Source organism: Cornus florida, unplaced genomic scaffold, assembly GCF_030987335.1.
Source record: "Cornus florida cultivar Cherokee Brave unplaced genomic scaffold, ASM3098733v1 CherokeeBrave_3.0.0_Hap2_Chr06, whole genome shotgun sequence".
Lineage (NCBI taxonomy): Eukaryota > Viridiplantae > Streptophyta > Magnoliopsida > Cornales > Cornaceae > Cornus > Cornus florida.
This window is the reverse complement of record NW_026775576.1, coordinates 42,836,168-42,908,256: the sequence shown is the minus strand read 5'-3', so window position 1 is coordinate 42,908,256 and position 72,089 is coordinate 42,836,168. Positions and strand designations below refer to the sequence as shown.

At 36.7% G+C, this 72,089-nt stretch overlaps 1 pseudogene; it reads right to left on the bottom strand.

The window, feature by feature from the left end:
• Positions 1–53,452: 53,452 nt before the first annotated feature.
• On the bottom strand, positions 53,453–53,551 carry LOC132315189 (small nucleolar RNA R71; annotated as a pseudogene).
• Positions 53,552–72,089: the final 18,538 nt, after the last annotated feature.

Genomic DNA, 72,089 nt, shown 5'->3' with positions numbered 1-72,089 from the left:
GAAATGGTTTCAACTTAGTTTTCCAAAAAGATCAAAACTTTTTTGTTTTGACATTGATTTGAAATATCGACAAAGTGACTTTCAAAAAAATTCTCCAACATCATGGCACTATTTTTCACACTTCCTTGTACATGCATATCATAATAGAATAGACGAGCGGAGCGCAAACTTTGGCATATTTTAAACTTAAGTTCATTCGCTTGTTCTTTTTGCATATGTTGCTTCCTCCTTTAGGGTGAAACAGTTCCCAATGTCGTATATACCATGAATCCTGTACCCATACCTTTCTTATGGAACCAAATATCCTATAAGCATCTATATGAAAAACTTCTTAGCTATAGTCCTCTTAGAGTATTTGTGTGCCTGTTTTGTCATTCTACAACCTTATAAGCACACCAAATTACAACCATGCTTTCTACTTTATTTTTTCCTTGGATATGGACTTAAACAAAAAGGGTATAGATGTTATGATCGTTTGCTAAACGATTCATAGTCTCCCGATCGGTTAATTTTTAGGAACACAAGGTGATTGATACATTGTCCAGCTTTAGTGGTGCTCTTGATTATGCATTCCCTGTTCTTCTATCGGTCATCCCTAGAGATCCTTTTTCTTAATTCTACCCATTCAAAATTATCAGACGCAATCGATACCTATTCAAATGAGTCCCCGCCAATTCGAGGTTCCTAACAATTCAATCACTTTTGATCTTCACCGGTCATCTAAGGTAAGAGCGTGTGCAAGAATAGAATGGAATGTAAGTGGTAATGGAATGGTCATTCTCATTCTATTGTTTGGTTAAGCCAATTTAAAATTTAGAATGGAATGAATTTCAAATTGAATTATCCAAAATACACTTCTTAGTAAATAAATAAATTAAATTAACAAAATAACATTATTCTATAATTTTTTTTAAAAGAAATGGTAGCGGTGGTGGATGGCGGTGACAATGGTGGTGGAGGTGGAAATCATAGAGGTGCTAGAAGGCAATGGTGGTAGAAGGTGGCTGTGGTGGTGGTGGTATTGGTGGAAAATGATGGCAGTGGCTATAGTAGTGGTGGAAGCAGTGGTGATAGTGGTGTTGGTGATGATGGTGGAAGGTAGTGATAGTGGATGGATATGGTGGTGGCAGAAGGAGGTGAGGGTGGTGGTGGCAATAGTGGTAGAAGGTAGTGGAGGTGATAGTGGTCGTGGAATGCAGTGGAGGTGGTCGTAAAAGGCAGTGGAGGCAAGGATGACATGTTGGTGGTAGAAGGCGGTGATAGTGGTGGCCTTAGTAGTGAGGGTGGTGGTGATAAGCACCGAATCTTGTATATTCAAGCGCCCTAAATTGCATTAGTTAAGTTCTTTATTTGTGTATTTTATATAGATTATCTCCAATTGTATGTTTTTGCACATTTTCAGGTCCATTGGCCAAAAAGAAGCAAGAAGGATGCTTTGTGGAGTTTTGAACATCAAAGGTGCCAATTCTGAAATTTTTAGCAGCAGTGAAGCCCAAACTTTGTTCACCATTTTGACCTTGAAAACTCGAGAACTGGACTTCTATTATAAAATGGCATATTTAGAGCTCTGAATCAGCTTTCCAAATCTTCAAGCGGTTCATCATTCGGAGCTCGGAACAGAGAGTTATGGCCTTGTTACCAGAGGTGCGCAGAACTGCCTGGCAGCAATGACCTTGATCTTCATTTTCGACCAACCATCCTTGAGAATTGGATCTCCACCAAAACATGAATTTTTTAGAGCCCTGAATTAGCTTTCCAAATCTTCAAACGGTTCATCATTTGGAGTTCAGAGCACAAAGTTATGGCCATTTTACCAAAGTAGGTCCGGGCGGAGCAAACCAAGCATAAGGCATTCTGGCCAATTTTCGAGTGCTCGAGGCCTTATTTCGAGTGCTCGAAATTAGGGTAGATTGCTTCACGAGATCAGCAGTGGAGTCAGGACTTTGCTCGCCATTTTGACCCAGAAAGCTCGAGAACTGGACTTCCATCATAACATGAAAGATTTAGAACTCTGAATTAGCTTTCTAAATCTTCAAACGGTTCATCATTCAGAGCTCGGAGCAGAGAGTTATGGCCTTGTTACCAGAGGTGCGCAGAACTGCCTGGCAGCACTGAAGTACTGCCTTTCTTCCCATTTTCGACCAACCAGACTTGAGATTTGGGTCTTCATCAAAACATGAAGTTTTTAAAGCTCTGAATCCGATCTCCAAATCTTTAAACGGTTCGTCATTCGGAGTTTGGAGAACAAAGTTATGGCTGTTTAACCAAAGTAGGTCTGGGCGAAGCAAAGCAAGAATGGAGCATTCTGCTCCAATTTCGAGTGCTCGAGCCCTTATTTCGAGTGCTTGAAATTAGGGCAGAATTGCATCCGGAAATGGCCCATTTTCAGCCACTTGCATCTTGGGTTCCTCAATTCTAATTTCCCTCTTTAATGATTGGTTGGAGATGTTGGTTGGTAGGGATTTTTTGAGCCTTATCTCTAGAAGATAAGAGAGGGAAGCCACACAATACATTAAGCTACATTTTTGCAAGATAGAGGAGAGAGAAGAGAGCAAGAAAGGAAGGTGTTCTTGAAGCTAACAAAGGGGAGCTCGAAAATTGGAGATGGAGTTCAAGCTTCTTCTTCATTCTAAGGCTCCAATGGGTAACTAACTCTTCTTCTAGGGAGGTGATGAAACCCCTCTCTTGTAAGCATGTGTTAGTATAGTTTATTTTTGGGGATTACAATGTATTTTTGATAGTCTTTCCATGGTCAAGAGCCTCATTTTTGTTGTAATGAATGTTGAATGTTTATAAATGATTATTGTGAGTTATTCATCTTGTCTTGGATGGTTACTTTTCGTAATCATATTGCTTGCACTTCCATGGTGACAATGGAAGTTAGATCATGGAATGGTTTTAATGGCATGGAGTTGGAAAACCTAGATAGTTCATGGCTTAGGGTTTCCCTTTGATGGTCTATACTTGATTCTTTGCTTTATGTGCATTCACCATTTAAATTAGGGCTTGATAATCCTTGACTTAGTAAGCATGTTCTAAACTACATTTTAGTTTAGGTAGTTGATCATGTGAACCTTTGATGGTTTATTCTTGCCTTCCTATTTAAATGAACTTCTTGAGGATATTATAGCAACCTAGTATTGTTATGTATCATGACTATCATATATGTTGTTTTTCCCTTAAATTAATCTTAACCTAGCATGTGTATAGGGATGGAGGTGGATTCATTTCCCTAGCCTTCTTTACTTGTACTTCACTCCCTTGAATTCTTGCAATTTATTGTTTTATGCACTTTTAATTTCCTAGCTTAAGTGACATCCAACAAACCTCTATAAACCCCTTATCATTCTAAGAACAATTCTAGACACTTAGGTTGCCATAGACTAGCGCAGTCCCAGTGGTTCGACTTACCCGACCAATAGCCCTATTTTACAATGATTCGTGCTATTGCGAAGGTTGATGTTTAATTGACCAACCGATCAATTTTTGGCGCCGTTGCCGGGGACTGCAAACGGTTTAGCAACCGAAGTTTCTAGGGTTAAATTTAGTTTGATTGTGAATACCGTGTTTTGTGAATATTTCTTGTGTCGTTTAACCATTTTTGTGTTGTAAGTGAGATTCTAGGAACTCGAAGCTCGCCGTGGGGAATGCTAGCAAATTGTGAGTCTAGAGGACCCCATGTAAGTCTCGTGACTTCTAGTTTCGAATTGTGAATATCGTGCATGTGTTAAGCTTAGAAGTAGATAAATTGCAAGCCCTTGTCGAGGCTATTTCAATTGTGTATTTTCAATTCCAAGCATCGGTCCTTGTCGTGGCCATTTTAATTTTTGTCTTGATAATTGAGGAGAAAGGGAATATCATTGTATGTGGAGTCGATGATAAAGAATTGTTGTGTTGATTATATTGTGTGTTGTTGATGTTTAACTCCTAGATGGAGAATAATTATCTCCCAACTCAATTTTACACACCACATGCATTTTGTACTTTTTGCTCTAGTAATACACATCATACAAGAGATTGTCTTCCAACGAGACAATTCTCGGATTTTTATCTAGAGCAACCAAATGCAAATTTCTCTGAACCGGGTAGTGATCCATACTTCAATGGTTATAACTCGCGTTGGGGAGACCAACAAAACTTCTTGTGGCATGACATAGGAAATTCAACCCCACAATCTCATATGCAACCTTTTCAACCCAATGATTATTCTTTCCCGCCCTCTTCTCCTTTTCCACCGTCTCCATTGGATGAGCTAATTGTTGCTAACAAACAAATGATGGAGTCTATGCACATGCAAATGATGGACTCCAACAATCAACTATTGGCCTCCCTTGCTAGCATGCAATCTACAGTAGAGTCTATCAATCAAGTGGTACCATATCACCAGTCCCAAGTTAGTGCAATGATAGATGACCAAATATCTCAAATTCAACAAAGGATTAATGCTAAAAATCATGAAGAGGAGGAAACATTTTCATTTGAATTTATGGTGAATCCAAAAGAAAATTCTATGAATGATGAGATTACTCCTAGTAACTTTCATCATGAGAATGATCAAGTGGTAATTACATGTGAAAATGATAAAATGGTGGTTGAAGATCAAATTGTTGCCACTCATAAAATGGAAGAATTTGTGGTTAAAAATGAGGAAAAAGATGATGAGATTGCATCCTTTAAAACTCCAGAACAACCCCTAAATAATCCTTTGCTTGATGCACCTCCTTCAATGGAGGATCCTCTAAAAGCTTGTTTGGCTCACTTCAATTGTGAGGATTTTAATGTTGACAATTCCATTTCGGAGGTGAATTCTTTGCTTAATATTCATCCACCTATTCATTCTCTTCCTTGGTCAACATCAAATGTATCTCTTTCTTGGGAGCTTGCAACTCATCCCATTCCCTCACTTGAGTTGTCTCAAGTTGTTGAGCCCGAACCGCCGGATAAGTGTGAGGAGGATGTTGAAATTTTGAAGGATAAGTTGTCGAGCATTCCCGTGCTCAATGTAACCCTTCAAAAGCCTTTGCTAGGTGCACTCTCACCTACTCCATCTTCCTATAATCCAAATAAGCCCCATAATCCAAAGTTCTTCATTGAGGATGAAGAGTGGGTTGAGGTCTTTCCGCTACCTCTTTTCCACTTTTGTCTTCAAGCTCTTCCTCCTTCGCTTTTAAAAGAATTATCCTATTTGGCCGGGGAAGCTTGAATCTCTTGAGAGACACGGTATAGGGTAAGGAGGACTAACCTGATCTCGGTGTGTCTAGCTATCGAGATTTTTGAGGATTAGTACCTGCTCTAACTTCGTCTAGCTATCGACATTAAATTTAGCAAAGCAAGGGAATAAATTCTTTCGATGTTCCAAGCTTCTCTACCTTCTTAAATTGCTCGTGCCTTGAAATTTTCTGGGAAATGGTTTCGATAAGCCAAAAATTTGATTTTTCTGAAATGGTCTTCAGTTGTGTTTCGCAATTTTAGACTGGCCTCTTAGACCTTCTCAGCTCTAATTTTCATTCCCGGAAATTTCCATCGCTTTCGAGCAATTTCATAGGATCTTTGGCATGCAACTCATGTGCACAACCTCTCATTTTCAACGCATTGTTGGATCATGGTTCCCCAAAATTTTCCATGCATTGCAATGAAGTGTAGAGTTTGACAATTTTCCCTCCTTGCATTAGAATGGATTGAAGTTCAAAAGTTTGAAAATTGTCCATGCATTAGAACGAAGTTGAAAAGTTTTCAAAATTTTTCATCCATGCTTTGGAATGGAATGAATTTGCAAGGTTTAAAAAATTTTCCTACATTCATCCATGCATTTGAAGAGACCAAATTCCACCCATGCATTGGAATGGACTGAATTTGAAATTTTTTAAAATTTTCCATGCTGTAAAAAATTTGCACAGTTTGAAGCATTTTCCAAATTTTCCATGCATTGCATGAAGTTGCTAAGTTCTTGATTTCCATCCATGCATTGGTTTGGAATAATGCATGCAAGGTCTGAAAATCCATCTATGTATTGCTTGGCATCAGGTGCAGCAGTTGCAAAAAAATGTCTTCACCATCAATTCGAATGCTACTGTCAAAATTTGGAGCAATCTAACTCTCATTTGGATTGCTCCAAACTTCCTCACCATCATTCCGAGGCTACTACTTGTATTTGGAGCGCTCTAGCTTCCATTTGGATTGCTCCAATTGTGAACCAAACTTGCATGAGCCTACTGCCTTCATTTAGAGCACTCTAGCTCCCATTTGGAGTGCTCTAAATGTGAACCATCAATCCCAAGCTCACTGCCTTCATTTAGAGCACTCTAGCTTCCCATTTGGATTGCTCCAAATTTTCAGCCCAACTTCCGTAGCCTTCTGAGCCATTTGAGAGCACTCTAAATTCTGGTTTGAGTGCTCGAACTCTATGCACCAACCAACCCTCACTCTCTGCCAAAATCTTGAGCACTCGCAATACCATTTCGATTGCTCGAAATTGCTTGCACCAAATACCCGAGACACTGCCTTCATTTCGAGTGCTCGCAGGCTCATTTTCGAGCACTCGAAGTTAGCCTCTCACTCTCTTTTAAACTCACCACTCCACCTCTCTCTCTCACCACTCAGCAAACCCAAGACCTCCATGCTTGCAGCAAGCTCCTACAACCATGCAACCTGCTCTCGGCATTTCTCCACTTCACCATGCAAGCAAGCAACCATGCTTGCAATCCATGCACACCAACCCATCTTTCCACCTTCTCGGCATCCACACTTCCATGCAACTTGCCTGCAGCCCTACAACCACAATGCATGAATCACCTCGCTGCTGCAATCCAACCTGCAAACCAATGCACCTCACAACCAACTCCTCTCTCTCGGCTTACCACCAAACCCAAGCAAACCACAAACCACTCCACCTCTCGGGCACTTTCCCACCATAGACAACCAACCCAACACACCCTTCTTACAACCTTCCCTTATCTTCTTCATCCCACCATCAACCCACTCTCAATACAACCCACAACCTTGCAACCCATAAGCCCATAAACCCATGCACATCCATGCAACCACAACCTCATGCATCTCTCACATCTCGGCATCCATCTTAAACCAACCAACACCATTACCACCCAACCATGCCAACCCCTCGGCATCTCTCTCCACACATCAACCAACAACACAAACCGAGCCTCACAACAACCAATCTTCCCTCTCCTCCACAAACCCACCATCACCTTCATTCACCCCATGCCCACCATGCTTTCACCACCCAAACCATGCACACCACTACACAACACTCCACCCTCAGCACAACCACCCCCTCAACACCAAGCACACACCACCCCAAAGCAACCAACTCCCATAACCCACAAACCTTCCCCACCCTCTCGGCATCTCTGCAGCCCATCTTCTCAACACCAAACCAACTTTCTTCCCTACATCAACCTCCATTCCCCAAACCAACCACTCTCGGCATATCTCTCTGCAACCCAAAACACCAACCCCACAACCTCATCTCCATAAACCATGCATGCATTTCAACACCACCCCATCAACCACAAACCAACCTCTCACAGCCAACCATGCAAACCAACTTCTCTCTCTTCCACCATCCTTCCTCTCAACCCCAACATCAACCAACCAAACCCACAACCCAACACCACCATGCTCGGGCATCCCTCCTACATGCACACATCTCTCGGCATCTTCCACCATTTGTCTTCCTACAGAAATTAATAGTACTAATAATAATAATAATACTAAATCAATAAATAAATTTTTTGGCATTATTTTGTTTTGCATTTTACGCTTGTGGCTAATGTCAGCATTTGTCTTTTGTTTGGATTTTTTATCTTGCACTAAAATTTAGGTTAGTGTTTTAATTTCTGTTTTGGTTTTTCTTACAAGACCTATGCTTTTACCTGTGTACATTAGTTGTGTTTTGATAGGTCTTCATATCCAAGTTTGGGGGACGCCGTTGCGTACTCACATGGCTGAACATCTACGTCGTCGTCACTCCACTTGGTATTATTGTTCCTTTCCCCCCTTTTTGCTCTTATTTTGATTTACTTGTCTTCTCACATTGAGGATAATGTGACATTCAAGTTTGGGAGTGCATTTATGCATTTTTGGTTTCATAATTTTTGCTAAGCAATGATAGTATAACTTGACACTTGTCGGAGATGAAGCATATGTTTAATACCTTGTGTATAGAAGCAATTGACATTTTTGAAAATAAAGAAAAATTTGAGTTGAAATGATCATGTAGATTCAAATTAGTCTGTATAAATGTCTCAATTAAATTCTCGCTGGATTTGACACTCTTTTAAGCTTCACAATGCACAGATGCACATTGGAAACTTAACTGTGAGGCATGCAACTTGATTGACCTTGACCTTGGCCTAGTTAATTTGATTTGATGAACCTGATAGATGAATATCTTTGGCATGATTTAAGTTGGACCTAATGTAAAATAAAAAAATAAAAAAATAAAAAATAAAAAATAAAAAATAAAAAAATAAAAAAAAAATACTGAGAAAGAAAGAAAAAAAAAAATGATGACCAGTTGACGTTCGTAGCCTTTCCAACTCGAGTTATTAAGCCCTAGGAGTGTCTCTACACTTAGCACCCTAAAGCCGTCTGGTTTGGGAATTGTTGGCCTAATGCTTGCTACAAGGGTTGGTTAGAAAGCTTAAAGGACTTAAACATTGCACGGTCATTCAAAAAAATTGTAATAAACATGGTTCGTTGGAGTTCGTAGCCTTTCCAACTTGAGCTATTAAGTCCTATGGAGTGTCTCTACACTTAACACCCTAAAGCCATCTGGTTTAGGAGTTGTTGGCCTAACGCTTGCTACATAGGTTGGTTAGAAAGCTTAAGGGACTTTAGCATTGCACAACCATTCTATGTTTCGCTTATGAGTTGCAATAAATTGTCAACAAGCAACAAAAGTTGTCGTGTAAATAAAAATCATGCCTTAGGGACCTCATTTAAAGGGGAATTCAATGATTTGAAAACTTGTGCTTGGGAATTGGAAAAGAAAGTAAAAGCCGCATGTTGAGAATCCAATTCACTTTCACTGAAGCTAGAGTTGATTTCCATTCAAGAGATATAATTGAGTTAATTATATAGACTTTGATGTTGATGCATGTATGTGGAAATGTATTTAGCCAATTTTTGTATCAATGCTTCATATATGCAAGGTAGTTTTCCCAATGACCCCATCTCCAGTTTTTGTCTGTTTCAAGTTGTATTTGAGCTATGTATCTATTTTATTTTACCATGGTAGATATTTTTGTAGTAGCAGTCCCATGTTTGTCATTCCATTGAGTTTTGCATTTTAGTTTTGCTAAGGGAATAGCAAAATGTAAGTTTGGGGGTGTGATAAGCGCCGAATCTTGTATATTCAATCGCCCTAAATTGCATTAGTTAAGTTCTTTATTTGTGTATTTTATATAGATTATCTCCAATTGTATGTTTTTGCACATTTTCAGGTCCATTGGCCAAAAAGAAGCAAGAAGGATGCTTTGTGGAGTTTTGAACATCAAAGGTGCCAATTCTGAAATTCTGGCAGCAGTGAAGCCCAAACTTTGTTCACCATTTTGACCTTGAAAACTCGAGAACTGGACTTCCATTATAAAATGGCGTATTTAGAGCTCTGAATCAGCTTTCCAAATCTTCAAGCAGTTTATCATTCGGAGCTCGGAGCAGAGAGTTATGGCCTTGTTACCAGAGGTATGCAGAACTGCCTGGCAGCAATGAAATTCTGCCTTGATCTTCATTTTCGACCAACCATCCTTGAGAATTGGATCTCCACCAAAACATGAATTTTTTAGAGCCCTGAATTAGCTTTCCAAATCTTCAAACGGTTCATCATTTGGAGTTTAGAGCGCAAAGTTATGGCCATTTTACCAAAGTAGGTCCGGGCGGAGCAAACCAAGCATAGGGCATTCTGGCCAATTTTCGAGTGCTCGAGGCCTTATTTCGAGTGCTCGAAATTAGGGCAGATTGCTTCACGAGATCAGCAGTGGAGTCAGGACTTTGCTCACATTTTGACCTAGAAAGCTCGAGAACTGGACTTCCATCATAACATGAAAGATTTAGAACTCTGAATTAGCTTTCTAAATCTTCAAACGGTTCATCATTCGGAGCTCGGAGCAGAGAGTTATGGCCTTATTACCAGAGGTGCGCAGAACTGCCTGGCAGCACTGAAGTACTGCCTTTCTCCCCATTTTTGACCAACCAGACTTGAGATTTGGGTCTTCATCAAAACATGAAGTTTTTAAAGCTCTGAATCAGCTCTCCAAATCTTTAAACGGTTCATCATTCGGAGTTTGGAGCGCAAAGTTATGGCTGTTTAACCGAAGTAGGTCTGGGCGGAGCAAGGCAAGAATGGAGCATTCTGCTCCAATTTCGAGTGCTCGAGCCCTTATTTCAAGTGCTTGAAATTAGGGCAGAATTGCATCCGGAAATGGCCCATTTTCAGCCACTTGCATCTTGGGTTCCTCAATTCTAATTTCCCTCTTTAATGGTTGGTTGGAGATGTTGGTTGGTGGGGATTTTTTGAGCCTTATCTCTAGAAGATAAGAGACGGAAGCCACACAATACATTAAGCTACATTTTTGCAAGATAGAGGAGAGAGAAGAGAGCAAGAAAGGAAGGTGTTCTTGAAGCTAACAAAGGGGAGCTCGAAAATTGGAGATGGAGTTCAAGCTTCTTCTTCATTCTAAGGCTCCAATGGGTAACTAACTCTTCTTCTAGGGAGGTGATGAAACCCCTCCCTTGTAAGCATGTGTTAGTATAGTTTATTTTTGGGGATTACAATGTATTTTTGATAGTCTTTCCATGGTCAAGAGCCTCATTTTTGTTGTAATGAATGTTGAATGTTTATAAATGATTATTGTGAGTTATTCATCTTGTCTTGGATGGTTACTTTTCGTAATCATATTGCTTGCACTTCCATAGTGATAATGGAAGTTAGATCATGGAATGGTTTCAATGGCATGGAGTTGGAGAACCTAAATAGTTCATGGCTTAGGGTTTTCCTTTGATGGTCTATACTTGATTCTTTGCTTTATGTGCATTCACCATTTAAATTAGGGCTTGATAATCCTTGACTTAGTAAGCATGTTCTAAGCTACATTTTAGTTTAGGTAGTTGATCATGTGAACCTTTGATGGTTTATTCTTGCCTTCCTATTTAAATGAACTTCTTGAGGATATTATAGCAGCCTAGTATTGTTATGTATCATGACTATCATATATGTTGTTTTTCCCTTAAATTATTCTTAACTTAGCATGTGTATAGGGATGGAGGTGGATTCATTTCCCTAGCCTTCTTTACTTGTACTTCACTCCCTTGAATTCTTGCAATTTATTGTTTTATGCACTTTTAATTTCCTAGCTTAAGTGACATCCAACAAACCTCTATAAACCCCTTATCATTCTAAGAACAATTCTAGACACTTAGGTTGCCATAGACTAGCGCAGTCCCAGTGGTTCGACTTACCCGACCAATAGCCCTATTTTACAATGATTCGTGCTATTGCGAAGGTTGATGTTTAATTGACCAACCGATCAGGTGGTAGTGGTATAAAGTAACAGTGGTGTAGGTGGTGTTGGTGGAAGGTGACGGTGGCGGTGATGGTGATGGCAGTGGCAATGGTGGCAGTAATGATGATGGTGGTAGAAGGTGATGGAGGTGGAGGTAGAGGTGGTCAAAGGTGGTAGTGGTGGAAGGTGGTGGTAGTGGAGGTGGCGATCATGGAAGGTAATGGAGGCAGTGACGGTGTGGTAGTTAAAGGTGACAACAATGGTGGTGGTGGCAGTAACAGTAATGGAAGGTAATGGAGGTGGCAGTAGTGAAAAGCAGAGGTGTTTAGGTGGAAGGTAGTGGTGGTAGTGGTTGTGGTGCTGGTGGAAGGCAATGGTTGTGGTCATTTTTTTACTTGGAATATAAGGTTTTTTGGGAACTTTATTTTTTTTACAAATTTACTTGGAAATGAAATGGCCATTCCATAGGTTTTGTTGTGAAATGGCCATTTTTACTTTAAATTGCATATTAAACAAAGGAATGGTTGGAATTAACATTCAATTCCTACACACCAAACGCAACATTAGTTATTTTCATTGTTATAATGCTCTAACCACTCTACATGAATCTTACACTTTCTGTAAGGCATCTTGTAATACTCCTAATTTCTGGAGATTTATTTAAGTATATTAATTGCATTTTTATTTAATTATGTGGCTAGTTGATTATTTGTTTTATATTTAATTGAGTGTTTAATTTATTATTTGTTTTGTTTAATTTTTTTAATTGAGTTAATTAAATTATTTATATTGGCCAATTGTGTATGTGTATTTTGTTGGAGTTTATTTGATATATTTATGTAATTGAATTGTTTTTAAATGTTTAATTGTGTTAGTTAAATGATTTTTTTATTTTATTTTATTGTTTATAGATTTAGGTTGTAGCCCATGGACCAACTACATAAGTCTTGGACTATTTGACTGGGATCCTAAATTGGTTGGATAGTGACCCATGAGGATTAGTAGTTATATATATAATGAGGTGTGTGTGTGTGTATATATATATATATATATATATATATATATATATATATATATATTATGTTTCATTAAAAATAAATATTTATTATATTACTTATCTAGTTTGAGATTGTCAGACGTATGTTAGGTCTAGGATATATGTAGTATATATCTATATATATATATATATCCATATAAAGTAGATCTAGAAAGATAAAAAGAGAAAAGAAAAGAGAGAAAGAAGAAGAAGGATCATCGGAGTGGACGACGGTAACCCGAAGGTTACCGGCGTTACAGAAGAAGAATAAGGAAGAAAGAGTTTAGCTTTCGATCTGAAAGTTTAAGGCAAATTCTTTATTCTACACTTCTCCCTTAGAGTTGTGATCTATATGTCTCTAATATAACTTTATGGATGATTAAGGGGTTAATAAAATCTGAATCCATGTTTAAATTGATCTAGAGCATAAGTTTTTATGGGTTAATGTTCATATTTGTTCTTGATATATGATGAATTGGTAATTCATGGCTTAGATCTGATTTAAATGGATTTTTACATGTTATAATGATGTAAATTTGTGATTGGGTGTTTATGGGACTTAGTAACATGCTTTAGGACCCTTAATAATGGAGAACATGGCTTAAAATTGGAGCTATCGAGCTATTTTTTGAAACAATGCTCGAGCACTATCCTCTGCGAAATAGTGCCCGAGCATTATTGGGATAGTGCTCGAGCACACTAAGGAGGGTGCTCGAGCACTATGTGAGGTTTTTAGGCAAACGTTTCATGTTTAGCCCCGAATTGGTTATTTAAGGTCTCAAACAATAAATCAGGGCTTAGGTACAGTGATTTATGAATTTGAGGCATGATAATATCGATGCATGTAAATGGGATTAAATAAATTATTACATTGTAAGTTTAATTTTATAAGATGTTTAGTATGGGAGACTAAATATTTAGTACGATAGGAGATTTTAAGATTTTTTTAATTGTTGGAAAATATATTATGAGCATGCTATGTAATGACCCAGTCATTTTCCCTCCTTTCCTTTTTCTCAAATTTTACGAATAATATTTTTTTTTCATTTAATTTTCTTTTCTGTGTTCTATTTCTTGTCACTTAGTGTCGTTTCGAGTGCTTAGAAATGGTTTCGGAGACTCTTTTGTTTAGATTAACAACTTCCTTTAAGGACCGATTCATTTCCACATTTTTTATTTTTGTACACTATTCACTTTTCGTCTTTTTTCCTGTTTGTCACTTTTTGGCACAACTTCACTTTTCATGCTCGGAGTTGATTTTTGACTTCACGTATCTTCATTCTAAGTGGTTTCCATGAAATACGTATCTTTACTTTTGTAGGAAAGTACTCTTGTTGCTCTCGGTGTCCATAGGGGCATGGATACATAGTTCTTCAGAAATATTTTCTTTTCTTGGGGTGTTTTTCAAAAATATCTTTTGAAGATATTTATCTCAGGGGTTTTTAAGAAAATATCTTTTGGAAGATATTTTCATTCTGGGGCAATTTTGCAATTAACCTTTTTTGTAGGAGCCATTGTGCAATTAACAAAAGTTATTACAAAATACCTCGTTTTGAGCCTGAATCCTCATACAGGATTCATTTTCACTTTTCGTCGACTCGTGAACTCTTAGAATTTCCTCCCGGTCGTTTTCACCAGTTTTAGGGATTTCTGACCTTGGTTGTCGCCGAACTTGTTCGGGGCATATCTCTCTGCTCGAGACTCAGTTTTTGATGCCGTTTCTTCCGTTGTTCATATTTTCTCATCATGGTTCTTTTTTGTTCACAGAGTTTTGCCGTTTGAGCGTGTTTGCTCAAATTTGATTTTTTTGGACCCGATAGGGCCCTTTCGGGGCACTTTTAGGGTTTTACTATAAATAAAATGTCTTAAAGTGAAAAATCACTTTTTCATCATCTTCTTGCTCTCTTTGGCCAGAAGCCATGGGAACCCAAGGGGCTGCCAGCACTCTTTCTTCTTCTCCACTTGATTTCCTTTGTATTTTGTCTTCCGCCTTAACGTTTATCGTAAGCCTCGTCGTGCTTTACCTTTCCCCCTTATTAGAATCCATTTTTGACCACTTTTGAGTTCAGGTTTGGATTTTTATGGTACCTCAAAGGTTAAAGTTGTTCCTCTACGTTGTCCCCGACATAACCCTGCGGTATTGTTAGATTCGGAGCATTTTTCTTTCGGTGGGGAATTGAGATTTTCATCTCAAATTGAGGTAGGGGATGTCTTAGGTTTATATCTTGGTTATATTGAGTGTATTTCATACTTATGCAACTTATTCACATGCCTTTGTATTAAATCTAAAAACTTTATTATTTATTTTTCTTGTATAAGATTTAATTTTCCCAGTTGGTTATAACTTAGTTTAAACTTGTGGCATACTATTATATTACACCTTGATATGGTCATTGACATATATTAAATTAAGAGCATTTGGACAAGTATTGAAGTTTTTATTTAATATTTTTCTTGAATGAAAATTTAATTCATGTGGCCTTAACTAGCTTGAAATCAATATGTGATGTCATATTATATTAGGCCCTAGCATACTGTTCAACATATGTGAATTCAAGAGTATTTGAAGATGTTTTAAAAATCTAGAGATAATTAATTAATTTGATTAATTAATTTATTCCAAGTGTACTATTCACTCCATTGGATTTCTGACTTGATATTATTAATGTGCACGTCATATACTTTCACATATATTAAATCAGGAATATTTGATTAGGTTTTGAAACATTTCATTTATTAATTTTCTTGTATGAAGGTTTAATTATCATGGTTGTAGCTTGCATGGAAATCACTTGTATTAGGCTATTAAATTAAGTCTTGGCATGTTTTATAACATACTTTAATTTGAGAGCATTTGGATGAGTTTTAAAATCTAGAGATTTTAATTAAAAGAATTAAATAAAACCTATTCAACGGTGCAATGAGCTTGATTAAGTTTCTAACTTGGTATTCATGATTTCCTTGACAAGTTCCTTCACGTGTATCAAATTGAGAATAATCGGATCAATTTTGAAACTTATTTAATTATTTTCCTTGTATAGAACTTAATTCACATGGTTGTAACTTATATTTCATGGGACTTTTAACTTTTTATCATTTATCTAGACTTCTTGTATCTTGGTTTCATGAATGTACTTAATGAACTTGCACAATTGTCTTGGAATGATTTAATTATCCATTTATTGCATAGTAAATAATTAAATCATTAATCTTATGCTTGTGGTATATTTACATCAATGGATTTCTTGTGTTTTAAATCCTAGTTTGTAGTCTATGTAGATACATACTACGATTTCTTGACATTTCATATGCCATTATAGTTGAGGACTTAGGGCATGACTTGTATGTTCCAAAATCTTTGTTGTGCATGGAATGGGGTTTAATGCATTACTTGTATCTTGATACACTATTAGTTGCACAACTTGTTGATTTTGGAACTTAGGATATCAATGAAGAATTGACATGGCTAGGACTTGGTTATAGTATGGGAGACAGAGAGCTCCTTACATTATAGTGAGCACTAGGGGAAGGTACCCATGGGTCAGTAGCCCTAAAATGATCCCAAGAGCATAGCTTTAATCCGGGCGATATCCGAGTTTCCACATTGGTTTATTTCATTCTTTAAATTTCAAGTTGCTATTCCTTGAAGATTTAAAACTTGTCGTTGTATGTGGATTGTTCCAATCTTGTTTAATTGCATAGATATTATGCTTTATCTTCGATTTCACTCCTTAAATTTCAAGTGTTATTCCTTGAAGATTTAAGAACGTTTTCATGTTTTATGGAATATTCCAACCTTGTTTAATTGCATAGACTTTATGCGTTGCCTTGATTTCACTCTTTAAATTTCAAGTGTTGCATTCCTTGAAGATTTAAAACTTTTCGTGTTATATGGGATGATCCAATCTTGTTTAAATTACATAGACATCATGTTTTACCCTTTATTTCACTCTTTAAATTTCAAGTAGTATTTCTTGAAGATTTAAATCTTGTTGTGTTGTGTGGAATGCCCCAACCTTATTCAATTTCATAGATATTGTGATTCATGTTGCTTCATGTTGATATAACTTAGGAGTGATCCTACATAAGCATCTTGACTTAGAATCTAGGTGGCATGAACCATTTTAGTTGATTTCACATTTCAGATTTCAAGTTGATAACTTTGAGAATCTATATCCTATTGCGTTGTATAGTATGCTTCTATATCGTTTAATTGCATAAATATTGTAGTTTATGCTAGAAATACTCTAAGGTAACTTAGGATGCTCCCTAAGTCTCGTTTTGATATAGACGTTAGGTGGCATGAGCCCCTTTAACATGTTTCACATTAAGGTGATATTATTATAAAATGCTAGGTCTATGCATGCTCATCTCCTACGAGTAGCTTTATGTTACTCACTCTAAAGTTATCGGGGACATTTTTCAGGTACGAAGACTTGGTTCGTAATGCTCATCATTCCTTGGATGACTTACAGCTTTTATGTTTCCATTTCATGCAATTGTCAGTATGAAATGTCATTTGGTAGCCTTATATGTCAAAACTTGTATCCTTGATCCCATATATGTAATGTGACGACCTTGGTTTTTAGGCCAGCGTGTCCTGTGATGAACCGTAAGGATGATCCGATAACGGATCCGAATGCGGAAGCGAAAACAGAAAACAAGACTCTAAGAAGTCAAAGTGACCTTACATGAGGTCGTAGAACTCAACAAGAACAGATGCGGAAGCAAAAGATCGAAACTATGACAAATAAGCCCCCAGGGGCAAAATAGTCATTTCTAAAAACTATAGATTCGGGTGCCACCAAGCACACCGCTGGAAGGACAACGAAAAACTAATCAAGATGGACTCAAGAATTGCATGATTCAGAGTCCGAACGAAGGAGAAACGGCATGACGAAGAAAAACGAGCACTTAAAGCAAAAAGGGTAAATTGGTAATTATCCAGGAAGAACCGGGTGAAACCGAGTATACCGTTGGAAAGACAGCGAAAAATTAGTCAAGTTCAAAAAAAAATTCACTTAAATCGGAGTCCGGACGAAGGAGAAAAGCCCAAAGAAGAATTGACGTCGCGGCGGCCCGACGAGGGGCCATGGTGCACATGGCGCCCATGCGCGAGCCCACCGGCGCCTAAAGACATGGCTAGTGGCAGCCCTTGGCTGCTGCTACATTTTTTTTGATCTGCCCAAAACTGAGGCTTGAAACAGAGGTCAAGACGAGTTTTTCTGGAAAAACATGAAGAAGAAACCCACCCTAAAATCGAGTTTTCTACCCGACAGCGTGGACGGAATAAAAAAAAACTCACTGTGAAATCCCGAAAATGCCCCTAGATCAGAACTGAACAAGAGGGTCATAAAGCTGCTAAATGAAAACTGGAAGCTGAAACTTCACGAGGGATTTCCGGTACCAAGAAGACCTTTTTTGGAAAAACACAAAAAAGAAACTCCCCCTAAAATCACGTTTTCTAAGCGATTATATTGAAAGAAGAAAATAAAAATGAGGTGAAAGGTCCATAATGCCCCTAGATCAGAATATGCAAAAAAAATGCGAAATGAATTCACAAGAGGCTCAAAACACAAATAATGAGGTTTTTCCCGGAAACGACTATGCACGCAAGCGTAACTTACTTATTTAGACGCGCTACAATGGTCCATGGCTTAAAAATATAGCCGATGCAAAATCCGACCCCCCAACGGGCAAAAAAAGGCAAAAATGGACTTGGAATGGAAAACATGGAATCAAAAAATGCAAAATGGAGTCAAATGACCATTTGGCCCTTAGTCACACTTCATACAAGATTAAGAAGACCCTATAAAAGAATGAAAATGGAATTCCCACACCCGATGCAACCGTGGTGAAGCAATGGCTTGCGATTTTTTAAGTTTTTCATAACATTTCATGAAGTTAAAAAGTTGCATAGAATACAATATACATGTCATTGGCCTCTGGCCTCATCTCATACATATCAAATACATTGAAAGGAGTGCACTTATATACACATTACATACATGGAATCAAATATACATATTTTGACATATAGACGTACAAAATGACATTTCATGCTAATATTTGCATGAAATGGAAACTTGAAAGCTACTCGACATCCAAGGAATGCTAGGCTTCACGAACCAAGTCTTCGTACCTGAAATATGCCCCAGTATCGTAGGGGTGAGTAACATAAAGCTACTCGTAGGAGATGAGCATGCATCGACCTAGCATTTTACAAATTTATCACCTTAAGGTGAAACATGTTAAAGGGGCTCATGCCACCTAACGTCTATGTCCAAGTGAGACTCGGGGAGCATCCTAAGCTACCTTAGAGTCTAAGCAACAAGAATCATGATATACATACGTGTATGAAACAAATCATTGTTGGGATAATCTAAAGAACACGACAAGAAGAATGCTTGAGCATATATTAACATGAATTGCATTTTCAATACAATTGAACTAGGTCTAAAGTAATCCATACAACATAACAAAAGCATAGTTGAATACAAGTTAACAAGAATCACATTATCCATGTAATTCAACAACAAAAGAGCATGTTATACAATGCAACAAGGTTTAAGTTATCAAAGCCATCAACTTAGAATCTAAAGCACAAAATAACAGTAGTGGTTCATGCCACCTAACGTCTATGTTATAAATGAATCAATAGGAGCAATCCTAAGCTTTATTAGAACGTCAAAACACGATTTTCAATATCAATGCAATTTAACCAACATTGGAACTTCCAATACAACGCATAAAGCACAATTTCGCAAAGTTAACATCCTGTAACTTAAAATGGAATGACAAATAAGAAACAACAAGTTACAACATCATCTAGTTATCAACTTGAAAATGAAATGCGAAATCAAACAAAGTGGATACTCGGACGTCACGCCGGATCAGACCGACAACATAGTTACTTTAGGGTTACTAGCCCATGGGTAACCTCCCTACGTGCGCACTAGACCATATAGAGGGACTATCCCCCGTACTAGAACCACGTCCTAGCCATAGTCAAACAACGACATCCCCAAGTTTCCAAAATCAACAAGTTGTGCAACAACGCATATATCAACAGGAATATGCAAGATAATCAACTATCTACCAAGCACAACCAAATTTGGAAACCTATACAATACATGCTCTAAGTCCACAACTAATATGATGTGATGAATGTTGAATCTTCAGTGTGCGATTCGTTACACGCTATGCATGAATGATGTTAAATACGAAATGTGCAAATCATTACACAAGGCAACAATATATTCAATAAGGAAAACATATTCTCATGAGTATAAACATAGCAACTATGTTATCCAATGCTCAAAACATAACCAAATGAATATACAACAAGTCTAAGTCCATGATTTGAATATAGAAACCACTTCTAAAACACAACTAGATCATGGAGCAAATTGATAGAATTTAAATAGATAAACACAATTAAATTCTATAGATTCCGATTCAATTCCAATTAACCTCAATTTAACACATGTTAAAGGACATGGCAAGGTCATCACCTATATCCATTCTAAAACTCAATTAGGTTGTTAGAACAACAAAGTAGAACTTTAATTAAATCATGCTAATTTAAATCCCAAGGTTCTAAAACAACTTCAAATGGTCCACAATTAATATATACTAGTAAACAAGTCATGGCCAATACAAACATCAAGTTAAAACCTTAATTAAGCTAATGGGACCACAAAATAGATTTTAATTAATTCTTTTAATTAAAATCTCTAGATTTTCAAACTTAACCAAATGCTCTCAATTTAACATATCTTAGAGAACATGCCAAGGACTAATGTAATATCACATTACAAGCTTATTTCATTCAATTTAAGACCATGTGAATTAAACTTTCACTAAAGTTAAATATAAAATAAAGGTTGCAATTCTCATGCAATTAATCCCAATTTAATACACGACAATGAGCATATCATGGGGCAATATAAAATCATGTTATATGTTTAAACCAAGTCATGAGCAACCGAGAAAATTAGATCCCGTACAAGAAAAATAAATAATAAAATCTCTAGATTTTATATTTAATCATGCAAACAAGTAGTATAAGCATCACAAGCATGCTATATAACAAGAATTTAAACCTAGAATATCTCCTACCTCAATTTGAGATGAAAATCCCAAAGGCCCACCAAAATAAAAGTGCTCCGAATTCGACGATACCGAGAGGTTTTGTCGGGGATAACACCGTGAACATAACCCCCATCAAAGCCCCATCAAAATCATAACTTGACCTCAAAACCAAACTCAAGAAATGGTCAAAACTGAATTCTAATAAGGGGGAAAGGTAGAGCACTGATCGGTTGGTCAATCATACATCAACTTTCGCAATAACACGAATCATTGTAAAATAGGGCTATTGGTCGGGTAAGTCGAACCACTGGGACTGCGCTAGTCTAAGGTAACCTAAATGTCTAGAATCGTTCTTAGAATGATGAAGGGGAAATAAGGAGTTGTTTGTTTGTCACTAAATTGAATATGTGAAGTGCATGAAATAGAAACTTGCAATAATTGAAGCGAGATAAGATACAAGTAAGAAAAACTAAGGAAGTGAATCCGTCTCCATCCCTATACACATGCTAGGCTAAATTTAAATTCGGGAAATCAACATAAATGATGGTCATGATACATAACAACCCTTGGTTGCTATAATATCCTCAAGAGGTTCATTGAATCAAAAACAAGAATAATCCATCAAAGAAATACATGCTTAAACTACCTAAACTAGGGTGTAGTCTTCAACATGCTCCCTAAGCCAAAGATTATCAAGCCCTTAATTGAATGATAAAAGCACATAAAGTTAGGAATCAAGAATAGACCATCAAAGGGGGAACCTAAGCAATGGACTATCAAATTTCTCCAACTTCATGCCATTAAAACTATTCCATGATCTCACTACCATTGTCACCATGAGAGTGCAAGCACTATGATTAAAAGAATAAACCATCTAAGATAGATAATTAATTCAACAATAATCATTAAAATACATAAAGATCCATTACAAGAAGCAAAATGCTCTAGACCATGAAAAGACCATAGGTTATACATTGAAATCCCAAAATAAAATCTACACTAGAATATGCTTACAAGGGAGGGACTTCATCACCTCCCTAGAAGAAGAGTTAGTTACCCATTGGAGCCTTAGAATGAAGAAGAAGCTTGAAGACCTCCTCCATTTTCGTGCTCCCTTCTTCAAGCTTAGAGAACTCTCTTTCTTGCTCTCTTCTCTCTCCTCTAATCTTGTAGAATTCAAGGATATGAAATGTGTGGCCTTTGGTTGCCTTTTGTCCTCCAACAAAACCCTCTCTCTCCTCCAAAAAACATCCCCAACCACCTCATAAAGAGGGCCATCCAAAATTGGAAATTTCAGAGCACAAGTGGGCTGTCTCGTGGAGCAAACTGTCCAAATTTTGAGTGCTCGAAATAGGGCCTCGAGCACTCGAATTTAGTGTAAAAAGCTCCATGCTTCACTTGCTCTGCCCATACCTACTTTGATGAAATGGCCATAACTTTGCACTCCAAACTCCGAATGACAAACCGTTTAAATATTTGGAGAGCTGATTCAGAGTTTTAAAAACTTCATGTTTTGATGAAGACCCAAATCTCAAGTCTGGTTGGTCAAAAATGGGGAGAAAGATAGTACTTCAGTGCTGCCAGGCCGTTCTGCGCACCTCTAGTAACATGGCCATAACTCTCTGCTCCGAGCTCCGAATGATGAACTGTTTAAAGATTTAGAAAGCTAATTCAGAGCTCTAAATCTTTCATGTTATGATGGAAGTCCAGTTCTTAAGCTTTCTGAGTCAAAATGGCGAGCAAAGTCCTGACTCCATTGCTGATCTCGTGAAGCAATCTGCCCTAATTTCGAGCACTCGAAATAAGGCCTCGAGCACTCGAAAATTGGCCAGAATGCCCTATGCTTGGTTTGCTCTGCCCGGACCTACTTTGGTAAAATGGCCATAACTTTGCACTCTGAACTCCAAATGATGAACCGTTTGAAGATTTGGAAAGCTAATTCAGAGTTCTAAAAAACTTCATGTTTTGGTGGAGATCCAATTCTCAAGGATGGTTGGTCGAAAATGAAGATCAAGGCAGAATTTCATTGCTGCCAGGCAGTTCTACGCACCTCTGGTAACAAGATCATAACTTTCTGATCCGAACTCCGAATGACAAACCGCTTGAAGATTTGGAAAGCTGATTCAGAGCTCTAAATCTTTCATGTTATGATGGAAGTCCAGTTCTTGAGTTTGGTAGGTTAAAATGGTGAACAAAGTTTGGGCTTCACTGCTGGCAGAATTTCAGAATTGGCACCTTTGATGTTCAAAACTCCACAAAGCATCCTTCTTGCTTCTTTTTGGCCAATGGACCTGAAAATGTGCAAAAACATACAATTGGAGATAATCTATATAAAATACACAAATAAAGAACTTAACTAATGCAATTTAGGGCGCTTGAATATACAATATTCGGCGCTTATCACACCCCCAAACTTACATTTTGCTAGTCCCTTAGCAAAACTACAATGAAAAACTTAATGAAAAGACAACCATGGGCATGCTACTACAAAAATATCATCCATGGTAAAATGAGATATATACATGGCTCAAAAATAACTTGAAACAGAAAAAGACTGGAGATGGGGTCATTGGGAAAACTACCTTGCATATATGAAGCATTGATACAAAAATTGGCTAAATACATTTCCACATACATGCATCAACATCAAAGTCTATATAAATAACTCAATTATCATCTCTTGAATGGAAATCAACTCTAGCTTCAGTGAAAGTGAATTGGATTCTCAACATGTGGCTTTTACTTTCTTTTCCAATTCCAAAGCACAAGATTTCAAATCATTGAATTCCCCTTTAAATGAGGTCCCTAAGGCATGATTTTATTTACAAGACAACTTTTATTGCTTGCTGACAATTTATTGCAACTCATAAGCGAAACATAGAATGGTTGTGCAATGCTGAAGTCCCTTAAGCTTTCTAACCAACCTATGTAGCAAGCGTTAGGCCAACAGCTCCCAAACCAGATGGCTTTAGGGTGTTAAGTGTAGAGACACTCCTAGGGCTTAATAGCTCAAGTTGGAAAGGCTACGAACTCCAACGAACCATGTTTATTACAATTTTTTTTGAATGACCGTACAATGTTTAAGTCCTTTAAGCTTTTTAACCAACCCTTGTAGCAAGCGTTAGGCCAACAACTCCCAAACCAGATGGCTTTAGGGTGTTAAGTATAGAGACACTCCTAGGGCTTAATAGCTCGAGTTGGAAAGGCTACGAACGTCAACTGGTCATTATTTTCTTTCTTTCTCAGTTTTTTTTTTTTTTTTTTTTTTTTTTTTTTTTTTTTTTTTTTTAGACAACTTAAATCATGCCAAAGATATTCATCTATCAGGTTCATCAAATCAAATTAACTAGGCCAAGGTCAAGGTCGATCAAGTTGCATGCCTCACAGTTAAGTTTCCAATGTGCATCTGTGCATTGTGAAGCTTAAAAGAGTGTCAAATCCAGCGAGAATTTAGTTGAGACATTTATATAGACTAATTTGAATCTACATGATCATTTCGACTCAAATTTTTCTTTATTTTCAAAAATGTCAATTGCTTCTATACACAAGGTATTAAACATATGTTTCATCTCCGACAAGTGTCAAGTTATACTATCATTGCTTAGCAGAAATTATGAAACCAAAAATACATAAATGCACCCCCAAACTTGAATGTCACATTGTCCTCAATGTGTGAAGACAAGTGAAACAAAATAAGAGCAAAGAAGGTAAAAGAACAATAATACCAAGTGGAGTGACGACGACGTAGATGTGCAGCCATGTGAGTGCGCAACGGCGTCCCCCAAACTTGGACATGAAGACCTGAATTTTAGTGCAAGATAAAAATCCAAACAAAATACAAATGCAGACATTAGCCACGAGTTTAAAATAAATAACAAAATAGGGACAAAAGTGGGGAATTTAGAGAGATGAAGTTAGCTCAGGAAATTCATCAAACACGTGGTGTGCAAGACAAAAAAGAAGAGGGCCAAAGGTTGATTAGAGATGAGAAAATCCAAAAATTTGGCCCTGCAAATGCAATACACAACTCCCAAACAATCACAAATCCTTCACACAAGCAATCCCATCCTCCATTGATCAAAAATGGAAAGAAAAAGAGGGTTAGACACTTACCCAACAATGGAGAACACAAGGCCCATTATTTGTGGTTAATGGAAGATATGGATGAGAGATTGATGGATGGGTGGGTAAGTAGGAATGGGGAGTGGAGGGAAATGGATAAGTATGTATGGAGAGGTGCATGCATGCATGCATGGTGGGAAATGTGGGGTGGAAGTGGTGGTGCATGCATGAATGCATTTCCTTGTGTGGTGGTGAGGAGTGGCTTGGTGTGAGGTTGATTTGTTGGTGAGGTAACCGAGAGAGAGAGAGTGCTGTGTGTGCGAGGTCATGGGGTTAGGGAGGGTTAGTTAGTTTTGCCGAGGGGTGGTGTTGTGTTGGGGGAGAGGTGGGTTGTGGGTGGTGAGGACTGGGTTTGTATGCATGGGATGGTTGATGGGTGGTTTGGTTTGTAGATGAGATGGCCGAGAGGAAGAGAAGGCGATGAGAGTGAGGCAATGAGTGCTCGGGGCGTTGGCATGAGGTGTTCGAGCACTCGCTAGGGGGAGCTCGAGTGCTCGAAATGGAGCCAGTAGGTTCGGTATGTTGGGGTTGGCTATGGAGAGAGAAAGAAGGTGGAGTTCGAGCACTCCAAATAGGATCGGCGAGTGCTCGAACTGAGAGCAGTGAGTTGGGTGGGTTGGTGTATGAAATTCGAGCACTCAAACTAGAATTTAGAGTGCTCAAAAATGGCTCAGTAGGCTATGGGGCGAGCTCGGCTGTGAGGACTGAAATTTGGAGCAATCCAAATGGAATTTAGAGCGCTCTAAAATTGGACAGTAGTGCATGCAAGATTGGTTCACAATTGGAGCACTCTAAAATGGAGCTAGATTGCTCGAAATGAAGGTAGTGACTTCGGCAAGTTGGTGTGGTAATTTGGAGCAATCCAAATGGAAGCTAGAGTGCTCCAAAAATGGGCAGTGAGCTTGGGATTGATGGTGAAGACATTTGGAGCAATCCAAATGGAATTTAGAGTGCTCCAAAATGGGTAGTAGCTCATGGAATTTTGGTTAGATCATTCGAGCACTAGAATCTTGGCCCAGTGAGCATTTTGAGTGGATGCAATTGCTGAAACAAATGTGTCAAACTTTGTAACATCTTGCTAATGCATGAATATAATTGGAAAATTTTTCAAAATGTAACATATTTCCAATGTATGGATGAATTTTGAACTTTGCAAATTCATTCCATTCCAATGCATGGATGGAAAATTTTTAAACTTAGCATGCCATTCCCATGCATGGAAAGATTTTTAAAGCTTTGCATGGCAGTTGGAAAAGAAATTGAAAACTTTGCATGCCATTCCATGCATCGAAAATTTTTTATGTCATTCCCATGCATTGAAAAATCATTGCAAGCAGCAGCTTCAATTCAAGCCATGCATGGAAAATTTTAAAACTTTGCACATTATTCCAATCTAATGCATGGATGGATTTTTGAAGCTTTGCATGCATGGAAAGAAATTGAAATTTTGCATGGGACAATGCATGGGGAATTTTGAAAAATTTTCAAACATTGCAAATGCATGGAAAAATTTTAAACAGTGCAAGAATTTCAATGCATGGATGATTTTGCGAAAATTTTCAAGAATGTATTACAAATGAGACATTATGCACATGAGTAGCATTCCCAAGATCCGATGAAATTGCTAGGAAGCGATGGAAATTTCCGGGAATGACAATTAGAGTTGAGAAGGTCTAAGAAAAATCAAATTTTTGGCTTTTCTAAACCGTTTCCCAGAAAATTTTGCAAGGCACGAGCAATTTCAAAGAGAAGGAAGCTTGGAAGTTGAAAGAATTGCTTCCCTTGCTTTGCTAAATTTAATGTCGATAGCTAGACGAAGTTAGAGCAGGCACTAATCCTCAAAAATCTCGATAGCTAGACACACCGAGATCAGGTTAGTCCTCCTTACCTTATACCATGTCTCTCTAGAGATTCAAGCTTCCCTAAGTAAGAAAGTTCGTTTGGAAGCGGAAGAAAAAGAGCTTAAAGACAAAAGTTGGAAAGAGGTAATGGAAAGACCTCAATCCACTCTTCATCCTCAATGAAGAACTTTGGACTATGGGGCTGATTTGGATTATAGGAAGATGGAGTAGATGAGAGTGCACCTAGCAAAGGCTTTTGAAGGGTCATATTGAGCATGGGAATGCTCGACAACTTATCCTTCAAAATTTCAACATCCTCCTCACACTGATCCGGTGGTTCAGGCTCAACAACTTGAGACAACTCAAGTGAGGGAATGGGATGAGATGCAAGCTCCCAAGAAAGAGATACATTTGATGTTGACCAAGGAAGAGAATGAAGAGGTGGATGAATATTAAGCAAAGAATTCACCTCCGAAATGGAATTGTCAACATTAAAATCCTCACAATTGAAATGAGCCAAACAAGCTTTTAGAGGATCCTCCATTGAAGGAGGTGCATCAAGCAAAGGATTATTTAGGGGTTGTTTGGGAGTCGGGTAGACAATCTCTACATCATTATTTTTCCCATTTTGAACCACAATTGCTTCATTTTGATGTGGGGCAACAATTTGATCTTCAACCACCATTTCATCATTTTCACATGTAATAACCACTTGATCATTCTCATGATGAAAGTTACTAGGAGTAATCTCATCATTCATAGAATTTTTTTTTGGATTGGCCATAAATTCAAATGAAAATGTTTCCTCCTCTTCATGATTTTTAGCATTAATCCTTTGTTGAATTTGAGATATTTGGTTCTCTATCATTGCACTAACTTGGGACGGGTGATATAGTACCACTTGATTGATAGACTCTACTGTGGATTGCATGCTAGCAAGGGAAGCCAATAGTTGATTGTTGGAGTCCATCATTTGCGTGTGCATAGACTCCATCATTTGTTTGTTAGCAACAATTAGCTCATCCAATGGAGACGGTGGAAAAGGAGAAGAGGGCGGGAAAGAATGATCATTGGGTTGAAAAGGTTGCATATGAGATTGTGGGGTTGAATTTCCTATGTCATGCCACAAGAAGTTTTGTTGGTCTCCCCAACCCGAGTTGTAACCATTGAAGTATGGATCAGTACCCGATTCAAAGAAATTTTTATTTGGTTGCTCTAGATAGAAGTCCGAGAATTGTCTCGTTGGAAGACAATCTCTTGTATGATGTGTATTACTAGAGCAAAAAGCACAAAACACATGTGGTGTGTAGAATTGAGCTGGAAGATAACTACCCTCCATCTAGGACTAATTCAACAACACACAAAGCAATCAACACAACACTTCATCACCATAACCTCCACATATGATATTCCCTTTCTCCTCAATTATCAAGACAAAAATTAAATTGGCCACGACAAGGACCGATGCTTGAACACGAAATTAAAACAGGATAAGAACCTCAACAAGGGCTTCACAACTAAACTAAAACTAGATTTAACACATGCACAATATTCACAACTCGAAACTAGAAGTCACGAGACTTACCTGGGGTCCTTTAGACTTCCAATTTGCTAGCATTCCCACGGCGAGCTTCGAGTCCCTATAATCTTACAACACTTAAAACACAAAGATAGTCAAAACACACAAGGAATATTCACAAGACACAATATTCACAATCAAACTAAAATTAACCCTAAACTTTGGTTGCTAAACCGTTTGCAGTCCCCGGCAACGGCGCTAAAAATTGATCGGTTGGTCAATCATACATCAACTTTCGCAATAGCACGAATCATTGTAAAATAGGGCTATTGGTCGGGTAAGTCGAACCACTGGGACTGCGCTAGTCTAAGGCAACCTAAATGTCTAGAATCGTTCTTAGAATGATGAAGGGGAAATAAGGAGCTGTTTGTTTGTCACTAAATTGAATATGTGAAGTGCATGAAATAGAAACTTGCAATAATTGAAGCGAGATAAGATACGAGTAAGAAAAACTAAGGAAGTGAATCCGTCTCCATCCCTATACACATGCTAGGCTAAATTTAAATTCGGGAAATCAACATAAACGATGGTCATGATACATAACAACCCTTGGTTGCTATAATATCCTCAAGAGGTTCATTGAATCAAAAACAAGAATAATCCATCAAAGAAATACATGCTTAAACTACCTAAACTAGGGTGTAGTCTTCAACATGCTCCCTAAGCCAAAGATTATCAGGCCCTTAATTGAATGATAAAAGCACATAAAGTTAAGAATCAAGAATAGACCATCAAAGGGGGAACCTAAGCAATGGACTATCAAATTTCTCCAACTTCATGCCATTAAAACTATTCCATGATCTCACTACCATTGTCACCATGAGAGTGCAAGCACTATGATTAAAAAAATAAACCATCTAAGATAGATAATTAATTCAACAATAATCATTAAAATACATGAAGATCCATTACAAGAAGCAAAATGCTCTAGACCATGAAAAGACCATAGGTTATACATTGAAATCCCAAAATAAAATCTACACTAGAACATGCTTACAAGGGAGGGACTTCATCACCTCCCTAGAAGAAGAGTTAGTTACCCATTGGAGCCTTAGAATGAAGAAGAAGCTTGAAGACCTCTTCCATTTTCGTGCTCCCTTCTTCAAGCTTGGAAAACTCTCTTTCTTGCTCTCTTCTCTCTCCTCTAATCTTGTAGAATTCAAGGATATGAAATGTGTGGCCTTTGGTTGCCTTTTGTCCTCCAACAAAACCCTCTCTCTCCTCCAAAAAACATCCCCAACCACCTTATAAAGAGGGCCATCCAAAATTGGAAATTTCAGAGCACAAGTGGGCTGTCTCGTGGAGCAAACTGTCCAAATTTCGAGTGCTCGAAATAGGGCCTCGAGCACTCGAATTTAGTGTAAAAAGCTCCATGCTTCACTTGCTCTGCCCATACCTACTTTGATGAAATGGCCATAACTTTGTGCTCCGAACTCCGAATGACAAACTGTTTAAAGATTTGGAGAGCTGATTCAGAGCTTTAAAAACTTCATGTTTTGATAAAGACCCAAATCTCAAGTCTGATTGGTCAAAAATGGGGAGAAAGGCAGTACTTTAGTGCTGCCAGGCAGTTCTGTGCACCTCTGGTAACAAGGCCATAACTCTCTGCTCCGAGCTCTGAATGATGAACCGTTTGAAGATTTAGAAAGCTAATTCAGAGCTCTAAATCTTTCATGTTATGATGGAAGTCCAGTTCTTGAGCTTTCTGGGTCAAAATGGCGAGCAAAGTCCTAACTCCACTGCTGATCTCGTGAAGCAATCTGCCCTAATTTCGAGCACTCAAAATAAGGCCTCGAGCACTCGAAAATTGGCCAGAATGCCCTATGCTTGGTTTGCTCTGCCCGAACCTACTTTGGTAAAACGGCCATAACTTTGCGCTCTGAACTCCAAATGATGAACCGTTTGAAGATTTGGAAAGCTAATTCAGATTTCTAAAAAACTTCATGTTTTGGTGGAGATCCAATTCTCAAGGATGGTTAGTCGAAAATGAAGATCAAGGCAGAATTTCATTGCTGCCAGGCAGTTCTGCGCACCTCTGGTAACAAGATCATAACTCTCTGATCCGAACTCCGAATGTCAAACCGCTTGAAGATTTGGAAAGCTGATTCAAAGTTCTAAATCTTTCATGTTATGATGGAAGTCCAGTTCTTGAGTTTGGTAGGTCAAAATGGTGAACAAAGTTTGGGCTTCACTGCTGCCAGAATTTCAGAATTGGCACCTTTGATGTTCCAAACTCCACAAAGCATCCTTCTTGCTTCTTTTTGGCCAATGGACCTGAAAATGTGCAAAAACATACAATTGAAGATAATCTATATAAAATACACAAATAAAGAACTTAACTAATGCAATTTAGGGCGCTTGAATATACAATATTCGGCGCTTATCAAGCACGGCGAGGGGAATAACAAACGTTAAGGCTGAAGACTTTCCATCAAGGAAAAGTGAACCAAAAGAGGAGAGAGAAGATTGCAGCACCCCTTGGGCTTCCATGGGAGCTCCAGGTCGTGTATGAAGAGGGGAGCAGATCAAAAATGAAATATCTCACCCCCCTTTTATAGAAATCTCAAAAAGTGCCCCGAACGGGCCCCGCCGGGTCTGAAAAAGTAAAATTTGAGCAGACGCGCTCAAATGGCAAAACTTTGTGAATTATAAAGATTCAAAATGATAAAATATGAACAACGGAAGAAACGGCGTCAAAAACTGAGTCCCGAGCAGAAAGTTATGCCCAAAACAAGTTTGGCAAAAACTAGGGCCAGAAACCTTGAAACTGGAAAACATCGACCAAGAGGAAATTCCAAGAGTACACAACTCGACGAAATGTGAAAATGAATCCCGTATGAGTATCCAGGCTCAAAACAAGACATTTTGTAGTAACTTTCATTAATTGCACAATGGCCCCTCCAAAAAGTGAAAACTGCACTTATGGCCCAGAATGAAAATATCTTCCAAAAATATTTTCTTAAAAACCCCTAAAATAAAATATCTTCAAAAGATATTTACGAAAAATACCCTAAGAAAAGAAAATAATTTCAAAGAACTTTGCATCCATGCCTCTATGGACACCGGGAGCAACCAGAGTACTTTCTTGCAAAAGTAAAGATACGTATTTCATGGAAACCACTCAAGATGAAGGCACGTGAAGTCAAAAACCAACTCCGAGCATGAAAAGTGAGGTTGTACCAAAAACTGACAAACGGAGATAAGACAGAATAGGGAAAAGGACAAAATAACGCATAGTGTCCAAAAACGAAAAATGCGAAAATAAATCGGTCCTCAAAGGAAGTTGTCAATTCACATGAAAGAGTCTCAGAAACCAATTTTGAGCACTCGAGATGACACTAAGCGACACGAAACAGAGCTCAGAAAAGAAAATTAAACGAAAAAAATCCATTCGTAAAATTTCAGGAAAAAGGAAAGGAAGGCAAATGACTGGGTCGTTACATGTAATGTGTACATAAGTACACCTTTTGTAATGTATTTAACTTATATGAGATGACGCCGGGGGCCAATAACATTTATATTGCATCTTATGTAATTCTTGATTTTCATGAAATGTTATAAAAACCTTGAAAATTCATAAGTCATTGCTTCATTACTTTTGCATCAGGTGTGGAAATTCCATTTTTTATTCTTTCATAGGGTCTCATTAATCATGTATGAAGTGTGACCAAGGACCAAACGGTAATTTGACTCCATTTCATATTTTTGGATTTCAAAATTTCGATTTCAAGTTCATTTTTATCATTTTTGGCCATTAGGGGGTCGGATTTTGAGTCGGGACTTCTCGAGAGCCGCGGACCATTCCCACGCACTTAGAATCATTTATTACACTTGCGTGCACATTCGTTTCAACCTAGAAATGCATTTATACTTGGTGCAAGTCGCATTTTCTGAGTTTTTAAGCCTTTACTGATTTAGGGGCATTTTGGCCATTTCACAGTATATTTTTTTTCATTTTCTCTAATGTAGTTAGGTAGAAAATTTGATTTCAAGAGGGGTTTGTTCTTCATGTTTTTCCATAAAAATTCGATTGATAACCCGTTTTTGCTCTCAAATGTGGACAGATACTGTAGCAGCTTTTTGGCCCTCTTGACCTCTTCTGATCTGGGGCATTTTGGGGATTTTGTAGTGAGTTTTTTTTCATTTCCTTCCTCGTAGTCGGGTAGAAAACTCAATTTTAGGGGGGGTTTTTTCTTTGTGTTTTTTCAAAAAAAAAACCTCATCTTGGCCCTCAAAAACCCATTTTTTCCCGAAAGCCCCCATGCTGTTAGCTTTTTGCTAAACTTTAGTACAAGTGTACGGGTGATTGATTCTCGTAACCGGTTACGAAAGCTTGGGCAGATTGTGGTTGCCTTTGTTTTTGCCTCATAACCGGTTAGAAAGGTTTCCTAACCAATTAGATGGTCTTGGGTTAGCCATATCTTCTTCGTTTGGACTCTGAATCAAGTGATTCTTGAGTCTAAGATTATTAATTTTTCGTTATCTTTCCAATGGTGTACTCGGTAGTACCCACTTTCATTTTAGAAATGACCATTTTGCCCTTAGGTTCATTCTTGTCCATTTTTGAAACGTCGCTTCCACATTTATTTTCTTTGGGTTCCATGACCTCATTGAGGGTCACATTGGTATCTTAGAGACGTGTTGTATCTCTAGAGACCGTTGTTTTATCTTTTACTCCTGCATTCTGGATTCGTTATCAGATCTATGTTCGGTTCATCATAGGATGCACTGGCCTAAAAACTAGGGCCGTCACATGCTATATTTATGATTATAATGAAATAAATGATTAAAGGTTTTAAATAACTTAAAAGTTATTCCTGTAATTAAATAATATGAAATTATATGTTATTTGTTGTTTTGCTATGATATTATTTTAATCAAGTGCATATATGTTTGGTATGGTCTTAAACATGACAAATATATGTTTAGATTATTTGAGAACCATTGTCAGGATGTGGTTCTATGTCATGCCATTACCAGGATATATATGACATGTCATTGTTAGGATATGGCTATTATATATTTTTATATATGTTTTTCAACCCACTGTTAGGATATGGGTATGGTCAGTTGTGTTAGTATACTAATGTTAGGATTTGGTTCTATGTTGTGCCATTGTTAGGATATGGGTATGGTTATTGTTTTAGTACACCATTGTTAGGATATGGTTAGTTATATCTATAATTATATTATGTGTATCATGATACAAGTTTGAGGTCTTGTGATTAGTAGTTATGATGGAGGCGTATATTGTCAGTTGAGATGGGTATCTATATTTAGGGATATGTGTACCCTGATAGAATGAGGACTCGTAACCACTTTTGTGTCCGATTTGTATGACATACTTACTACACGGTTGAGTCTGCCTTAGTCCAGTAAGTGTCTTTAGTGCTTATATTTATATACTTATCGACTATATAGCTATTCCATGAGTCAGCTATAGATGTGTAGTTTTTTCATGTCTCTGTTTGGGTTGTTGTAAAAAAGACTTGTTTGTCAGTTTTAACCCACCTTTGTTATATTTTCCAAGTCCTTGTCAGTTCTAGACATATAGCTTGTTCATGTGGATCAGAGATCAGTCATCATCATTCCTTCGGTGTTGTCGATGTAGGAGTTTATCTTCGTTTAATGGATTTAGTTCATGATCAGTAATCTTAGATATGATTTTAGTATAAGTTTTGTTAGGAGTTCATGATATTCGGATTCCTGAGATGTATATTGGAGATTCATTTATTATATGAAAAATTTTGTATCAGAGATTATTATTATATTTGTTAATTTAGTTTTCTTACTGTATTATTATTTATTCTATTTTATTCCCTTTTGTATTATGTGTTCTATTATTTCCTAATTGTTCTGATATCCCCTTGTTTTCCGGGCGTGGGCCTGGCCAACCTACATGTGGAAATTCGGGGGTATCACAGTTGGTATCAGAGCACTCCAGGTTTAAGTGTCCCTAATGTGTCTTCATTATGTGATTTTCGCGTTATGTCTCTTAATACATAGAGCCTAAGTAATATGATTTGTTGTACTCAATTTATAGTCCATTAGGATGTACTAATGTCAATAATATTCTGTAATTACAGAATGGTTGACAGTGAGAAAATGAGGAAGTCCGAGGTAAAAGTGACAGAGGACCAAATGATGTAAGAGAATACATATTTGATTTCTCTGTTAAAAAAGAACTCAGAATTTGGAATTAGTGATGAAAAATCCTAATAAAGGAGATTTCGGAATATCCAAGAAAGAGGGTGCCGAGTCTCGAAGATGAGTGGTAATGTGAAAGAGATATTATTTACTATAAGTATAACAAATGGTATTAGAAGAATGAAATCTTTTGAACTTACATATAGTTAGCTTTATATTTATCTTTAGAAGTAATATGTGAGAAGTATTCATCAGAAGTTTGGGATCTGAGGGAGTTTTTATTAGAACGAACTGTTTGATTATAATTATCAGGTTCATGAGAGCACTGAGATCATGTTATGAGGTTTCCATATCATTCGTTATAAAGCCATGTTGGACAATTTACATTCCTCGTAGAAGGAGGTGCAGGGTTGATCTCTTGGTATTAGGTTAATTTTAATTTTAATTTTTATTATTATTATTTTTTTTGCTTTTAAGCTATGTTTAAAGGTTATTGTTTGAGGTTGGATGATTACATACGAAACTATGAAAGGAAATTATGTGAAACAATTTTTGTAAGTTTGATTTCAGATGAGATATTCCCTAAAAACGACGATGTCTTAAGTATGAGTACATTACATGTTATTATTGTATGCTTTATGTATGTATTTTATTTTTTCCTTATTGTTCAAGACGTTTGGTAAGTGATTTAGTTAATGACACAAGTATGTGATTAGCCATCGGATTTTTCTACACCCCATGGTGTTAGCGCTATTGAACACTAGGGTTGTGAGCATGAGGTCATATGATTCCGTAGATATATACATTTCTAGCCAATCTATTGAACTGGACATGCATCAGTATGGTATATTAATCTGTTATGATTAGTTTGATATATATACATATATATATATATATATATAATTTTTTTTTTTTTATGCTAGGTCAGGATGCGTATTTTGTTACAATACCATAATATAATGGTGATTGGTAATGTTTCTGCATTCATGTGGGTGTGGTTTAAATGAATACGACTGTAACGCCGTAATGGGTTATCAGAGAAGCAGAAATTGTAGCAAAATTTTATTTCAAAAAATTCAAGAGTGTGACCAAGTTAGAAGGAAGACTTCATAGTAGTTTAGTTAGGTATCTCATTTATTGCTTAGGTACCTACTAAAACGATGCCAAGTGGGATTGAATAAATTGTAAACAGCCCATTCTTAATTAAGAATTCATTCGCAGAGACATGTCATTAGAAGGAAAATTGACGATGTTGTGCATATAGGGGGAAATTGAGTTTCTTCACTTGCATAAACTATAAAGAACTGTTACAGGTCACGATTGGCAACAAATAGCTGTTGTTGGGAAATTATTGACTAGTTTGATGGATGGAGAGGTTCCATATTCTTTTGAAGTTAGTTAAGAAGTCTGATTGACGCTTGCTTGTATTATAGAAACAGGGTGTGTCAAAGACAAGATTTTTGAGACCAATCACCTATATAATAAGAAGAGGTGCACTGTATGTATGGAAGGGTCATAGTTAGTTGATTTTTGATTAATTAACATATCCGTTAAATTTCATTATCGGTAAGACTTGTGGTACCGAGAATGACTAGTGGTACCTTCTACAGAGGATTTGAGAGAGGATGTGAGTACTAAGGGTCACAATTCCCCATTTCTTTAACCATCCAAACGGAGATACGATGTATCAAAATGTGAAACAATAATGTGACAGGGAAGCATAAAGAGGGACATAATCCTTTTCTGGCTCTAAGTGTACTATATATCATGATGGTTAAGATTGATCATCAGAAACTGTCAGATTTTTTTGCATATATTCCCTATATTGATATGGAAATGAGAAAGAGTTTTTATGGATTTTGATGAGAGATTGTTGACTTAGCACAAGGGTCACATTTCCATTTGAGCTAGTTATTCATGACAGATTGACTAAAGTAGTTAGATCAGTAAAGTTGGCAGAGCTTTACGTGGCAGATATCATATCGCAGTCCATTTACTCGTAAGTTTGTGATTCATCAACTTAACGAAATGGCTCGCAATTTTAGAGTTTACAGTAATGGTATTGTTTTATGTAGTGATAAGTGTTATTTGTAAATAAACGCTTACGGGTAGTTTAGTGTCCACCATAGTTGTTAGTATCGGTTCATACAAAAGAACTGATCACGAGGCAACATAGATGGATGGAAGTGGTGAAAGACTCATGTTTTTCATCAAGTTTCAGTTGGGGAAAAACAAATGTGGAGGTAGATACTCTCAACAACCTATAAATTTCTCGAATTAGTTATTGAGTTATTCGTTGAACTTATAGTATGTGTAATAATAGCAATTGCTATTATTGAGGTAATTAAGGAGGCCAACTTAAAATTTCGGATCTGACATTAAAAGAATGTAATACTTTACGTAGGTAAAAGTTTAAAGTATCAGGGACGATTGGTAGGTCATGTAACTAACATTATGGGGGTTAAGGTGACTGAGTTGTATAATTCATGACTTTCAATACACCTAAAAGATTTCAAGATACAACTGGGCATCAAACATAGATTTTGTTGAATCGGTTCTAGCAGGGGCATACTTATAATTACTTCTAAGTCTATCACCAGTTAGAAAGGTGAAACGTTGATCATTAGAGATCATTAGAAGCTTGTAGTCACTTCATGTATCAATAGAGGATATGGGAACAAGTATGCATGGATAGGGTGGAGAGGTTATCCATATCAAATCGTAGTTATAATTCCTTAAAGGGTCATGAGTGAAGAATTGATTAAGTTCACTTATTGGCATTAAATTTGAGTAATGTTTAGAGCCTCATATTAACTCTACGTAACGGAGGTGATAATGCGCTATACTATGGCATTATTCATCATAATGGATGAGAAATTCTATTTTGGGAAGGTTTCTCGAAGATCTTAAGTGCGGAATATATTATGCACTGATTTATATCCTTAAAGGAGGAAAGTAATTAAAAGATTTAATCAGATTATAGAAGGATATACTTAAAAAATATATCCTAGAGAATTATGGATAATCAGAATTAACCATTTTGTTTTGCTAAATTGTGTCTGGTGATGTTGACACAAGACTATTGGGGTGGAAACATTTGATGTTTTGTATAATAAACTATGCATATCTCTCATTTGTTGGTTTGATGTTGGAGCGAGACTTGAATAATTAAATCTTGACTTCATTAATGATGCGTTGGAGAAATCATTAATCTTTATGATTAAATGTGCGTTGTACAGAGGTTACAGAGGAATTTTGTAAATAGTTAAACTCGTATATTAGAGTTGCGTATTTCGAACTAGTTTACTTAGGATGTCTGCCATGTAGGGAGAGATGTGATTTCGAAGGAAGGGTGGTTTCTACTTGTTACACTAACCCTTCTGTGACGACCCTATTTTTTTTTCAAGCCAGTGCGTCTTGTGATGAACCAAAAGATGATCCGATAACGGACCTGAAATGCAGAAGCGAATGAAGCCAAATGACCTTAAATTAAAGTATGTTATACAACATGTCAAGACTTGTTTTAAAACCATGATACAAGTAAGTTCTAAGCAAGATACTACCTTGAGTATTAAACTTTAATACTAGAAAAATAATAATTGAAAGGTTTCAAAACCTAATCAAATATTCTAGATTTAATATATATGAAACTACATGCCATGCACATCAAGAATTTCAAGTCGGAATTCCAACGGGATGAATAGTACACTTGGAGCAATTTAATTAATCTAATTAATTAAATATTACTAGATTTCAAAACACTTCCAATTTCTCTCAAATTCACCTATGTTGAAGAGCATGCCAAGGCCTAATATAATATGCTAACACATATTGATTTCAAACTAGTTAAGGTCACATGATTTAATATTTTATTCAAGATAAATATTAAATAAAATCTTCAGTACTTGTCCAAATGATCTAGATTTAATATATGTCAATCAACATATCAAGGGGTAATATTCTATCATGTCACATGTTTAAACAAAGTTATGGATAACCGGGAAAGTTAAATCCTTCACAAGAAAAATAAATAATAAAATCTCTAAATTTTGTTATTCAAGCATGTAATCAAGGTGTATAAGCATCACAAGCATGTAATATAGCAAGAAAATAGATTATAACGCCCCCTACCTCAATTTGAGATGAAAATCTCAAAAGCCCACCGAAAAAAAGTGTTCCGAATCCGCTGAAACTCCCAGAATTTGTCGGGGACAACACAATCTACATGAATCCGAAGGAAGCCCCATGAAAATCACAACTTGACCTCAAACCCAAACTCAAGAAATGGTCAGAAATGAATTCTAATAAGGGGGAATGGTAGAGCACGTCGAGGGGAACATTAAATGAAAAGGCCGAAGAATTTCTACTAAGGAAATCAAGTGGAGGAGAAGGAGAAAGAGTGGCAGCCAAGGAGCTTCCATGGTTGCCGGCCAAGATGGTGGACAACATGAAGAAAATCTGAATTTTCTTCTTTAAGTCCCCTATTTATAGTAAGTCTCAAAAAATGCCCCGAAAGGGTCCCGCCGGGTCCGAAAAAGCAGATTTTGAGCAAACGCGCTCAAACGGCAAAACTCTATGAACAAAAAAGATACAAAATAAGAAAATATGAACAACGAAAGAAATGGCGTCAAAAATTGAGTCCTGAGCAAAGAGATATGTCCCGAACAAGTTCGGCAGCAACCGGGTCCAGAAACTCTGAAACTGGAGAAAAATGATAAGAAGGAAATTCTATGAATACACGACTCAATGAAATGTGAAAATGAATCCTGTACGAGGATCTAGGCTCCAGACGAGGTATTTTGCAATAACTTTCGTTAATTGCACAATGGCCCTACAAAAAGGGTTAACTGCGAAACTGCCCCAGAATAAAAATATCTTCCAAAAGATATTTTCTTAGATACCCCTAAAAGAAAATATCTTCAAAAGATATTTACAAAAAACATCCCAAGAAAAGAAAATAATTCCAAAGAATTGTGCATCCATGCCTTTATGGACACGGGGAGCAACCAGAGTACTTTCTTACAAAAGTAAAGATGTTTATTTCGAGGAAACCACTGAAGATGAAGGCACATGAAGTCAAAAACCAGCTTCGAGCACGAAAAGTGAGGTTGTGCCAAAAACTGGCAAACGGGGAAAAGACAGAATAGTGAAAAGGACAAAATAGGGAAAAAGGACAAAAGTGAATAGTGTCCCGAAAAGTGAAAATGCGAAAATGACTCGGTCCTCAAAGGAAGTTGTCAATCCGAACAAAAGAGTCTCGGAAACCATTTCTAAGCACTCGAGATGACACTAAACGACGAGAAACAGAACTCAGAAAAGAAAATTAAACGGAAAAAATTTATCCGTAGAATTTAAAAAAAAAAGGAAAGGAAGGTAAATGACCGGGTCATTACAACCTACCCTCCTTAAAGAAATTTCATCCCTGAAATTTGGAACATACTGGAAGGAGGAAAAAACAAGGACCGAACAAAAGGTCAAACCAAAGACAGCTCATAAATCACTGAAGGACAGCTCCTGAAGTCCAAGATCAACTGAAGGAATGCGGAACTATGGACTGAGGCAACACCTCATACGAATTGGCATGTTAACTCAACGTCAACCACCGAGAGAATCCCAAGACAACGAAACATTAGAACACGCTAAAAGAAGAGAGTGACAAGGCAGTACGAACAGTAACCAAAACCTGCCCACACTTACTCGTCAGCAAGGTAGCATGACAGTACAAGGCACTAGTCCATAACATGCCCCAAACTAGGTCAACTCTGAGAAACCTATCGATACGGATGACATCAATGTCAGAAATGATCATTACCAAAAGCACCACTGGAACCAGGCATTTTGCGAGAGTTGGGGTAGCTAATCCCAAAACTCTGACAACAATGTCACTGGCACTGCTACACTTAAGGCCTTAGATCCAGAAGCCACGAAGGAAAAAGAAATGAAATGGTGCCTCCCTGGCCCACGTCTCGCTCCACCAGACAAGGATTGCGATTCTACGCTCACATGATCCTTACTCGCATCAACCGTCAAATTAAGGTCGCAAAACACCTAACCAAGAAAATAGACAAAAAGGTTCCCTACATGGTACCTTACGAAATGAATTCCTCCTATCCAATCGAGGCACTTTTTGAGACTTACTATAAATAGGGGACTTAAAGAAGAAAATTCAGATTTTCTTCATCTTCTCCACCATCTTGGTCGGCAGCCATGGAAGCTCCTTGGTTGCCACTCTTTCTCCTTCTCTTCCACTTGATTTCCTTAGTAGAAATTCTTCGGCCTTTACATTTATTGTTCCCCTCGACGTGCTCTACCATTCCCCCTTATTAGAATTCATTTCTGACCATTTCTTGAGTTTGAGTTTGAGGTCAAGTTGTGATTTTCATGGGGCTTCTTTCAGATTCATGTAGATCATGTTGTCCCCGACAAAACCTAGGAGTTTCGGCGGATTCGGAACACTTTTTTTTCAGTGGGCTTTTGAGATTTTCATCTCAAATTGAGGTAAGGGATGTTATAATTTATTTTCTTGCTATATTACATGCTTGTGATGCTTATACACATTGATTACATGCTTGAATAACAAAATCTAGAGATTTTATTATTTATTTTTCTTGTGAAGGATTTAATTTTCCCGGTTGTCCATAACTTTGTTTAAACATGTGGCATGATAGAATATTACCCCTTGATATGTTGATTGACATATATTAAATCTAGATCATTTGGACAAGTATTGAAGATTTTATTTAATATTTATCTTCAATAAAATATTAAATCATGTGACCTTAACTAGCTTGAAATCATTATGTGTTAGTATATTATATTAGGCCTTGGCATGCTCTTCAACATAAGTGAATTTGAGAGAAATTGGAAGTGTTTTGAAATCTAGTAATATTTAATTAATTAGATTAATTAAATTGCTCCAAGTGTACTATTCATCCCGTTGGAATTCCGACTTGAAATTCTTGATGTGCATGGCATGTAGTTTCATATATATTAAATCTAGAATTTTTTATTAGGTTTTGAAACCTTTCAATTATTATTTTTCTAGTATTAAAGTTTAATACTCAAGGTAGTATCTTGCTTAGAACTTACTTGTATCATGGTTTTAAAACAAGTCTTGACATGTTGTATAACATACTTTGTTTTGAGGTCATTTGGCTTCATTCGCTTCCGCATGTCAGATCCGTTATCGGGTCATCTTTTGGTTCATCACAAGACGCACTAGCTAAAAAAAAAAAAAAACAGGGTCGTCACAGGTGGTATCAGAGCGTCTGGATTCGAATACCTTGGACGACGGGTTTTGGGTGCATATCATGCTCACGTTTTGCTTTGATGTGTCATTGTATCTTGATAACATGCCTTGTTTGATAACATGTCTTGTATGATAACATGTTCAGATGCGCAGGTGTTTTGAGACATCTATTATTTGTTAAGCATACTTTATGTGTATACATGCTTCTTGATAACATAATCTAGGTTGCTATCATGTTCTAGTGTGATATCATGTATGCGTGCTTATGTTAGCATGACCGTATGCGATGTATGTCGGCATACCTTACGCTTTTCATTCACGTGTATTGTCGTACCATGTACTTATGTGCTTCTTGATAACATTTTTTGATTTGATAACATGTCTGCTTGCTTATGTGACACCTTGAGTAAATAGTCCATTGCTATGTTGCATGCTAGCTGTTTACTTTTATGTCAGGTTTTAACGTTGTTTCTTAGGATCTGTCGTATCTCTTGGATGCGTTCTTGTTTCATTTGTTTGGCTCATGTAAGCTTAGTGGCTTTATAGGGAGTCACTTCAGTGCCTTAGGGATGATGTACATCTCTTGAAGCTATTCCAATTCTTTTGCTTCCGCATCTTGGATCCAGTTCGGGTCATCACAGGACACGCTGGGTTGAAAAATCCAGGGTCGTTACACCTTCACAGTTTTTGTTTATCAATTGAGGCAATAGCCTATAGTTTAGCGCTACTAAATCATTAGCGTTATGTGTATAGAAGTTATTAGTGCATATATGCTACGAAACTTGTAGGAATGTGAGTAGTCACCCATGTATAAATATTGGGTAAATCTAGCTGCTGTTAAATGCAATCTATGTGTAATATGGTTTAAGGGTTCGTGATAATAAGAACCAAGTACAGTGTTAAATGAATAATTGATGTGTTGTGTTTAGTGGAGCCCATACACAGCGGTTGAGTCCACTTGGAAATGTAAAATGAATTTTAACTAATAATTTAGAGAATTCGTGAATTCCTTGGACGGAATTCCTTTGTTAGGGGAAAGAATGTAATACCCCTAATTTTTGGAGATTTATTTGAGTATTTTAATTGCATTTTTATTTGTTTATGTGGCTAGTTGATTATTTGTTTTATTTAATTATTTCAATTGAGTTAATTAAATTATTTATATTGGCTAATTATGCATGTGTATTTTGTTTGAGTTTATGTGACGTGTTTATGTAATTAAATTATTGTTAAATGTTTAATTGTGTTAGTTAAATGATTTATTTATTTTAGTTTATTGTTTATGGATTTGGGTTATAACCCATTGACCAACAAGATGGATCTTGGACTATTTGAGTAAGATCCTAAATTGGTTAGATAGCGACTCATGGGGATTAGTAGTTATATATAATGAGGTGTATCTATATATATATATATATATTATGTTTCATTAAAAATAAATATTTATTATATTACTTATCTAGTTTGAGATTGTCAGACGTATGTTAGGTCTAGGATATATGTAGTATTTATCTATCTATATATATATACATATAGAGTAGATCTAGTAAGAGAAAAAGAGAAAAGAAAAGAAAGAGAAGGAAGAAGAAGGATCATTGGAGTGGACAGCAGTAACCCGAAGGCTGCCGGCGTTAGAAAAGAAGAACAAGGAAGAATATCTGAATTTTAAGGCAAGTTCTTTATTCTAGACTTCTCTCTTAGATCTATGATCTATATATCTCTAGTATAACTTTAAGGATGATTAAAAGGTTAATAAAATCTGAATTCATGTTTAAATTGATATAGAGCATAGGTTTTCATATTTGTTATTGGTTTATGATTTGGCAAATTCATGGCTTAGATCGGATTTTAATGGATTTTTACACGTTATAATGATGTAAATTTGTGCTTCGGTGTTTATGGGACTTAGTAACATGTTTTAGAACCCTTAACAGTGAAGAACAAGGTTTAAAATTGGAGTTCTCGAGCTGTTTCCCGAAATAGTGCTTGAGCACTGTCTTCTACGAAGTAGTGCTCAAGTACTATTGGGATAGTGCTCGAGAATAGTTGGGTGCTCGAGCACACTAAGGAGGTCGTTTAAGCACTATATGAGGTTTTTGGGCAAACGTGTCCCGTTTGGCCCCGAATTGGTTATTTAAGGTCCCGAACAATAAATGGGGGCTAGGTACAATGACATGTCAATATGAGGCATGATAATATCGATGCATGTTGTAGGTGCAGAAATTCGTTTAACTAAAAAATCTAAAAAAATAAATACAACTCACTCAAAATAGATGAACAATTAATAAGAATAATTCAGAGAAAAGCTTATAATGCTCGATGATTCTCATTGGAGGTCTAAGCCTCTATTTATATACAAAAAAGTAATAGATTTATGGTAGGACTCGCCTTACTTGTCCTCTAATACATTCCATATATAACTCTTTTCCTATGAAGTTCTTCCCTTCTATAATTCCTTCTATCCTAGACTTTCCTTATGCAGGACTTTCTTATTTGAAGAATCCTTTGTTAAAGAGGATTTAGTTACTCTATATGGACTTGGATTGTAATGTGAATAGGCCAGATGAATACTTAGCAGACTGAGAGGTTAATACCAGCTACTTTGAACTGATACTAATCTTGTCTGGGCCTGGTTGTAATTGGGCTTAGATGGGCTATGAGATTATAGCTTTTCTTTTTAAGCGACATGGTAGATTTTTACTGGAGGAGGATTTTTCCCTCCACACATGTAAATAGGATTAAATCAATTGTTAAATTGTAAGTTTAATCTTATACTTTGTTTAGTTTGGGGGACTAAATGTTTAGTATGATAGGAGATTTTAAGATCTTTTTTATTGCTGGAAAATACATTATCAACATGCTATATTTCTGATTATGATGAAATAAATGATTAAAGGTTTTAAATAACTTATAAGCTATTCCTGAAATTAAATAATATAAAATTATATGTTATTTGCTGTTATGTTATGATATGATTTTAATCATGTGCATGTGTGTTTGGTATAGTCTTAAACATGACAAATATATGTTTAGATTATTTGAGAACCATTGTCAGGATGTGGTTCTATGTCATGCCATTGTCAGGATATAGATGACATGTCATTGTTAGGATATGGCTATTATATATTTTTATATATGTTTTCTAACCCATTGTTAGGATATGGGCATGGTCAGTTGTGTCAGTATACCAATGTCAGGATTTGGTTCTACGTTATGCCATTGTTAGGATATGGCTATATCTCTTATATAATTTATATATTTTCCAACCCATTGTTTAATATGGGTATGGTTATTATTTTAGTACACCATTGTTAGGATATGGTTAGTTATATCTATAATGATATTATGTGTACTATGATATAAGCTTTAGGTCTTGTGATCAGTGGTTAAGATGGATGCGCATATTGCCAGTTGAGATGGGTAGTTGGATTTAGGGATGTGTGTGCCCTGGTAGAAAAAGGACTCGTGACCACCTTTGTGTAAGATTTGCATGAGATACTCATTACATGTTTGAGTCTGCCTTAGTCCAATGAGAGTCTTTAGTGTGTATATTTATATACTTATCGACTATGTAGCTATTGTATAAGTTAGATATAGATATGTAGTTTTTCAAGTCTTTGTTTGGGTTGTCGTAGAAAGGACTTGTTCATGGGTTTTGACCCACCTTTGTTATATTTTTTAGGTCCTTGTCAGTTCCAGATGTATAGCTTGTTCGTGTGGATCAAAAATCAATCATCATCATTCCTCCGATGTTGTCGATGTAGGAGTTTATCTTCACTCAATGCATTTAGTTCATGATCAGTAATATTAGATATGATTTCAGCATGAGTTTTGTTAGGGGTTCATGATATTTGGATTCCCGAGTTGTATATTGGAGATTCATTTATTGTACGAAAATTTTGTATTAGAGATTATTATTATATTTGTTAATTTAGTTTTCTTTCAGTGTTATTATTTATTCTATTTTATTTCCTTTTATATTCAGTGTTTGATTATTGCCTAATTGTTGTGATATTCCCGCGTTTTCCTGGCATGGGCCTGGCCAACCTTCACATGAAAATTCGGGAGTATCACACATCCTCTAACCCTTTGTGGTAGCAAGCAATAAAAGAATAGTTAGATGTACTTTCTAAAACTCAGACATTGGATCTGATTGACTTGCCGCCTAGAAAGACTGTTGTAGGATGTAAATGGGTGTATAAGATCAAGACTCGCTCAAATGGTTTTGTTAAGCAGTACAAGGCATGCCTTATAGACAAAGGGTTTACACAAGAGTATGGTATTGACTTCGAAGAGACATTTTCTTATGTTGCTCACCTCCTCTCATTCACACACTTATTGTCGTGGCTTCTTCCCATCATTGGGGTCTCTTCCAAATGGATGTGAATAATATATATATTTTTTAATGGTGATTTACTTAAGAAAGTTTATATACAACCTCCTTCGGGTTATTATTATCCTCCCAATCAGGTGTGTTGGCTCCATCGTGCCTTGTATGGTTTTAAACAAGTACCTTGAGCCTGGATTGTCAAACTCAACTCAACTCAACTATCTCTCGCTTGGGTACTTTGCTAACCTCTATGATTCGGCTTTGTTCATTTAGTGTATTGCCAATGGTGTCATTCTTCTCTTACTTTATGATAATGATGTGATAATCATAGGCGATGATTTGTAAGGAATTCAAAATCTAAAACAATTTCTTAGTTAACAATTTAAGATGAAAAATCTTGAACCACTAAGTTATATTTTTCTTAATCCTGTGTTCCACCTTTTTGAGATCTGTCATATCCTTGTTTTCGTATCATGTCGTACCTATGTCCTATGTCCATATCTGTACTTCCTATGATAAAACCTTAGTTGCAAATGTTTCACTTATATACTTATCATCCTATTCATTTGTTTGGATACCCATTTAGTATACATGCTTTCAAAATTGTATTATGGGATAATAAACTAATTAAACCATTAATAAAATAATATTACCATTGTTTGGCCTGTAAAAATGGGCAGTTCCGATGGAACCGGATGGGCGTGCCAGGAACTACTATAGTTCCAAAGAAAGATGTAAACAATATTTTAGAAGGAAAATTGCAAGACCAGGCGATTATGAAGAGGTTTGGAATGAACACCTATAGGTTCTTTTTGCCTTTGAAAAAGGACTTCGGGACTGCTACTTGGCTAAGGAGGAATGAACTACTTATGAAAGTAATTGACTTGAATGTAAATAATCTAATGTAAAGTAATAAAGTGCAGGACTTAAGCTAGACATATTGAAATTGCATTGCAATGGAAAGAGAATTTATATTGAAATGTTGTATTTGTTTGTGTTGAATAAGACTTCTAAGTAACAATAGCATGCCCTATTTATAGAATTTAGTAATGGTAGTTAACATATCCCATGACTTTCCACTTGCATGTAACCACTCGCTTCCTTGGCTGCTATGTTTCCAATGACTTTATACTTGTATGTAACCGCTCGCTTCCTTGGCTGCCATGTGTCCCATGACTTTCTACTTGCATGTAAGTGCTCACTTCCTTGGCTGTCATATGTCCCATAACTTTCCACTTGTACTTAACCACTCACTTCCTTGGCTGCCATGTGTCCTATGACTCTCCACTTGCATGTAACCGCTTGCTTCCTTGGCTGCCACATGTCCCAAGGTGGTTACGTCACTAAATGGCTTTCTTAGATGAATCCACGTGTTACTTTATGATTGCACCCACGTTTGCATATCACCCTTCCATTGGAATCAGCCACAACAACTTTCTATTGGAAAGTGATCGATGATTATGGTGCAAATAGTTATAGTTGTGACCTTTTTATTAAGCCATGTGTCCACCTTAGATTGGTTTTAAACCAAAGTCTTTAAAAGATAATGATTTCCATTGGAACGTCATAGTACCTTCTATTGGAATCGACCAGGGCAATCCTTCCACTGGAAAGTAGCTGATAATTGTAGTGTAAACAAAATTGATTAATGGCAAGTCTTATGTAAAACTTACCACGTGTCAACTCGTTATTGACTTTCCACTTGTATGTAACCGCTCTCTTCCTTGGCTACCATGCATCCCATGATTTTCCACTTACATGTAACCACTCGCTTCCTTGGCTGTCATGTGTCCTAAGGTGGTTACTTTACCTGTAATGACCCGGTCATTTCCTTCCCTTCTTTTCCATTTTTAAGGATTTTCCTTTTTCCGTTGAAATATATATATTTTTTTCCAAGCTCTGGTTTTGTTCCTTTGGGTCATGTTGAGTGTTGGAAATAATTTTCGACACTACTTTTTTTTTCTTCTTGATGTTGTAATGTCCTTGTGAGGACCGTGACATCTTCACACTTTTTGTTTCCGACATTTTTCCTTTTTCATCATTTTCCCGGTTATCGTTTCTTTTCGTGTAACCTCACTTTTTGTGCTCAGATTTGATCCCAGCTTTGCTTGCATCCATAACAATTGATCTCCATGAAATACGTAGTTTTAATTTTGTAAAAAAGCATGCTACTTGTTTACTTTTCGCATAAAGGATATGGATGGATAGTTTCTTCGGAAACATTCTTGTTTTACGTGCTGTTTTTTCATAATTAAAATTTCTTGGGATATTTGTCTTTGGGACCATTTTGTAATTTAATTTGCAAGATATTTGGTGGAGGGACCTTTTTGTAATTTTTAAAAAGTGTGACAAATGTCACACTCTCATTGGTCCACTTATAGGCATTTGTGTGGAGACACTTGAATGCCTTGGATAATGACATGTGCAGGGTGGAGATTCACCCACTTATTGGCTTAGGATTGGAACACTTGTTGGCTTGGATCCTTGATAAGTGTAGGCTTATGATTAAGCCTTTGATGGATGCTTAGGATTGTGACAAGTGTAGGCTTCATATTAAGTCTTGCATTGTGTGTGTGAGAAAGAGGTAATGTAGGTGTGTGTGTTGGGCCAACAAGCCCTTAGTTAGTGGAGAAATACACATTTATCCACTAACTCTTCTTCTTCCTCACAAACCCTCTCTCTTGCTTCCATTAGTGTTCTTGAAACCCTAGGCCTACCACCTTATTTTTGGACCACTTCCCTTGACATTTAAACTTAACCTTTGGGAAACAAAGGTTTCCCCTCACCTTCCTCTTCAAAACCCTTGAAGGGAAAAACCTTTACATTTTTTGGATTCAAGAGAAACAATCCTCTTGTGAGGTAGGGGGTGTTCCATGTTTATAAGCTTAGTGTTTTATATGATTTTGGGGTTTATATAACTTGTATGTATATCTATATATGAATTTTTGAATTGTAGATAGTTGTACCTTGCATGAAAATAAGTTTTGACATGATATTATTAAAGGCCTTGACTTAATTTTTAATATGTATAAACTTGGACTCATTTGGACTTGTTTAGAAATCTATGGAAATTAATTGTTTAATTTAATTAAATTCCATTTAATAGTTTCAATGAATTAATTAAGCTTTTGACTTGATATATGTGATGACCATGACATGATTTTTGATATATATTAATTTGAAGTTATTTGGATGAGTTTTGAAATCTAGAGAAATTAATTATTTAATTTAACTAATTTCTATTTAATTGCTCAATTGATTTAATTAAACATTTGACTTGATATTAGTAATGATCTTGGCATGATCTTTGACTTATTTTAATTTGAGATCATTCGGAGTAGTTTTGAAATCTAGGGAATTTAATTATTCTATTTAATTAAATTCTATTTAAATTGTCCCATTGATTTAATCAAATGTTGATATTGTTTGTGACGGCCCTGGTTTTTCAAACCAATGCGTCATGTGATGAATAGAAGATTGACCAAATAACGAATCCAAATGCAGAAGCAAGAAATAAGACAACGGTCTCCCAAGACACAACACACCTCTAAGACCCTAAAATGACCTTCCATGAGGTCACAGAACCCAAAGGAATAAAGTGCGGAAGTAAGAGATCGAAAAAATAACAATTAAGCCCCCAAGGGCAAAATAGTCATTTCTAAAAATATGGATTTGGGTGCCATCGAGTACACCATTGGAAAGACAACGAAAAACTAATCAAGATGAACTCAAGAATCACATGATTCGGAGTCCAAACGAAGGAGAAACGGGAAGACGAAGAAAAACGAACACTTAAGGCTAAAAGGGTAAACTGGTAATTATCTAGAAAGATCTAGGTGCAACCGAACACACCATTGAAAAGACAGCGAAAAATTAGCCAAGTTAAAAAAAAAAAGTTCACTCGATTTGGAGTCCGGACGAAAGAGAATGAACGAAAACAAAAATCGACGTCAGGACGTTGAGACAGGGCCCTATGAGCATCGCACAAGCATCCTGACAAGCACCATGACATGCTAGGAAAAAAAAAAAAATCTGCCAGAACTGAGAGCCGAAACGAGGTCCGAAACGAATTTTTCTGAAAAAACATAAAGAAAAAACCCCCCCTAAAATCGATTTTTCTACCCGAATATGTGTAAGAAGAAAAAAAAAAAAAAAAAAAAAAAAAAAAAAAAAAAAAAAACTCACTGCGAAATTCCCAAATTGCCCCTATATCAGAAGAGGTCTAAAGGGCCAAAAAGCTGCAATAGGATCTGTCCACAACTGAGAGCAAAAATGGGCTATCAAACGAATTTTTCTAGAAAAACATGAAGAAAAAATTCTTCTCGAAATCAAAATTTCTACCCAGCCGCGTGAGAGAAATGAAAAAAACAAACTGTGAAATGGCCAAAATGCCCCTAGATCAGTAAAGGCTTAAAAACTCAAAAAATGCAACTTTGCACCAAGTATGCATTTGACCCTAAATGCATTTCTAGGTTGAAATGAATGTGTACGCTGATGAGCGCTGAAAAGTGCGCATTTAAACCCCTTAAGCTTAGGTATTTTAGAACCTTTATCTATTTTACTTTTCTGTTTTAGACTAATTTTATGTTATTGTCCTTTTTAAGTGCTTATCCCCAAAATAAGCTAATTCGGCCAAATAAGAGCTTAAAAGAAGCTAACTCAAGCTGGATGGAAGAAAGGAACAAAGTGGAAGCAGAATGAAGCAAAATATGTAAATCAACATGTTCGATCGATCTCACGAATACTTTGATCGATCGAAAGTTCATCGATCTAGACTCTCTAGGATGGATCCAAGCTCTGTTGTCTTTATCCAAAGATCCCACAAAGTTCGATCGATCCAATAATTCTCAGATCGATAAAAAAGATTCCATCTTATCCTGTTGTACCACCCTACCTACCAGTTTTGTCTCTTTCTCCAAAATATCTCAGATCTGTCCTTATCCAAAAAGGCGCCGCCATGGGAGGATCGATCCAGCCAAAGTTTGATAGATCTAAGCCAAGTTCGATCGATCTCAGCATCAAGTGCGAATTAAATTAATTTCCAGCTCATTAAAAGTTGTCTCACTGTGCAATCATTGGAGGAGCCCTTGTATACGAGCCTAGACCATTGGGTGTGACATTTGAGCTACATATATAAGGATTATGAGCCACTTTTACATATAGTTTTTGAAATGCTTTTAAGAGTGAATAGATACAATTCTTAGAGAGGAAGAAAAGAGAAGAAGAGGCTAGAGACACATTCTTGGGAGGTTTTCCATCTTCTTCAAGAAGAAGAGCATTTATGCCATGGAGATAGCCCTTAAGGGTTGGAGGACACCATTCATGAGTGGCTAGACATCCTCTTGGGGCTAGAGTTAGCCCTAAACATGCTTTCTTTACCATGATTTTTGTATTTTTGAAGGGATTTGTGTTGTAATACATGTTTTGACATATTTATATACATAGATCTTGTTTATTCAATGATTTGTGTGGTTTAATTCTTCCAATTGATCATTTCATTCTATCCATATGTCTATGTATGCTAGAATAGATGTTCATGTGTTTGTCTCTATCTCTTGTGTTATTGATGCATGTCTATGTGTGTTGATGCTATAGATCTAGAGATTGTCAAGACATAGTGCTTAATAGAATGCTCTTGTGGTTTATTTGATGGTTCATACTCATTTCTTGATGGATTGTGCCCTCCCTTAGTTTAATTAGTTTAATTTCCATGTCATTAGCTTAGATGTAGTGTAGTTACCTCAGTTGTTAAATGGGAGGACAATCCATGCTTGTTGTTTGATGTTCCATACTTATGAATGCAAGTAGTATATTTCTCTAATTATGTGATGTGTTTGGATTGTGAGCTTAAAGAAGGATTAATGACTTAGTTTGATATATTGTACTATTCATTGTATTGTTTAGATAATATATACTTAATTGGTCATTCATGCTTGTTAAAACAACCACACACACTCACTATTGTTGCAATATATGTTTTCCCCCTCATTAATTGTGAATTGAGTGTATAGAAAGGTGATACTTAGTGGTGATCTCTAAGTCCCAAGACCTCTCTCTCTTGTTTTCTCTATCCTTTAGTTACGTGTTTTACATTAAGCTTGCTTAATCATAATTGTAGTTTAATCAACCAAACAATCTACCTTTGATCACTCGACCTAAAGCATTGTTTCCATTACTAGTAGCCCTCCAATCCCTTGGGACGATCCCTACTCACTCTTGCTACGTTAGTAGTAGTGGTGTTAGTGCTTTTTATAAATTTAAACTTGACCCAAAAGGCTTTTCTTGAACCGTGCACTACATTATTTTGGCATATAGGTACGGCCGAGTACCGTCAAATTTTGGTGCCGTTGCCGGGGATTGAATTGGCAATGCCATGTTTTGGAAACAATTAGGGATTAGTATTCTTTTGATCGTGTCTTTACTTTATTTTTATTTTTGGTTACTTATTGTGTTTGTTCTTATTTGACTAGGTGAATTGAGTGAAGGAAGTTGAACAAAGGAGAATTCAAAGCAAGGAACTAAGCTAAGCACAAAAAGGACTTAAAAATCTAAAAAATGCAAAGCAAAGCAAGGCTTGAAAGTTGAAAATGAGTTGAAGTTGCTTAAGGACCCTTTGTGAGATCTTTCTAACTTAAGCTCTAGTTAAATCGTCGGCCTGCGTGGAGGCTTATTTTTCGTTTCTTAGATAAATGGTGAGCCCACGTGGAGGCAATTTACTTTTATTTGCATATTGTTCAAGCATGGGTGCATAGGATCATTGTATATAGAGATTTGTTGATTGATTTGTTGTGGGGGCGAAGTGTTTGTTGCTTGCTTATTTGCTTGTTATTTGTCTTTGCTAGTGCATGCATGGTTGTAGGTCATTAAATCCTACTCTTGTCCCTATTAATTTTCATTTTGAATCGGTTATTCGTAATCCTAGGGGAAGAGGTATTTTTCATCACTCCATTTCACCAATGGAGAATTTGAATGACGACCATGTGGAGAACCTTGGTCACATAGATCAACAAGGCATCCTCCACCCTAATGTGCATCATGAAAATGTCCAAGTACCATTAGGTATGCCTAGACCATTCATTCCACCGTAACAACAAGGCTAAATTCCATTGGGAATACCTCAACCAATCTTTGCTCCACAACCTCGCATGGTTCAAGCTAATCAAAGTGTTCGTGTAGCACCACCAATTGTGAATCCTTCCATTACATTAAGAGACCATTATGTGCCTAATGAATATAATGCACCCACTTGCATTCAATTACCTCCATTTAGAGCACATCACTAACTATCATGGACCTCCTAGTGAAGAACCTTATAAGCATTTGGATAAGTTCCTTGAAGTGTGTTCCACCGTGAAATACACAGATATGCCGAAAGAAGTTTTAAGGCTTAAACTTTTTCCTTTCACCCTTAAAGACAAGGCAAAATATTGGTTCAACAATCTTAGGCCTTTTTCGATAATCTCGTGGGCGGAAATGCAACAAGAGTTCTTGAAAAAGTACTATCCGTTTTTTAAGACCAATGCCATGAGAACTTCAATTAGAGAATTTTCTCAAGGGGATGGGGAAATGTTTCATGAGGTATGGGAAAGGTTTAATGATTTGCTTAGAAAGTGCCCTCATCATGACATACCTAAGTGGCAACTAGTCTAATATTTCTTTGAAAGTTTACCGGATAATCACAAGGGTATGGTTGATGCATCTATAGGTGGTCCTTATCTTGATAAGCATGAAAATGATGTGTGGCAATTGTATGAAAGCATGAGTGAAAATTCCATGCATAGGTCTTATCTTCTAAAAATGGTAGAAACCTAAGTGGAAGGAAGAATGTTGGCTTATATTAAGTTGACAACTCCAATGACATAGCCGCCAAAATGAAATCCTTATCTCAAAGGTTTGATCAATTTTTTATCAACCAAAATTCGACGAATCAACTATCTTCCTCCCCTACTCATATTCATCATTGTGCATCTAATGAATCTTGCATGACTTGTTCAAGTGTCTTGTATTCTACTTCCAATTGTCCCCATGGACATGTGAAAAATGATTCCTATGAGCAAGTCAATGCTACATTTGTTAATCAAGGGAATAATCCCTATGGCACTCATTACAATTCAAGTTGGAGGAACCATCCGAACTTTTCTTGGAAAAGCCAAGGGGAAGGCTCAAATCCTCCCTAAGGTGGTTTTCAAGGGAAGTAAATTCCGCCACCAGTGCAAGGCCAAGATTCCCAAGGTTTTAAATCATCATCATTTCAATCACATAGAAACCAATTTTCTAATTCTCATTTCCCTAATCAATCATCATATTCTCAAGGAAATTCTAGGAGTCCCGCCTTTGAAGAGAAAGTTTTGACTACTCTAGGCACTCTAGAGGCAAACACTCAATTGCTTCATTCTCACTCTCAATCCATTGCTAAGCTAGAAATCCAAGTAGGGCAAATAGCTAGTACCTTAAATGCTAGAGAGAAGGGGAAGATGCTTTTGAATGCCCCACCAAAGCAATAATGTGTGTGGAGACTCATTCCTCATCGGAAGGTCCCACAATTGAGCATGTCAATACGGTGACAACCTTGAGAAGTGGGAATATTGTGGACAGCAAGGTAGGTATGTCCAATGAAGAGAGTGAACCGATGCAACCAAAAGTTGATACCCGTCCCGTTTCTTATCATATTCCTCCTTCATTGCATATGCATGATCATTCAAATGAGAAAGTGTTAGAAAGTGATTTGAAAAGTGAGTCCAAAATTTATTTGAAGGATGAAGTGAACAAAGCTTTGAAAATGGATTTTAAAAATTCTTGTGTTGAAGATTCTTCAAAGAAAAGTTTTGAAAAAGTTTTTGAGCCAAGAGTTCCATTTCCGGATGCCTTGAAAAGATCCATTTATCTTGATAAACAAAAGACCGAGACCAATGAAATCATTGAAATGTTTAGGCAAGTGAAGATTAATCTTCCACTTTTGGATGCAATTAAGCAAATTCCGGCTTATACCAAGTTCTTAAAAGATCTTTGCACCCAAAAGAGGAAGAACAAGAGCCAACCACCTAGAAAAGTGGTCTTGACCAAGCAAGTGAGCTCAATCTTGTAATATAACACCCTTCCAAAGTTTAAGGACCCCGGTTCACCTACTACTTCTTGCATCATTGGTGAACATGTCATTAATCGGGCTCTTCTAGACTTTAGAACAACTGTTAATCTTCTTCTATACTCAGTATATGTTAAATTAGGCTTAGGAGACTTGAAACCAACGTCGGTAGTTTTACAAATTGCCGACTGATCCATCAAAAAGCCTAGGGGTATCATTGAGGATGTCTTAATTAAAATTAATAAATTCTTCTTCCCGGTCGATTTCGTTGTCATTGACACGGAACCGGTTCCAAATCCTAAGAACCAAATTCCCATTATCGTTGGCCGTCCTTTCTTAGTAATAGAAAATGCCAACATCAATTGTAGGACGGGGGTAATGAAAATCTCATTTGGGCGTATGAAAGTGAAGTTGAATATCTTCAATCCGACCCCAAATTCATTTGACATGCATGAAGAAGTAAATGTTGTAGAAAAATGTCTAGACAATGAATGTGAAAGAATGGAGTCTTTGCTTGAAACCAGAACTTTTAAAAGTTCATCTTCGACCTTGAGTCTAAAGAATGATATTTCAAAATCTTGCTTTGAAAGGGCATGGAAGCCCAAAGATCACATTGACAAAGGACCAACAAATTCCTTTGAATATAATCCAACAAGTTCTTTAGGGAACCGTTTGTTGGGTGGAATTCAAAATACCTATCACCCCATTAAGGAGGGGATGCATTATAAGATGTTTGATCCGGGCTAAAAGAGCCCAACGTCTTGCTAGAGACGTTAAAGACTAGTAAATGCTTCGTAGGGTTTACAACCTTATTCCTCCCTCATTTCTATTTTATCTTTCATTTCTTGCGTCATCTAGATATGTTTTGGAATTCATACACATGGCTAGGAATTTTGATTGAGTATGCATGCACTTTCATTCTGAAAATAGGCATTTTGTTCCTATTCGATCGATCTCAAAAGAGGTTCGATTGGTCGAATACCCATTCCTGTATCCAATCATTGCTCGGTTCCATCGATCTGAAATTTCCTACATAAATCAGCCCTCTGTGTATCGTTCGAAAATTTCTTTGGATCGATTTGACAGTTTCTAGATCGATCCAACTTTTTCTTGGATCGATCTTCAGTCCACACTTAGAATTTTTTTTGAGATCCATGCAAAAGGCCTCTCTGTGTATTGTTCGAACTTGTCTGTAGGTTTTTACCTGTTCGATCGATCAAACCATCTTCTCGATTGATCTCAGCTTGATCGATATGTACCCCTTTTGTTGACCTTGACTTTAACTTTTATTGTAATTTTTTTTTTATTCTTTATTTTTGGTGTTTATTTTATTTTATCTTCAAAAACTCCAATTTTATTTTCATTTTAAAATTTTTAAAAATCCCAAAAATAATTTTCTTTTATTTTATTTCCAAAAATTCAAAAAAATACTTTTAATTTTAATTTTAATTTTAATTTTTAATTTCCAAAAATTCAAAATTTTAAAAATTAAATAAAAAAATAAAAAAATTGTCGTTTAATGAGGGAGATCGATCTCAACATTTTTCAGATCGATCTATTTTGATCAATCGGAAATTTTCCCTGATCGATCGAACTTGTCTGGATCAGTTTTTAAAAATAAAACCCTAGGGTCATTAGATCGATTTTAAGATCAATCTAAGCCCTCATAGACCTCGCCGCTGCAAACCCTACCTCTTTTATCTCCGACGACCATCCCAAGCTTCCGCATCATCTCCCTCATCTCAGATCTTGTCTATCTCTTGATTTCTGCCTCTCTCTCTCTCTCGGATTTGGTAAGTCCCGAGTTTTTCCTTTTGATTTTGAGTTTCAATCTACATATTTGTGATGTTTACATGTTAGATCTAGAGTTTCCATGCTTAATCCTTGCCATATTTGAAGTTTTGAAGCTTGTGAATATATGTGTATATATATATATATGTATAAGTTTATGTATATATTTCATTTTTGACTAGATTTTGGGGGTCACGGGCCAAACGGTGACCAATCTTGTTGTGTTGTTGTGTGAGAAGACCCCCCAAGCTTGCTTGGGTGCCCCTGTGCCATCCACGTCACAGATCTGTGACTTTTCGAATTTCCCGTACCAATTCAATCGATCGAAGTTTTCTTCGATCGATCACTTAAAGATCAATTGAACTTATCTTAGATTGATCTTACAGAGATCGATCTCACATTTTTCTGATCGATTGAACTTCACAGATTTGCATCTTATACTTCACACGCTCTCTTTTGTGATTCCATGCTATCTCATACATGCCCAATGCCTGTGTTTTCCACATTGGATGCATTCCATACTTATATTGTTTAGCATGTTTCACTAAATGTCACTGTTTATTTAGCCCCATCATCACTTGCGTAGATTCTTGATTCTGTGTTGTCTATCTTATTTGACATACATGTTTCTATATACTGTGCTCCACTTCTTTATGCCGGTACTAACTTATAGTGCAAGTGTTTTTCTTTCTGTTTTGCAGGCCATGGCTAGAGTCAAGACTGTTGCCCATAGGCATCATTCACGCCAAGTTAAGCCCAGGATAGAGGAGCCAGGCGAGCCCTCCCATATTCAGGAGTAGCCTGAGCATCAAGCAGGACCATCTCATGTCCAGGATTCAAAGCAGCTTGTTGAGGCTAAGCAGCCGGAGCAGTTAGAGGTTTATATTGAGGTAAATCCAGCTCAGTCCCCTTCAGCTGACTCTAGACTATAGTCTTCAGCCTCCGTATCTTCATCATCTCATAATGAGGCTGAGCATACACTATCACCTTCTTCATCTCCGCCTCATGCACAGCTAGGCCAGGCCTTAGACAGACCTCTGCCGAGATACTCACATCTTACAGTGGCGCATGAGTCGGCTTTTGACATCTCTTTCTTCTCCCGGTATTTTTTGACCCGGGTAGCCTACGAGGACATAGACCGGAGGGGCATTTCAGCCATTCTAGCCCCTATCACATATCCAGTTTACCCGAGGCTTGTTCAAATGTTCTTCTAGAACCTCCGACCTGCCCCAAGTAATCTGATGGAGCTGTGCACTACCATCGATGGCCATCGTATCAGCATTACAGTGGAAACTTTGGCCAGATCTTGCCGATGCCCACATGTTTGCCCTCCTGAGCTTGAGCTCGATTATCCCATTCTAGAGAGGAGGCCTTCTTATGCAGACATGGCTGTGGCATTTACAGGCCATTACAGTGAGGGCGAGACATTTGCTACTTGGACCTATTTGCCCGATGATCTGTGGTTCTTTGATTCGGTCTTGTACCAAAATGTATGTATGACGGGCCATAAGGTCCAGAGGCGAGGCGATTATTTGACAACCCTGTATGCTTTCTACACAGGGTACTGGGTTTCTATTCTGGCTCTATATTAGAGCGTCATGATGAAGCTCTACGCGGACTACATCAGTAAGGCCAAGCCCATGCGGGCTAAGTACCTTCCTTTTGGCCACCTTATTACTCAGATCTTGTGAAATCAACGCTATCTATTCTGTCCAGATGAGCGGCCAGAGACAAGAGCTTGCCATTTTGGCAAGAAGGACTGGAATAAGAACTACAATGCTCTTATCAAGAGTCTAGCAACTGAGGAGGTTGAAGAGAAGGAGATGGCAGTAACAGCAGCGGATGACCCAGCAATCGATCCGGCTGCCATACATTTGGATATAGACTTAGAGCAGAAGCCTCCAGCAGAGGAGATCCGACATCACTCTCCAGCGGGGTCACCATTACATTTCCCAAAGCAGGCTCAAGATGCACATCATTTTCCTGATCCAGTGGTACACCCTGCTTTGGAAAGTGTATCCAGGCCTTGGAGGACGCAGTTGTCTCTCTTCGATCAGATGTGGCATCTCTCCGCTCCAATGTCTTAGCTGCACTGCAGGGCATATCTCGAGATATCAGGGGATCACACCCCACTCGCCCTACCTCATCTGCCTGATCTCTATTCCTCTCTTTTATCATGTTATATATCTGTGATACATTCTTGCTATTTTGATACTATTATATTATTTTTGCAGCTAATCTGTTGCCCAGACATTGTGATGTACATTATTTTTATTTTTCTATACATGCTATATTTTGGATGTCATATCTTTGTATTGATATATCTGTCTATGATTGACTCCATCAGGTGCATCCCAGTGACTTCAGTAAGAGAGAGTGCTGCCCAAATTTTTAGGACCACCCTTTTTCCTCTTTCTTTACTTCAATTCTTGTCACATTTACACTTGCATGTTCACTGCGCATTATTATTATCCCTTTTGTTATCTAATGAGTTTTATCCAAGTGCCATCTTTTCAGGACCACAATTAATCCCAACGTTGGATACATGTGTCCCGGTCATTCTTTGCCATAGTTACACTGGTATACTCTTTCTTTTGTTCTCTTTGCACATTGAGGATATTGTGCCATTTAAGTTTGGGGGTAATGTTGTTAATTGCAGTATTTGCCTTTCAATTCAAATTTTAAGCATGACTTGTGTATTTGAGGAAATGTTTATGATTGGTCCATCACTAGCTATGATTTTCATCTTTTGAGGACTATATTGCTTAAAATTTAAAAATTGATTGACCTGAGAGTCCAATACTCCTTGTATGCCTTGTGGATACCATTTAGGAGTAAATTTTTTGAAAGATTGATATCTTGCTTGCACTTGTGGTCCACATCATCCTGATTTTGTGATTGTTTTGAGATTCACTCTAGGATTCTACGCTAGCACAGGTGCACACTAGCATTCATTTGTGGGGTACATGCTTTGTTGATTACTGAATTGGTTATATCCCAATTGGGCTTGTAGTGCATTGAAAGCTTTCATTTTGATAAAGGTGGATAACAAACCCTTTTCATTGAGTAGCCGAGATTCTAGCCTCATCAACCACTGAATTTCTCGCGCCGAAAGGTGGAGGGCCCAAACTCTAGGTTAATAATTTCTCGCGTTAAAAGGTGGAAATAATTAGATAAAGGTTGTTCTGATTTTTAGCCTAGTTGATTTGAGCTTGTAAGTCCTTAGGGGTGTTTCAACACCTAGTGCCCTAAAGTCGTCCGATTTGGGAGTCATTGACATAACGCTCGATCTCATGGATCGCTAGAAAGCTTAACAGATCAACACATTGCACTATACTTCCATCTTTAATCCTTAGGATTAGAAAAAAAAATATCAAGTGAAAATAATAAGCGCACCTAGAATAATAAAGCTTTAATAAAAGGTCCACTCTTTGTCTTGATGATTGGTACAATATTTGTGTGCTAGTTTGAGGGTAAGGATGTGATCATTTCTCTAGTTGGCTTAGATAGCAACATAATTGATGCCGATCCACTCAAAAAGAATTCTAGTGTTGTTTTGATTTACATGATCATTTTCTTGATGTGTGGAGGACCATACTTGCTTACTTGATGTTGAGATTTTGGGAGATTGCTTGGAAAGGGTTGAAAAATTGCATACTTGAGGTAGTTTTCTCCCAATGCTTGTTTGCAATATTGGTGTCTCTTTAGTGAGAATGAGCTTAATGTTTGTGGGTATCATTTCTGGAAACCTTAACGAGACTTCACTCGTCCACTAAGGGTAACCTAGGGGTTTAAAAGGCTTGTTACATACGTTAAATGCAATCGTGTTCCCTACGAAAATGGCGTTATCCATTTACTGCTTTCTAGTTCATACTTGTATAGTTGTTTATTTCATTCCTTTACTTTATAGTTCACTGCTAGGGACTAGCAATATTTAAGTTTTGGGGTGTGATGAGCGCTGAAAAGTGCGCATTCAAACCCTTTAAGCTTAGGTATTTTAGGACCTTTATCTATCTTACTTTCCCGTTTTAGACTAATTTCATGTTATTGTCCTTTTTAGGTGTTTATCCCCAAAATAAGCTAATTCAGCCAAATAAGAGCTTAAAAGAAGCTAACTTAAGCTGGAAGGAAGAAAGGAGCAAAGTGGAAGCAGAATGAAGCAAAGTGTGCAAATTAACATGTTCGATTGATCTCAAGAATACTTCGATCGATCGAAAGTTCATTGATCTAGACTCTCCGAGATGGATCCCAGCTCTGTTGTCCTTATCCAAAGATCCCACAAAGTTCGATCGATCCAGCAATTCTCAAATCGATCAAAAAGATTCCATCTTATCCTGTTGTACCACCCTACCTACCACTTTTGTCTCTTTCCCCAAAATATCTCAGATATGTCCTTCTCCAAAAAGGCGCCGCCATGGGAGGATCGATCCAGCCAAAGTTTAATAGATCTCAGCCAAGTTTGATCGATCTCAGCATAGGTTCGATCGATTGAACCCTCTCAAGTGTGAATTAAATTAATTTCCAGCTTATTAAAAATTGTCTCATTGTGTAATCATTGGAGGAGCCCTTGTGTACGAGCTTAGACCATTGGGTGTGACATTTGAGCTATATATATAAGGATTATGAGCCACTTTTACATATAGTTTTTGATATGCTTTTAGAAGTGGATAGATACAATTCTTAAAGAAGAAGAAAAGAGAAGAGAAGGCTAGAACACATTCGTGGGAGGTTTTCCATCTACTTAAAGAAGAAGAGCATTTCTACCATAGAGATAGCCCTTGAGGGTTGGAGGACACCATTCATGAGTGGCTAGACATCCTTTTGGGGCTAGAGTTAGCCCTAAGCATGCATTTTTTTTACCTTGATTTATGTATTTTTGAGGGGATTTGTGTTGTAATACATGTTTTGACATATTTATATACATAGATCTTGTTTATTCAATGATTTGTGTGGTTTAATTCTTCCAATTGATCATTTCGTTCTATCCATATGTCTATGTATGCTAGAATAAATGTTCATGTGTTTGTCTCTATCTCTTGTGTTGTTGATGCATGTCTATGTGTGTTGATGCTTTAGATCTAGAGATTGTCAAGACATAGTGCTTAATAAAATTCTCTTGTGGTTTATTGGATGGTTCATACTCATATCTTGATGGATTGTGCCTCTCCCTTAGTTTAATTAGTTTAATTTCCATGTCATTAGCTTAGATGTAATGTAGTTACCTTAGTTGTTAAATGGGAGGACAATCTATGCTTGTTGTTTGATGTTCCATACTTATGAATGCAAGTAGTATATTTCTCTAATTATGTGATGTGTTTGGATTGTGAGCTTAAAGAAGGATTAATGACTTAGTTTGATATGTTGTGCTATTCATTGTATTGTTTAGACAATATATACTTAATTGGTCATCCATGCTTGTTAAAACAACCACACACACTCACTATTGTTACAACATATGTTTTCCCCCTCATTAATTGTGAATTGAGTGTATAGAAAGGTGAAGATAGTGGTGATCTCTAAGTCCCAAAACCTCTCTCTCTTGTTTTCTCTATCCTTTAATTACTTGTTTTACATTGAGCTTGCTTAATCATAATTGTAGTTTAATCAACCAAACAATCTACCTTTGATCACTCGACCTAAAACATTGTTTCCATTACTAGTAGCCCTCCAATCCCTTGGGACAATCCCTACTCACTCTTGCTACGTTAATAGTAGTGGTGGTAGTGGTTTTTATAGATTTAAACTTGACCAAAAAGGCTTTTCTTGAACCGTGCATTCACTACATTATTTTGGCGTATTGGAACGGTCGAGTACCGTCACACGCAAGTGTAATAAATGATTCTAAGCACGCGGGAATGGTCCGTGGCTCCTGAGAAGCCCTGACTCAAAATCCGACCCCGCGACGGCTAATATGAAAAAAATTGACTTGAAATGGAAATTTTGAAATCCAAAAATATGAAATGGGGTCAATTTACCGTTTGGACCTTGGTCACACTTCATACATGATTAATGAGACCCTATGAAAGAATAAAAACGGAATTCCGACACCCGATGCAAAAGTTATAAAGTAATGACTTATGAATTTTCAAGGTTTTCATAACATTTCATGAAATCAAGAATTACATAAGATGCAACATAAATGTCATTGGCCTCTAGCCTCATCTCATACAAATCAACTACATCGTAAAAGGTGTACTTATGTACACATTACATATATGGAATCAAAGATACGAGTTTTGACATATAAGGCTACAAAATGACATTTCATGCTAACATTTGCAAGAAATGGAAACTTAAAAGCTACAAGCCATCCAAGGAATGATGAGCATCACAAACCAAGTCTTCGTACCTGAAAAATGTCCCCAGTAACTTTGGGGTGAGTAACATAAAGCTACTCGTATGAGATGAGCATGCATAGATCTAGCATTTTACAATAATATCACCTTAAGGTGAAACATATTAAAGAGGCTCATGCCACCTAATGTCTATGTAAAAGTGAGACTTAGGGAGCATCCTAAGCTATCTTAGAGCATTTCTAGCATAAACTACAATATTTATGCAATTAAACGATATAGAAGCATACTATACAACACAACAAGATATAGATTCTCAAAGTTATCAACTTGAAATCTGAAATGTGAAATCAACTAAAATGGTTCATGCCACCTAACGTCTATATCAAAGTGAGACTCAGGGAGCATCCTAAGCTACCTTAGAACAATAAAACATAAATCACAATATCGATGCAATTTAACCAACATTGGAACTTCTAATACAACGCATAAATCATGATTTTCTCCAAGTTAACATCTTGAAACTTAAATGGGAAATCAAATAAAGAACAACAAGTTACAACATCATCTAGTTATCAACTTGAAATAAAATGCAAAATAAAACAAGGTGGATACTCGGACATCACGCCAGATCAGACCGACAACGTGGCTACTTTAGGGTTACTAACTCACGAGTAACCTCCCTATAGGTGCACTAGACTTGTAGAGGGACAATCCCCCATACTAGAACCATGTCCTAGCCGTAGTCATACAACGACATCCCCAAGTTTCCAAAATCAACAAATTGTGCAACAACGTATATATCAACATGTATATACAAGATAATCAACTATCTACCACGCACAACCAAATTTGGAAACACATATAATACATGCTCTAAGTCCACAACTACTATGGCATGACAAATGTCGAATCCTCAGTGTGCGTTTCGTTACACGCTATAACAATGTTACTCAATATTGAAAACATAAACTCATGAATCTAAATATAATAACAATGTTATCTAATGCTCAAAATGTAACCAAGTGAATGTACAACAAGTCCAAGCCCATGATTTAAACATAGAAACAACTTCCAAAACACAATTACATCCATGGAGCGATTAAATAGAATTTAATTAAATAAAAATAATTAAATTCTCTAGATTCCAAATCAATTCCAAATAACCTCAAATCAATACATGTTAAAGGACATAGCATGGTCATTACCTATATCTATTCAAAAACTTAATTAGGTTATTGGAATAATAAAGTAGAATTTAATTAAGTCGTGCTAATTTAAATCTCAAGATTCTAAAACAACTTCAAATGGTCCCAAATTAATATATGCTAGTAAACAAGTCCTAGTCATTACAAATATCAAGTTTAAAACTTAATCAAGCCAACGGAACCATTAAATAGATTTTAATTAATTCTTTTAATTAAAATCTCTAGATTTTTAAACTCACTAAATTGCTCTCAAATTAAAGTATGTTATAAAACATGCCAAGCCTTGATTTAATAACCTAATACAAGTGATTTCCATGCAAGATACAACCATGATAATTAAACCTTCATACAAGAAAAATAATAGAATAAAAGGTTTCAAAACCTAATCAAATATTCCCGATTTAATATATCTAAAAGTATATGGCATGCACATCAACAATATCAATTCAAAATTCCAATGAAGTGAATAGTGCACTTGGAAAAAAATTAATTAATCAAATTAATTAATTATCTCTAGATTTTAAAATATCATCAAATACTCTCAAATTCACATATGTTGAAGAGTATGCTAGGACCTAATATAATATGATATCACATATTGATTTCAAGCTAGATAAGGCCACATGAATTAAATTTCATTCAAGAAAAATATTAAATAAAAACTTTAATACTTGTCCAAATGCTCTCAATTTAATATATGTCAATGATCATATCAAGGTGTAATATAATATCATGGCATATGTTTAAACCAAGCTATAATCAACCAGGAGAATCAAATCTCATACAAAAAAAAATAAATAATAAAGTTTCTAGATTTAATATTAACGTATGTAAATAAGTTGTATAAGTATCAATAGCATGCAATACATCAAGAATATAAACCTATAACATCCATTACCTCAATTTGAGATGAAATCTCAAATCCCCATCGAAATAAAAGTGCTCCGAATCTGATGATACTCCTAGATTATGTCGGGGACAACGAGAGGAACAACTTTAACCTTTGAGGTATCATGAAAATCCTAACCCGAACTCAAAAATGGTTAGAAATGGATTCTAATAAGGGGGAAAGGTAGAGCATGATGAGGCTTACGATAAACGTTAAGGCGGAAGACAAAATACAAAGGAAATCAAGTGGAGAATAAGAAGAAGTGGTGGTTGCCGGCCAAAGAGAGGAAGAAGATGATGAAAAAGTGATTTTTCACTTTAAGATATTCTATTTACAGTAAAACCCTAAAAGTGCCCCGCAAGGTCTGAAAAAGTGGAATTTGAGCAGACGCGCTCAAACGGCAAAAATCCGTAAACAAAAAAGAACCAAAATGAGAAAATATGAACAACGAAAGAAACGACATTGAAAACCGAGTCCCGAGTAGAGAGATATGCCCCGAACAAGTTCTGCGGCAACTGGGTCAGAAATCCCTAAAACTCGGGAAACGACCGGGAGGAAATTCTAAGAGTACACGACTCGACAAAATGTAAAAATGAATCCCGTATGAGGATCGAAGCTCCAAACAAGGTATTTTTGCAATAACTTTCGTTAATTGAATAATGGGCCCTCCAAAAAGGGCTAACTGCACTAATGACCTAAAATGAAAATATCTTCCAAAAATATTTTCTTAAAAATCCCTGAAATAAAATATCTTCAAAAGATATTTATGAAAAACACCCCAAGAAAAGAAAATATTTTTGAAAAACTATGCATCCATGCCCCTTTGGACACCGAGAGCAACCAGAGTACTTTTCTACAAAAGTAAAGATATGTATTTCGTGGAAACCACTTAGAATGAAGATACGTGAAGTCGAAAATCAACTCCGAGCACAAAAAGTGAGGTTGTGCCAAAAAGTAACAAATGGGGAAAAAGACGAAAAGTATATAGTGTCCAAAAAGTAAAAATATGAAAATGACTCGATCCTTAAAGGAAGTTGTCAATTCAAACGAAAGAGTCTCGGAAACCATTTCCAAGCACTCGAGATGACACAAAATGATGAGAAACAGAACTCGGAAAAGAAAATTAAATGGAAAAAATTTATTTGTAAAATTTGAGAAAAAGGAAAGGAAGGAAAATGACCGGGTCATTACATTGTTTCTATGCTTAAATTATTGATTTGAACTTATTGTATATTCATATGATCATGATTTCAATGTATGTTTAGTATATGTTTATATATTGAATAACATGTTATAGTAAATTGTTTCATTTACTATCTTTCTAAAATTTAGAGATTTTGTTGTTGTATTAATGAAATCTTGTATAATAATAATAAAGTTACATTTAAGGCCTATTACTAGATTGTTGTATCCTTAATAATTGTGGTTTGCATGATAGTAACTTGGTCTAATTTATATTTAGAAATTCAAAGCATGTGTAGCTTATAAATATTGTGTTGAAGTTATTTGATTTACTAGCTTGTTAATTCCTAGAAATGTATCTTGTTGTGTACTACTATACCTTGGATTGGTTTTAAGCCAAAGTCTTTAGAAGATAGTGATTTCTACTGAAACGTTGTAGTACCTTCCGTTGGAATCAACCAGGGCAATCCTTCCACTGGTGTAAACAAAATTGATATATGGCAAGTCTTATGTAAAACTTACCACGTGTCAACTAGTCATTGGCTAAAATATAGGGTGTAAACAACCATATTATCCTCTACAAAAAAAAAAAAATAAATAAATAAATAAAAATAACATTTACCCGTTTAACTTTATAGTCAATACACGCATCCTAAAAAACTTCATATTTTATGTTTCTTTCATTTTTAACTAATCAATTTGGTCTGTACTTTAGAGGTTAAATTAACAGTCAATTAGTTTTGGTGTTTTCAGAGTTAAAATTCCATAAGATGGGGATCGATTCCCAATGTAATATTGTATAAACGTGTAAAAGAAGTCCAAGACCTTATAAGAAATCAAGAATAATTCTGAAAATATGCAAAACAAAATATGCAAAACAAAAACTGTAACTTAAGCTTAAGCTTAAAGAAATGAAAATATGCAAGAAGTTGAATCCATTGATGTTCTGCACATAAACAGAAATTAAGCCCATGCCCAGCAAAACGTATGTAAATATATGAGAATGTAATATAAATTACAGGAACAGGGGCACGTAGAATAGGTAAGTTTTAGAAAGCATTTATAAAATTAGGGCCTATATAGTTTGCTTAAAAGGCCTGGCTTTATATGGGAACAACCAAAAAGTTGTAATGATCAAATTAAATAGGCCCAATAAAATGGAAAATGAAATACTTTACGAATTTTAATTTATGATTTTATCTTCAATTAGGTGGTTAGTTTATTTGACTGCTTTGTGTGTTTTAAAAATAAAATTTTTAATATTGAAAATAGAGAAAAATAGCAAAACTTATGATTATAAAATCCAAACCCATGTATAACTTAATAACTTTAATTCGTTTCAGAGACTTTTTCGATTAAATTTTCAAATAATTAAAACTAGAAGTTGCAAATTTTTACCACGAATGAGTGACCTTTTTCACGTGAATAAGAATCCCAATTTACATAATTCACTTAAAGTTTTTTATAATTGTATTTTGATTTGGTATTTTTTGACTAAGGTTAAATTTGAAAGAGATACCCAATAGTAATTGAAATATGTAGAGAGTGCAAAAGAATATATATATATACTTGTGTACATAATAAATAATAGGGTTAAATGCAAAAAAAAACCCCTGAACTATTAGCAAATCAGCAACTAACCCCCCTAAACTACAAAAGTTGCAACTAACCCCCTGGACTATTCAATTTTGTTGCAGATGACTCCATCCAATAGGATTCCGACAAGTTTTTGACTGACAAATAGCATGTGCCATCACGTGATGCGGATGTTTAAAATAAAGGACCAGAATGCCCTTATTCACATAAAAGGACAAAAATGCCCTTGCTACCATTATAACCAAACAATCATATTTGAGCCAATAAATAGGTTATAAATAGGATGGCTAAACACACCCTTCGTCTCATCAAACCCGTCCCCTGCAGCAACAATAATCAAACCTAGCAATGATCATAGCTGAGCTCTTTACTCACCAAAACTAACCATCATTATCAATTCAGTTCACTATTCCAAGCACCGCTGCAAGCACTGCCGATTCAGTTCCAAGCTCGCCAGCTATTCCTCTCACCGCCGAGCTCAGTACTGAAATTCTCACCAAAATTATCAGTTGTCCCCTATATAGACCTCAAAACTTGTGAACCATAGAACCCAATTGCCGCTATTTTAGCGCCACCACTGAAGCCAACCCAGTATTGCAACCCAATCACAGAACTTAATCGTCGCCTTTTTAACGCCACCACTAAAGTTCCGCCCTCTCACCGATCAAAATAACTTCTCGCTGCCGTTGCCTACTACTTCATCACCCTGTTCATTCAACACCAGTGGGTTCCTTCCTGGTCGCTTTTGGAATCGTGACCACGAGCCGCCGTTGTCCCTGCACTGCTTGTTCGTCGGATCTGTAACAGCACCACCACAGTCACCGCCGCCGCAGCAACACCAATAGAAACTTAGAGAATCGATGTTGAACCAAATTATTAAACCCAATTGAACCACAAACTGACTCCGCCGCCACCATCACCACCAAATCAAACCATCACCATCATCGTGGACACCTTGCAAAGCCTTAATCGAACACAACGCCACCACCATCACCGATCCGGCTTGTCTGCAGAACCTAATTAAAACCTAACAACACCACCATCAGTTGCACAACCAAACTCAGTAACGAAAAATGCTAGCCCGATTTAATGGAGATGCACAAACAATTGTGAAACCAAATTGAACCATAAACCCACACTGCCACCACCATCACCACTAAATCAAACCATTACCATCATCACATACACCTTGTAGAGCCCTAATCGAACCCAATACCACCACCATCACCGACACATATATATTTATACATACATATATATATATCTTTGTATACACATGCAAATACATATATATCTACATACACACATACAGACACATATATATCTAAAATTTTGGACTTCAAATCGATCTCATAACCCTCACTTTCTCTCTCTAAAACAAACAACAACGAACCGCTGTCTCTTCCAATGTATGGCTCTGTGGTTACCGATTCGGTTCCAGTGAGAACAGATCCGGCGGCGGCGGATCCGGTGGAGACAAAAAGATGGTAGTGAGCGGCGACGAGCGGAGCTTGATGACAAAGGATAGTAGTGATGTGTGGACTCGGCAAGAGGAGCTTGTGTTCCACCTCCCTCCTCCGTTTCAGCTTCTTCCGGTTGTGATGGAGGGGCTTCGTCGGCGATGCCTAAGAGTTACGTCGTCGATATCAGGGATGACCAGACTCATCGTCGTCATCATCAAGCGACGATGATTGCAGGTTCTACGATGTCGTTTGATTCAGCTTCTCCCAACATTCCATCTAAAGCCGTTAAACAAGGAAAGGATTATAAGAAACTACGTCGTTTTATTGGAAGGGCAGTTTCGTCATTCATCATTCTGGTGGCCTGAGTGGGCAAATTGCAATAAATTCATAGTACAGTGGGGTTTCTTATAGTTAAGGGGAGCTAGTTGCAAAACCCTTTATAATTCAGGGGGTTTTTTGCATTTAACCCTAAATAATATTAGTAGAGAAAAATAAATTAGAGACAGAGAGAGAAACTTGAAGTAATTATCGTTCTTTATTTTTCCTTCAATTCACAATTTGTTTAGTTTATTAAAATAGGAAACACGAATGCATAAAAGAATAAATTGTAATATGTATTAAAATAGAGAATATTTATATCTTTTTAATTATCACCATATCATATTCAAGATCAAATCTTGATTTAATTCGAGACGTGTAGCACTCCTCCAATAAAATCAACACAAAAAAAAAAAATGGTCAATATGATTAGGCCCAATGAAACAAATAAAATAAACTGAATTAATGAAAATAAATAATTCTATAAAACTTATAATTACTCAATAAATCTTAAAGAGAATTTTTGCACCTACAACATGAAAAGTATAGAACTTCTCAAAATCACCAACAATCCACCACAAGTTTTTAAAACTTTAAAAAGATAAATATTCAAATTGTATATATGTATATAGAAAATGACAAAGTTTACAATAAACCAACCCACTCGTGATAGACATATTCTTAATTAGATTTTAATTTAAAATATTTTCAGATAGAGAAGTGATGAGCGCTGAAAAGTGCGCATTTAAACCCCTTAAGCTTAGGTATTCTAGGATCTTTATCTATCTTATTTTCCCGCTTTAGATTGATATTGTATTATTTCCATTTGCAGGTACTTATTCCCAAAATAAGCTAACTCAGCTAAATAAGAGCATAATTGAAGCAATCTTGAGATGAATCAAAGAAAGGAGCAAAGTGAGAGCAAAAGGAAGCAAGTGGTGGAAATTCAGCAAGTTCAATTGATCTCAGAAAATATTTGATTGATCGAAAGTTCATCGATCTTAGCATTCCAATATGGATCCAAGCTCTTTTGTCCTTATCCAAATTTTTCATAAAGTTCGATTGATCCAACTTTCTTCCGATCGATCGAAAAGATTCCATCTTATTCACTTGTACCACCCTACCACCACATTTGTCTCTTTCCCAAAAATATCTTCAAAATATCTCAGATTTATTTTTATCCAAAAAGGAGCCGCCATAGAGGATTGATCCAGCTTAAATTCGATAGATCTCAGCCATGTTTGATGGATCTCACCACAAGTTCGATCGATTGAACTTCCCAAAGCCCGAGAAAATTCAATTTCCAGCTCATTAAAAGTTATCTCATATCCAATGATTGGAAGGAATGTTGGTGTACGAGCCTAGCTCATTGGGGGTGATATTTAACCTACCTATATAAGGAATATGAGCCATTCATGAGAGCATATACTTGAGAGTAGATAGATACACTAGAGACACAATTTCCATATTCTTAGTGAGGAAGAAAAGAAGAAAGGAGGCTAGAGACACAAGCTTGGAGTTCTTCCATCAATCAAGAAGAGGAGCAATCTCTACCATGGAGTTAGCCCTTGAGGGTTGGAAGACATCATCCATGAGTGGCTAGACATCCTCTTGGGGCTAAAGTTAGCCCTAAGCATGCTTTCTACATCTTGATTTATGTATTTTTGAGGGGATTTGTATTTTGATAGATGTTTTGACATATTTATATACATAAATCTTGTTTATTCAATGATTTGTGTGGTTTAATGCTTCCAATTGATCATTTCTATCCATATGTCTATGTATGCTAGAATAGATGTTCATGTGTTTGTCTCTATTTCTTGTGTTATTGATGCATGTCTATGCGTATTAATGTTATAGATCTAAAGATTGTCAAGACATAGTGCTTCATGGAATGCTCTTGTGGTTTATTTGATAGTTCATACTCATTTCTTGATGGATTGTGCATCTCCCTTAGTTTAATTAGTTTAATTTCATGCCATTAGCTTAATTGTACTGTAGTTGTAGTTTAGATGTTAAATGGGAGGACAATCTATGCTTGTTGTTTGATGTTCCATACTTATGAAAGCAAGTAGCATATATCTCTAACCTTGTGATGTGTTTGGATTGTGAACTTAAAGAAAGGATTAATGGCTTAGTTTGATATATTGTGCTGTCCACCATGTTGCTTAGACAATATGTGCTTAATTTGTCATCCATGCTTGTTGAAACAATCACGCACACACATTGTTACAATACTTGTTTTCTCCCTTATTAATCATTCATTAAGAGTGTAGAAAAGCTATGTTTAGTGGTGATCTCCAAACCCCAAGATCTCTCTCTTATTTTCTCTCCATTATATTTA